Source organism: Oryza sativa, chromosome 12, assembly GCF_034140825.1.
Source record: "Oryza sativa Japonica Group chromosome 12, ASM3414082v1".
Lineage (NCBI taxonomy): Eukaryota > Viridiplantae > Streptophyta > Magnoliopsida > Poales > Poaceae > Oryza > Oryza sativa.
Window position 1 is genome coordinate 18,682,446 of NC_089046.1, and position 72,089 is coordinate 18,754,534.

The 72,089-nt window shown below is 47.5% G+C and overlaps 2 protein-coding genes and 1 long non-coding RNA gene across 8 annotated transcripts in view; all 3 read left to right on the forward strand.

Moving 5' to 3' along the window:
• Positions 1-5,431, forward strand: part of LOC9268254 (uncharacterized) — a 6,454-nt gene extending 1,023 nt beyond the window's left edge. For 3 of the 6 annotated variants that reach the window (XR_010738733.1, XR_001541930.3, XR_001541933.3), the window contains 2 exons: positions 536-580; positions 5,012-5,431. This is a non-coding gene — a long non-coding RNA (uncharacterized lncRNA). Of the gene's footprint in view, positions 1-535; positions 628-5,011 lie in introns of all 6 variants that reach the window. The other 3 variants (XR_010738732.1, XR_010738734.1, XR_003239863.2) reach the window with 2 other exon arrangements.
• A 36,588-nt stretch (positions 5,432-42,019) lies between these two features.
• Positions 42,020-57,555, forward strand: LOC107279759 (uncharacterized). Its single transcript, XM_066306564.1, has 4 exons — positions 42,020-43,052; positions 43,155-43,693; positions 43,835-44,590; positions 56,871-57,555. The coding sequence occupies exons 1-4, from the start codon at positions 42,020-42,022 to the stop codon at positions 57,489-57,491; spliced, it is 2,949 nt and encodes a 982-aa protein (XP_066162661.1). The 3' UTR covers positions 57,492-57,555.
• Positions 57,556-63,044: 5,489 nt separating this feature from the next.
• On the forward strand, positions 63,045-64,590 carry LOC136354820 (uncharacterized). The gene is made up of 6 exons (XM_066306565.1): positions 63,045-63,392; positions 63,502-63,675; positions 63,772-63,882; positions 63,967-64,039; positions 64,134-64,232; positions 64,312-64,590. The coding sequence occupies exons 1-6, from the start codon at positions 63,061-63,063 to the stop codon at positions 64,492-64,494; spliced, it is 972 nt and encodes a 323-aa protein (XP_066162662.1). The 5' UTR covers positions 63,045-63,060; the 3' UTR covers positions 64,495-64,590.
• The last annotated feature ends 7,499 nt before the right edge of the window (positions 64,591-72,089 follow it).

Below are 72,089 nucleotides of genomic sequence, written 5' to 3' on the forward strand. Positions count from 1 at the left end.
ATTTTTGTTCTTTAGCTCTTTCAGATATGTAGATATGGGCTAATATCATCTCTAGAAAATTATGATGGCAGATTTGCTACATCTGAAGCCAATCATATTTTCATGGTATGCAGAGAATTGTTTTAGCGAATTTCTTTTTCCTAAACTTAGGTTTGTCTACAATTGTTAGAGGGCTCGATGCAGCTAAGGATGGCCACATGGGAAGCAATGGCCACAGCATATGTTCTACTAGAAGAGGATTTACATACTTGGGACCTTTGTCGTTAAATTGATGGTAGCTAGCTCCAAGCATAACTGCATCTCACACTACTATAATAGTATGAGAAAATGTAATAAGCTTGTATACTATGACGATAGAATGCTTACAAGAGAGCCGGCCACTATTAATGTGTATTGTCTCATACCACAGCTACTAATTGAAGCAACTGAAGTATTTTAACATATAATTTTAGTATTTCAGTAATTAAGAGTGGAACTACAGCTTAATTATTTTCACCATTTATATGACTGAAAGTTGCTGCATTTTTAATGTCAGGTACACCTTAAATTACAGGATTAGAAAGGGTTCAGCCAAAGTATCGTAAGCTTTTTTTGTGTCCACCTCTTGCGGTCCTTAATAGATCTTTGGTAAACTAAATTATTGATGATTTTACTATCCACCATTGTATTACAAGCAACATAATGATAGCATTCACATGAATTCTGTTCTGTGAGCAATATAATTGGTGTGCTATGAGCATGCTTTCTGCTCTTATAGTAATTTTCCTTCGGTCTGGGGTGATGTTTCTCTGGATCTGTTACCCGTTGGTTTATTTTTCCAATTAGAGTTCTATTGGTAAGCTTTATACAGATGCCTTGCAACATATGCCGAATACCTTTAAACTATGGTTGTTAGTTGAACAGATCCATCAGTATGTGTAGCTATTTACTTAAGCATTCTAAGTTTCTCATAAATATCCTGTTAATGTGATTTTCTCTTAAAGTATGATATAACCACTATTGCCATATACATATGTTAATTGTCACGCCCCGAACTAGTCCCGACCGGAACTAGCCCGTGACGCTCCAAATTAACCTGTTAATCGATACCAGTCCCAGGAAACAGTGCTAGTATCACAGGAACAGAGGTCTCTTTATTATAGAGTAGGAGTACAGTCATGTTGGGCTGCGGACAGATCCCGAGCTCACAACTGCATTACAAAAGGGAAGCGGAAGCCAAGACTTGGACCAAACATCACAGGCGCGACTTGGGAACTAGGCCGAAACCCTAAAACTCATCGTAGCCGGCTTGCTCCTGGAAGAACTCCTCGTCAGCGGGATCCGCTTCATCTTCTTCAGCAACTAGGGGGGATTATTTATATAGAGCAAGGGTGAGTACAGGAGTACTCAGCAAGCCATGGGAAATAAGTGTTTAATGCAGGCTTCAAGGAAAGGCTGCTATTTTTTTTTCGATTGATTTTATTTAAACTCTTTTCTGAAACAACTAAGGGAGTGCTTCTCAAACAACACGGATGAGACAGTGCGTCTCGTCCGGTCGGAGTATGTGCAATGTATCAGTCTTTTGAATTGATCAAGATTGGCACCCGGCCAACAGCTTTCAAACGGCCACCCGGGCCTGGCTGATCCCATCAGCCGCAGATTTTTCAAACATCAAACCCATTCCACAACAGCAAATTTCACAAGGCAGTAGTCAAACAAAACTACGCTAGGAATCACCTCACATCCGCCCATGACCGTGGGCACGGCTGTTCGAACAGTTTTAATAACCTCTGCAGAGGGGGTACACTTTACCCACACGACATTACTAACCCGGATCATCCAGCCCGTGCAGAACGGCTACGACTAGAGACCTTAAGGCTTTCATGACAAGGCATTTCGAAAGCCGACACAGGTTCACCATATGCCAACGAGAGGGGTCCCAGACCAACACCAGATTAGGTCCCAGACCATACTGTGCCAGGAAGCCCAGGGGTCCTCCCCGACACCACCCCGGCGAATCCACATGTCTCTTAGCATCATGGCTCCCCCGATAAGCTAGTTACTCAGCCAGGGGTGTCCCATTCCACCCATGTGGTCGTACTTGTCTTATGTTCGGATGAAATTCCAAGGAAACGGTCCTTAAGTGCAAGAGCGGGAAACTGTACACCCGGTACGTTCCCCGGTCCGCGGTTTTGGAAATTCATTTAGTTCGCAAGCACCGACCCAGGTGTCGGGTTTTCCAAGTCTTTTGTAAAACCCAAGTTTTACCCAAGATGTTTCTCAGATTTTAAGTTTGAGGGCGACCGTCGATACCAGTGCAGAGTGCACGATTACCGAGGCGCAACTAGGTGGGTACAAGGGAACATGGTATAACAATTACAATGGAAGGGTCAAATGCAACAAGTTAGGTAGGTCTGCCAATCTGCCTTGCAGACGGGACAAGCAGACTAAGTGCGATCCTATCAATGCATAATATTTTTCAAGCAACATAATTAAGTTCAAATATAGGCTCAAGATGTTCAAAGGTGGCTTGCCTCGCTCGAGATCTTGAGCTTGATCCTCGAAATCCTCGCACTGCTGGTCTTCGGGCTCCGAAACTACACGCGAAACGGGACAACTCAGCAAACGGCGAGAATAAAGCCCTATTATTGACCTCTAAGCGTGCCATTAGATAGATCTCGAGATTTGAGGAATTTTGGAAGTTGAACGGAGTCAAACGGACTTACGGTTGGGAAGATATTGAATTTCTAAGATTACTGGATTTTTGGTCTAAAGGAAAAGGATTTATTTAAATCCTTTTTGAAAAAGAAAAGAAAAGAAAAGAAGGAGGGAGGGAAATTAGACTTCCCTCGGGCGGCTAGGGCGCGGCCCGAGAGAATGGGGCGGCTCGGCCGAGCTTAATGGGCCGGCCGGCCCAAGAAGGCGGCCCAAGGCGCTCATGCGGGCGGGGAGGAGAGAGAGCCGGTGGGCCGGGTCCATCCCGCGTGGTCCCGGGTGGGACCCGCTTGTCGGCGACTCGGCTCACCATGAGCGAGGTGCACGCGGGGCGTGCTAGGGTTTGGGGAGGGAGGCGCGGCGCATGCGCGCGGTTCGCGGAGGACGCGGTGCGGCGGGCCCACGCGCAGCCTCACGGCTCACCGCGGACCATGCGCATAGGGGGAAAACGGAGGGAGCGGCTGGCCGGGTCAGCCAATCCAGTCGCGGCCGAGGTGGCGCCGACGTGGCGCCTACGTGGCTGCCACGCGGGCCGGCGGGAGGTAGACAACGACGCCGGCCGGAACGGACGGCGGACGACGGCGGCGAGCGGCGGAGCGAACCATGGCGATACAGGCGAAGGCGAGCACACCGGGATGTTGCACAGGACGAGGGCAGACGAGCCAACGGCTCGGATTCGCCGGAGGGAGCTCGACGGCGGCGGATTGCGGCGGCGGCAACCGGCGGCGAGGGAAGGGGGAAACGGCGATGAGGTCACGAGGGGCCGATTCCCGGCGGTGAGTGCATCTACGCGGCTACGGGAATCCGTTGCTAGCGTCGGATTGGGCGGAGCTACGCCGAGCGAGGCCGGCGACGAGCGGGCGCTACGGAGCACGGGCGGCGACGGCGGCGAGCACACAGCGAGCGGCGGCAACGGTCGGGGCGGCGCCAGCTAGCTACGGGAAGGCTACACATGCTACTACTGAAAACTAAGGGGAGGAGATGGATCGAGGAGGGAGAACGGGGAAAAGCACTACCGAGATGAGGCGGGGCGCTGTGACAAGAGGCCGACGGCACGGGAGTGATCTCTCCGGCCTCGGGCCGGGGAAGAGGAAGAAGGCAAGCGCCCGGAGTCCCCTTCCGCGTCCTAACGCGCACGGCTCCTCCGGCACACGCGACAGCGGTGGCCGGCGGGAGAGACAGCAATGGCGCGAGCAAGAAACGGGGAAGATTGGGAGGGGAAAGAGGAAGGGAGGCGCTTGGGTTTATAGGGCGGCGATGTCGGTTTGGAAACCGACCTTGGGCGGTCAAGGGAGCGAGCTGGCGCTCGGCGCTCGCGGCCAAAACGGCGACAGGAGGGGGGGAGGATGACGCCGGCGGAAGGGAAAAGGGAAAAAGGGGGAGAGAAAGAGGGCTTGCCTCCTTGCCGCTTTGGGGAAAAGGAGGAGGGAGAGAGGGCGACGCGGAAGAGGGGGGGAGCTCTGCCTCCGTCCCTTGGAGGCATGCGCGGGGAGAGGCGGGGCCGAGTCGATGACGACGGCGATGACGGCGGGGCGGTTTGGAGTGGAGCGGCGACACGGGCGGCAGACGCGGGGCAGGCGCGGCAGGCGCTGACGGCGGCGGCGACTGGCCGGTCGGCCACCACGGCGCGCGCGCGCGCGGGCGGCGCGGCGATTTGGGCGGCATCGGCGGGAACGGCCGCGAGAGTGGAGAAGGAGAGCTCGACGCGGCTCACGGGCAGAGCGGGGAGAGAGAGAGAGAGAGAGAGGGAGCCGGGGAGGGAGGGGGAGATGGGCCGAGAGGGATTCGGCCCATCGAACTCGAGGGAGGCTAAATAGACTTTTGCGGAGGGATTTGATTTGGGAAGGATTTGGATTCGGGATTGAACTTGACGATAGATCGGGGATTTGAGATCTGAGATGGCACGGACACTAGACAACAAGCAAAGAAACGGATTTCGCAAATAGAGTTTTTAAGAGATAGTTTTCCCGCTAGGCGCCACGACAGAATGGGCGCTACATTAATCATGCGTGCAAATTTGTGATTGCAATGAATAATTTGTTGACATCATGTAATAATCATTAGTGAATTAGTGATTGATTTATATTAGCTGTATTTTTCTGTTATGTGTAATCTTAGAGTCAGTAGTAGAAAATAGAACTTTTTGTCATGATATGAATCTTGCTTAAAATGGAAATAGTTTAGATAGTTACAATTAGTCCAACTTGCTGCAGGGGTTGGATGACCATTATTGCTATTTTAGTTGCTGCATGGGCATGCATTTTTATTACTAGTTAGAATTGGAATAATTAATCATAAACTTTTCAAACTGCTACAGGGAACTGATTCCTCCCATTTAGGCTCACAGCAAGTTGACTGCAATGGCTACCACAACAATGATGGATGTGATATTGCTTCAAGCAATGGTGGCAGTAACAACATCGACCAACAATTGTATCGGTTGTTTGAATGCTTCTCCTTGATGCTGCTACAGCACATGTCATGCAAGATGGGCTAAGGTTTTTGATATACCAATGTGGAGTTGCGGCATACTAATGCTTTTGGATATTTTGTCTATATGGTTCTAACCATATAGATGGAGTGTGAGACTTTGAAAGTACGTGCTATTAGGTGTCTTAGGCCATGCAAACTCTAGTTGTTCAACTTGTGTGTTATGTTGAAATAGTGAACTAGAACTATTCTATGATGGACTTGATCTTTCTATTTTCTGAATGAAATATGGAATTTGAGCTGTTTATATGTTATCTGTGATGAATATCATAATGACCATTTTTGCTATTAGATAATGTATATATATGGATCATCCCTGTATATGGTAAATTATCACAATAGCGGATGACCAATTTTCCTGACGGTTGTACCTGTCAGAAAAATTAGAAAAATATCTTTGACGGTCAAACCTATCAGTGATATGGGAAATATCACTGACTGTGAAATTCACATCAGGAAAATTAACCCTGACGTGCATTCACGTCAGGAATAATTTCCTTGACGGACACACGTCAGGCAAATTAATTTTTCCCCGACAAGCTAGTTGTGACGGTATTTTCCTGACGATGACACGTAAGGACCTATTTTCCTGACGGTATTTTGCTTTTTCCTGACAGTTTTTAGCCGTCAGAGACATTGCAGTTTCTGGTGCATATATATATAGCGCATTTTGTAGCGACTAGCAAGCGAAATAAAACTAACATGATAATGGAAAAGCAAATAGAGATTGAAGCTGTATATGTTGCATCAGAGTAGGATGTGTGGGAGTATGAGGCATCAGGAAAGAAGTGACCACTAATTTACTGAGTAGGATGTGAAATAGAACACCTGCTGCTGAACCTTTGGGATGGATACCTTTCGATTCTGCCCTTGATTTAACGGGATGCACATTTGGCTCCCCTGCAAAATCCATGCAAACTTATTTTGAAAGCATTCTTGCAATATACTCCCTCTATCCCAAAATGTTTGACGCCGTTGACTTTTTTAAAAATGTTTGACTGTTCGTCTTATTCAAAAAATTTAAGTAATTATTAATTCTTTTCCTATCATTTGATTTATTGTTAAATATACTTTTATGTATACATATAGTTTTACACATTTCACAAAAGTTTTTGAATAAGACGAACGGTCAAACATGTTTAAAAAAGTCAACGGCGTCAAACATTTAGGGAAGGAGGGAGTAATTAATATGAAGCCTGGTAATATTGTAAACAGTAAAAAAAAAACTCCATGCTTGTCAATAGTACGAATAGAAAACGTGGATTAATTAAGAAATAACTATCCAAGGTAATGGTAAGCAAAACAGAAAACTGATGTACACGTACATCAGATGTGCTAAAGTTTTAGTGCCAAACAAAAGTTATTTCCATGATGATCTCACCTAAAATGTAGAAATTGTCTTTAAATTGGGAGGATACAAACTTTTCGATGTGATATCAGAATTAACAACAATGGTTCAACCTAGAGTGCAAACGGAAAAAAAGGAGCATATATAATAATTTCAAGAGTTCTCCAGTTGGTATGTATCTCTGTCATTTTACTGGACCTTCGCAAGTGCTGTCCCATTACTTTTCCTTTTAATTTGCTTGCACCTCTCACTGTCCTGTATAGTCATGCATGTGCACATGTTAAGGCCTTATATCTTAAACACGAGAATAGAAAAAATTGCATACAATCGGGTATTACGGATTCCTCAATCTGACATAAGTAAAAAAAAATGCGTAAAACATAAAAATGAAAAGGCAGTGTTTGGATGCAACAATGGAAAAACATAGGTTGGACCTGAAGAAAATGGTAAAATGTGGTGAAAAGGGGGAAACTTTTATATGTATCGCTGTGTGATACAAATGAGAGGCATCATGAAAACAGAAAACATGCTAGCCTCCGCACAGGGCCATCAAGGGCGGTGTGCGAGGTTAGTGCCCGCACAGGGCCTCCAATCGGCGAGAGCAACCAGCCTGACATCATGTTCTGCGTACTGGAGCAGTACGGGCCCAACGGCGAGTTGGCATGCTGCAGCCTCCGTAGTCGATCGGTAGGCCAAGAGGCGTCTGCGGCTGGTTCCTAAGCGCATGTACAATGGTCTTTATAAGTGGTCTCTTTATTACCATGTATGTAAATTTGATGACTAATGAAGAAAAAGAAAAACGGAAATAGAAATATGGTTGTTATGCATGACAACGGTTCAGAGTCAACTCTTAGCTATTAGATCGAATTTTATTGCACGGTGGTGAAAGAAAGGAAAGAAGACTAAGAAAAAAAATATTTTAATACATTAATGGTAAAGACCATATTATCTACAACTGTTGCATGACATTAGTCTTTAGATAGCATAGAGCTTATACCTGTCTCTACCTTGATATATGCCCTAATCCTGCGAGACTGCGACTGGTAGCAGCTAGCTTGTGGGCTAAGCTGCATAAATTTTCTGGTGAGAGCACAATGATTCACTAAATTACCTTAATGCACTACTAAAAAAAACCCTCATAGAGACCAGCCATATAGGTGGCGGTTCATTTAAAACCGACATAACCTTTTTCCCACATCCACACCATGAAAAAAATATAGTACCGGCACCTTTAAGTACTATAGGTGTCAGTTCTATAAAAAAACCGGCACCTATACTATAGGTGCCGGTTTTTTAAATAGAACTGACACCTATATTTACATTATACGTGTCGGTTTTAGAGGAAAAACCGGCCTCTATACTATAGGTGTCGGTTTTTTAAAAGAACCGACACCTATTAGAAAAACGGCCTTATCCATCCGCTCACCACCCCACAGTGCCGACCTTATCCATCCACCCACCACCCCCACGCAGCGCCATCCATCTCTCTCTCTCTCCTCCCCCCCTCTTTCTCGCGGTCTCGCCAATTTCCCTTTACGCGGCGGGTGCGACGGAGTAGCGGTGGTGGTGACGGAGAAGGATGGCGCGGCGGTCCTCACCCGGCCCGGGGGCCCTCCCCCTTCTCTCCTCCTCCAGGGCAGCCCGCCAGTGGAGAAGGCCGGCCGGCGAGGGCACGGACGCGGCTGAAGTAGCGCCTGTGGTGATGGAGAATGATGGCGCGGCGGTCCTCCCCCGGCTCTGGGGCCCTCCCCCTTCTCTCCTCCTCCAGGGCGGCGCGGGTGAGGTGGAGAACGACGCGACGAGGTGACAGTGGCGGTGGTGGTGGTGGAGGCCGGGATCTCGCCGGCCTCCTTTCTCCCGGCGCGGCGTTGGGTGGCGGCCGCCGGCACGAAGGCCGGCGTGGCGAGGTGGCGGCACGGAGGCGGGCACGGCTAGGTTCCGGCGCGGTTGCCGGGCGAGGTGGTGGTGGGCGGCGGTGGAGAAGGCCGGCAGCAATGTTGGTGCCATCTTTTTTTTAATAGTATAGATGCTGGTTTTAAAGCAGACACCAATAAGATTAAGGCAAAGATGCCAGCTGGGAAACTGGCACTTATAGCCAGTTCCCAACCGGCACCTATAGGATTGTAGTGACAGAAGGTCATGATGGGCTGTTTAGAAACTCCATACTCTTGAGGAACAATAATTATTTAGGATATTGAGTACTCCTTCCATCTACCTAGCTACATGACGTGGCATACATGCTAAGGAAAACATATTTTATTTGTACTACGTACATATCAATGGAGTTGTCTCATCGATAAGTTATTAGGACCACATTGTTTATCAAAGACAGTCGTAGAAATGCATATAGAATCTTGATATTATCTACTTACACTCTTTTTTGTTTTATAGAACTATGAATATATACTATTAATTTTTCAAGCATCGAGCCCTTTAGTTACTTTCGTAGTACTAGGCCGGTGCCCCTATTTGTTTTCTCGGAAATCTTCATCTCATAGTTATATGGGACAAAAGGCAAAATAAATTATGGCATATGTCTTGACATGTCCAAATTTAAATACTAATTCCAAACAAAAGGTGATAGTAATTGCTATTTAAATTTTAAAATACTTCTGGAGGCAGACGACAGAAAAAAATTGCCTACCAACCATCCAGGACATAACAGTTTGTATCATCTTCAATAACTAGCTTGTCCAACTCTTTCATACATCCCTCCAGATTTGGGTATATATATACATCTTTCTTCACTACAATACATATGGGCTCTCGTCGTTGCAACTAGGAGCAATTAGCAGGCGAGCAACAATCAACAAGACAATGGGAGAGGTAGATATATAAGAGAATCTAGTTTCTTCAAGTTGTCTTGCATTGTGATGTGATGGGAGTAGGAAGCATCAGAAAAGAAGTGGACCGAACAAGAAAAATAATTCGAAGGTTTTCATTACATCCATAGTGACTAGTAGTGCTGACATTCTAATGTGTCTCGCTGTGGCAGCTGCCGTGGTTACTCGAGAGTGTGAGTTGCCAAGTATCTCTGACTCTGAGCACCATCCTTACCCGGTGTGAGTGCCGGCCATGGTGAGGCATCATGCGCACAAAGCTGGCTGATGGGAGTACATTGTTTGCAGCTTTCGGTCAGCAAACCATATTGTGGTGTGTGGTGGATGCCGGTGGAAACCGTACGAGTGGTGCGATGTAGCGGGTCGCAGCTCATGTCGGGAGCAGCGGATCTGAGACTAAAGGAAGAGCCGCAGAGTAAACTGTAGAGATCCCTGACATATGTATAACTAGTTGACACCTCACGCGTTGATGCGGGATGTTTGGGTATACAATTCAGTCATAAAATTGTAATATATATAAAATAATATAAACATCAATGAGAAATGTCTATTCCAATAATAAAAAAAATAGCCAGTTGAAGTACATTAATATATATTCCTATTTGGTTAGCAAAAGATGTAAACCATAAGGGGTAGAGAAATTAAAATAAACTTTATACAATTAATATACAAGAGGGGCTTTCCCAATTGTTTTTCTATAAAAGAGCAGGTAGGTAAATTAAGAATATGGAAGCTGTGGCTATTACAACAAATTAGTTTATATAGATAACTAGTTCGAAGTTGTATTAGCAGAACAGAGAAAGTAAGAGCCTGAGATATTTATAACTTAAGGTAAGAATGGAGTGACTGTCAACGCTATATTACATTTGAAGCAAACATTAATATTCAGAATTCATCTAGGAAGAACTTACAGGAGCTACATATACATTACACCATAAATTGAGTAGGATTTTAGCAAATGTCCATACTGCATAGAGCACACGATATATGATTCAGTCCATGGTTCCATGCAATAATTTATCTTATGAACAGGTGAGTAAGAATGCAATATCTCAACAGATATTATGGTCCATTCAGAGAAAAAAAGTGCCCTGCACAGATAAAATATACAGCATATCATACCACCACTCATCCCTCAGAGTAATAAGCTGTATATTAAAACATTGTCAATGAAGGCAATAATTTGTGGAGCATATAAAAATTATACTTGGAGCAACCAACAGCTCTAAGACCATAACAATATATAGAAACACATAAATATCATGATTCGAAAAAGATGTGGTTCTTCTTACCACTCATGCTGCACTGCTAAAGCATTTTACCGAGAATTTGCTGAAACTATCTATCAGATGTGATGCGGACAGTAATAATCTTGGTCGGTCCACTGATTTCTTCCAACAACTTCAGAGATTTCAGTGAAAACAAGAACTACTTAACAACATTAAATTTGTCGAATTTGAATTGGTTGTGTGATTAATAAGAAGAAATAAAAAAGGAAAAATTGGGATCCATGAAATTAAAAGAAAATGTTGAGAGAGTGAGAGGGAGCTAAAGAAATTAACCTGACATGCTTAAACTGATTAATTACCTGACTACCTGAGCTCAATAGTTGATCTAGGCAAGCAGGCGCTTGGCTACGCAGCTCTGCTTGCATCGCTAAGAATAATCGTTGGTGGTGCATGCTTTTATTAGCGAAGGAGGTGGCTGTCAGTTTCGTTGCTAAGGAGATGAAGAGTCGAACAGGGAAGTTGAAGCGAAAGATGTTTTAGAATAGGAGAAGCTAACGCTACGGTCCCGAGCACCGTTGATGGAAAGAAGCGCCGCCACCGCCACCACTCTAACTCCATGAGGAAACCCCCACTGAGCCAAAAAAAAAAAAAAACAAACCCTAACTCCTTCACTGTTGATTGGGCCTAGATCGACACAGATGGGCCTCACATGGTCCAAGTTATTACATGGGCCTCACGTGGTCCAAGTTATTACATGGGCCTCATGTGCTATCTGTGTGTGAGATGATGGTTGGGCTGTCTTCAATCTGACAGTGATGCATTTTCCTCATCCAACGGCTGAGAAACGATACAAGTCACTGATCCAACGGCTGAGAACTGACGATGACGTGAAACACTGAGGTTAGAGCTTTAGGATCTTAATTTCACTTCATGTCATAACTTAAATATATACGAAATATTGAATACAGGACGGAGATGGGATTTCAAGGGTAGTGAAACAAAATTAATCAACATATATCTAGTTTTTATATAGGATAGTTAATTACAGCGTTATGCTTAGATCACTGACTTGAACATAGAGCAAAGTAGAGTAAAAAAATGAGAGTTTTTATTATGAGGTGCCAGGTACCACGAGGTACCACTCACATCCATCCATTTGCAAGGGGTAAGATTAGAATGGGTAAAGCATTGCCGCCGTAAGCCCGCATATTTCTCCCCAAGTCCCGACGCTTTCTTCCAGTGCTCCCCCATCTTATCTCTCCATGTCGCGCCACCTCAAAATTCCTTCGTTGTTGTGGTCCGCTGTCGGTCTCGCCATGGTCACAATTTCCAAGCGGCTGCAGTCGAGCTTTTGGGAGGTCCAGATGAAGAGAAATGAAAATGGGTCATACAGTGTGTTGGAGTGCTGCATCAAGTGGGAGGTTTATACGGGGGCGAAAGGAGAACCTGCAGTGGGAGCTCGCCGGAGATTGATTGTAGCCGGCCGCCAGTGAATGGAAAGGAGATGGCGGAAGGAAAGATTGCGTAAAAATGAAAAGGAGAGGGTGCATCGAGGAAGACGAATGTGAGAGGAAGAAAAGGTGCTTTACCTGTGAGAAGTGGTGGATTGGCGAATAGGAGTATAGGACTAATGGGCCGACTGCTACGGAGCCTGTGCTGCATAGGAATTTAATACTAGTATTGCATATGAATAAGATTATCGGTGTATTTGTAGGTAACAAAGATCATTAATTAATTAACGCTTACATGGTCTGTTTGGCACAGGTCCAGCTCTAGCTCCACCTCTCCTAGAGCTGGAGCTCAGCTCCACCTAGAATGAGAGCGGAACTGTGTGGAGCTCTCTCACAAAATAAACTAAAGAGGTGGAGCTGGTTTTAGGCAGCACCTCAACTCCACTCTAGACCCAACTTCTGAAGTTAAATTTAGGAGTTAGAGCTCTACCAAACAGGCCAACTAATGCGATATGTTAAAAGTTGTCAAAATTTAATAAAAAAATTGGCAGAACCTCCCCGGTACTTATGAACCTCCCCAGGACTAAAGAACACTACGAGAGGACTAAACAACAAGACAAGTCCAAATCCATTATGTAGCCTGAGATTACATAGTTTCAAATTACATAATGTTATAAAGTCTCAAAACCAGAGATAGACTAGACAGACAAAAGAGAACTCCAGTTACTGTCCCTCTAGGATCATCAGCCGTGCCACAATGGATTGTCTGCATGCCTCCTTTTCTGCTGAACAGAAATCAGAAACTAAAAACTGGGCGCGACAGAAATAAAACTTCTCATGTTTATACCATGGGCATTTCGTCGAACGCCTCGAGTGCAAAATAAATGAAAGATCCTATACAAGATGTTCACTGACATCTGCCATCTGAGATGTCTCCCTTCCTGTCGCCCTACCACACAGTCACTGCATCCGCTGTACTGTGAGGATGGTGAGACCTCCTGACGTCCCCGCACACCAGACCACTGCACCAGAGGTCGCCAAGCCCCCGATCGAGCCAAGAAAGGCCTCCTGTTGCCGGCCTGTCGTCCTTGCCAAATCTGGCGCCCCAACCTCGGCGGTGGCTGGATCTGGCTGAGGGGATGGGCAGAGTGGAGGCGCTAGGGGGAGGGGGAGGAAGATTAAGAAGGGGCGGAGGAGATGGCAGTTGCTAGTGTCGCACTCAAACGGGAGAGGAGGAAACGACGGTCGTCGACGTCCACGCTCGACTACGAGCGGAGGTGGCAGCCGGCGTCATCACACTGCGAGCGGGAACAGAGGAGGCGGTGGGCAAAGCCATTGGCAAGCTGGAATAAAGGCCGGTATATATGACTGGGCACCGACGAGGCAAAAGTCATCCGCTTTATTATGATACCTGATCCACGTATGGATGTGGTGATAATATATTGTGACCAGGTTTCGGCGAAGCAAAGCCACCCATATCACAGTTATCATTAAATCTACACAAACCTCAAAACCCTCGGTGAGCAAATAATTTTGAAGATGATGACCAAAAGCGCAGCTTAATCAGAGGTGTTCCATAGGCTCATCCTATGGATGATTAACCGACAGCCTCATTGCTACGCGCTGGGTTTCAGCGGACTGCACGCAATCTCTAGTCATCATATCTTTCTATTAAGCATTCTCGCAAAGGCAAAACGCAAACTCCTGTAGGAGCCCTCATGTATTTGTTAATATTCATGTTAATGAATCGTGATTAATAAAATATAGGGTTTCCCTATTTTTTGTGTGTTCGTTGTTTTGATTTCATCAAACATGGAGGGAGGCGGATCGGGAGAAAGGTTAATGCGAATGTACAATTCTACCCTTTCACCACCTTATCACAATTGGTACCGCCCCTCATAGAGACACGGTACCATGAGGTACCAACCAATTTCAGTCGTTGGATCCTCCCAGATCGACAGCTAGGATATGGTATTGCATGCCCTCAACCTCAATTACGGTAAAAAACCTCCTTGTAGTTTTCTTCTCCAACTCTTTTTATATCACGTCTTTGAGCATGCAACAATTCACTCCATATATAAAAAACAGATCACTGTATAAAGACATAGCAACATTAATGAGGTAAGTCACAAAACAAGAAGAAAGATGCGGAGAGGATATCAAAGAGTTTTGGGAATATGAGGCATGAGGGAAAAGGTGAATGTCGGCTTGGATTTATCCAGAATATCATTCACACAAGAGAAGACATGGTTCCCATACCAACCTTCGGTAAGGCTTTTGCATCGCCTATGACGGCCTTGTTCGTAGTTGTACATGCTATCTGCTATCTAGGGAACGAGGCCTTCTTGTCGATCATTTGTGCATGGCTCTGATGTCTCGAACAAGAGTCTCACTCCGATGGTCCGTACTCGTAGTATCAAGCAATTTGAACTATTAATCTCATTTAATTAAAGGGTTTAGATTTATTTTTACTATCTTCTCACTTAACGGTAGTAGAATTGATCAAGAAGGGGTATTATGAAAAATTAGTAAATAAATCACGGTGAAGAAAGGTGAATCTCGGTACGTAAAACAGAACCTGCGTCGATCGGAAAGTAGAAAAATAGGAAAACGAAAACGAACTTGGAATGGGAAATTAGGATCACGTATTCACGTACGGACTGAAAAAGGAAAAACTAGAGATAACATGTGTTTTTGTTGTCGACCCGATCCGGACCGTCTGTATGAAAACATAACATATTTTATTCTAAAATAATAGTTCTTCAATTTATGTTTGCACCATCGGAAAACCACGTGTTTTTTATCTACCCGGTCTGGACAGATAAGATGAAATCCAGCCGTAACATATTTTGTACAAAAATAGTACTTCTGGTGGTTTAACTTATGTGTGTACAACAAAAAAAAACTACGTGCTTTTTCATTGTCGATTAGGTCCGAACGGACCGGATGAAATTCAGTTCAGTCGTAACATATTTTATCCTAAAATAATAGTTTTGGTTTAATTTATGTGTGTACTACCAAAAAACCCGCATGCTTTTTTGTTGTCGACACAGTCCGAACAGAGCAGATCAAATCCGGATGTAACATATTTTTTTGTCCTAAAATAATAGTTGTGGTTTAATTTATGTGTGTATCAAAAAAAACCACGTGTTTTTTCATTATCGACCCGGTCCGAAGAGACTAGATAAAATCCGGAGGTCGTAACATATTTTGTACTAAAATAGTTCTGGTTTAATTTATGTGTACGACCGAAAAACCATTTGTTTTTTCGTTGATGACCTGATCCGAACTATTCGGATAAAATCAAGACGTAATATATTTTATCTTAAAATAGTAGTTCTTTAAGTTATGTGTGCACCACTGAAAAACCACGTGTATTTTCATTGTCAACCCGATCTAGACCGTCCTGATTAGAACGATCTAAAATAGTAGTTTTGCTTCAATTTATGTTTGCACGATCGAAAAAACATGGTTTTTATCCATCGATCCGGACAGACCGGATGAATTCGGGACGTAATATATTTTGCCCTAAAATATATAGTACTTCTGCTTTAAAAGGCTAGAGAGAGAAACGGGTAGCCGGTATATATATGTCGCCGCCGACAAGATCTACGCGTGCCACCGGCGGGATGCAGAGAAACGGATTATGGGGGATCGATGTGTCACCGCCGGCAGGATCCACACGCGCCTCCCTGCCAGAGGACTCACCACTTGCCACCCAAAAGCGCCTCCGGGCGAAGGAGTTGCGATCCAATTTTTCTGGTGAAATATTGACGATGTGCCGCCGATACCAGCCACAGCCAGTGTAACAATCAAAACAGCCCACCGGTGGCACGATGCAAATGGGCCTGACGTTAGTGACCCATACCCAAAAAAAAACAAAAAAAAGAACTAAGTTACCCTCATTACTCTATTAACAAATTACAAATTTATTCTTAATAATAAACAATCCAGATTTTTCTACCAGCTAATTACACAATTTTTAAATGTCTTGTACCAAATTTTGTCATGATACTATCAGTAGAGAGCAGAAGATCGAGAATCGCTCCTCAAACAAACACTAATTACAGTTCATGCATTACATGCAATTATGACGTCTTCATCATGCCCACGTAATTTCGCTGTATGTACATCTTAATATGATACGAATAAGAGGCGTCATGAAACAGCAATAACTATGGTTTACAAACATACATACGCGGTGTATGATATTGCTAACGAGCACGACGGTTTACCGAATTATGAGTGAAAAGCTTATTTGCCAGAATTTTTGCTATTCGGCAAACTTTGTTTAAAAAATAGGATAACCCACACTGGTGGAGATACCTTCTTTGGTCGGTCCGACAAATTCACAATAGTCCCGGATTCAAAAAGAACCGGGAGTAAAGATTGTTTTTAAGTCCCGGTTATAAAAATTTTGATCTTTAGTCCCGGTTGGTAACACCAACCGGGACTAAAGATGATCTTTACTCCCGGTTCATCCCCTGTCAGACGTATGTCAGGGGGCCGAGGATCTTTAGTCCCGGTTGGTACCAACCGGGACTAAAGATCAAGATGATCTTTACTCCCGGTTGATAGTACCAACCGGGACTAAAATTAAACACGTAGTATATAATCCCTATCCCTTATCCTCTCCTCCACAGTTACAACTTAATAGTTCGAATCTCACCCCCTCTCCTCAGATCTATCCTCTCTAACTCTCTTCTCCAACTCCTCCCCTTCCTCCTCTCCTCCCCCTTCTCTCCCCTTCCTCCTCCCCTTCCCGGCCGGCCTCCCTTTCCCATCCGGCGGGCCGGCCGGCGGCGGGGCCGCGCGCGGCGGCGAGCATGGCAGGCGGCGGGGCCGCGGCCGCGGCGGGCGGCGGGCGGCGGGGCCGCGGTGGCGGCGGGCGGCGGGAGGCGGGGCTGTGCCCGGCGGCCGGTGGGGCCGCGCCCGTCGTTCGTGGCGACTGGCGGCGGCAGCGGCATTCTTTTTTTTTTAATTTGTGATGATTCACTGAGATGTATTTAACTGAGAAGTTATAAATTTGTGATTCATTGTTTGGATCTATGATGTATTTGAGTAATTTCTTAGGATATTGTGATGTATTTGATTTGTGATGTATTTATTTGTGTGTATAAGTAACTTTGATTTGTGATGTAGATTTGAGATGTTACTTCGATTTGTGGATTGGGGGTTTGATTTGGGATATGTATCGCACTTGATTTGGGAGACAATAAAAAAGAAAAAAAAAGAAAAAGGGGATCATCTCACTGCCGTAACCCTCTCTTTAATCCCGGTTGGTAACACCAACCGAGACTAAAGATCCCCTCTCTTTAGTCCCGGTTGGTGTTACTAACCGGAACTAAAGATCTATTTTTAGTACCGGGTATTTGAACCGGGACTAAAGATAGCGATCTTTAGTCTTGGATTGGTAGTCTCGGTTTGAAAACCGGGACTACAGGGGTTGCGAACCATGACTAAAAAGCATTTCTCCACCAGTGCCAGAGTTGTTTCCGTGGGATCATGGATAGGGAATTTATTGTCCCGCTGGCAAAATAAATTCTCTAGCTATCTCCTGCAAATACACGATATTACTGACTAAAATATAGAACACAAACAAATACACGATATTACTGACTAAAATATAGAACACAAACAAATACACGATATTACTGACTAAAATATAGAACACAAATGGAATCTTAAGAAGCTGGGATGATAGTATGAGAGTCTCAAGTACAAATGTGGCTGATACACTTATTAGCGGCTATGGATTAATGGCACGAGAAGGTAGATGTGATAACTAGGTCCCCTAAACTATTTCATTTTTTCAATTTGCAAGGCAAGTCTCCGCTACAACACATAGTCTATCTATCTTCTATCTATCTATCTATCTATTATATATTAAAAATCCATTAAACTTCCTACAAACATTCTCGAACTGTGTCACGCCCGGAAGTTTCCCCTTTTGCTTGCTTTAAAAAAATTGGTTAAATAAATTGTCCGAAGAAATTATCTTAATTAACCTAGAGCTAATTCCTTAATTAATAAATGCAATTAATAATTGAATTCGGCGTGGTGGAATTTTTCTTGAGTTCCCCATGCTCCAATGCATTAACAAGATTTTTAATGGAAGTTTCAGAGCCTTGGAAATAATTTTAACCAATTAAAAATCACCAAAGTGCAATTTTAATCCCAGGAAAAATCCTTTCTTCTTTTTCTTTTTCCTTTTTCCTCCTTTTTTTCCTCTTCTTGGGCCGTCGGCCCAGTCCACCCGTCGCCCGCGCTCGGCCTCCCCTTGTGGGCCGGCCCGTTCTCCTTCCCCCTCTCTCCGGGACGCTGACAGGTGGGGCCCACCTGTCAGGTCGTCCCCTTCCTCCAGCCACCCGCCTCCGACGGCAACCGCCGCCGAATCCGCCACGCCGCCGCCTCCTCCGCTCTTCCCGCGCCCACGCCGCGCCGCTCCCGCGTCCCCCCCACGTCGCCGCCTCTTCCCCCGCATCTCCCGGCCCGCGCGCGCGCTCGAGAGGGCGGGATTCGATTTCGAATCCACCTCTCTCACTCTCCCTCCACTCCCCACATCGCCGGCCAAATAGGGGCCATCCCCGGCCACGTCCGCCCCTCCCTCGCCCATAAAAACCCTTCCCCGAGTCCCCTCTCTCGTTTCACCCATTTCCCGTCCCCTCCCGTGCCTCCTACCGAGCTCGCGCCGCTTGTTGCTAGCGCCGCCGCTTGCCGTCGCCTTCGGCCGCGCGCCACTGCCGCTAGGGTCGCCGCCGCGCCAACCCGCCACCGCCGTTAGCTTCGCCGCCGCGAGAGCTACCTCGGCCGCCGCTCGGTTGCCGCCAATCGTCGCCGAAACGCCGCTTCTCTCGCACGCCGGTGAGCTCTCCATTTCCACCCAACTCCGGCCGGCCGCTCTAGTGGCCGTGGTCATCCTCCCCTTCAACTGTTTGGTTAATATTGATTAATTACTACAACTGTTTTACTGCCTTCAACTACTGCTTTTAAATGCTAGCTTTATGCAAAAGAACCTCTAGCCTCCTTTGGTTATATCCTGCATCATACCTCCTCTTCCGGTATGACTTGCTGAGTACAGTGGGTAGTACTCAGTCTTGCTCTCTTTTCCCCCACACCAGAGCTGAAGATCTTCCTAGTTGGAGCTGTTTTGTCAAAGTTGGTTTCGTCGCTGCCGTCAAGGATTGCCTGTGGAGTGGAGTCGCCCGCTGCTGAAGTCAAGCTTCCCGGTTTAGCTCGCTTTTATCTTTTCCGCTGCATTTGTAATCTTTTCTATTTTTGTAAGACGTGGATCTGTATGTCAACAATTATCGTTTGTGTACCCTGGCTGGTCCTGGACAGGGATTTAATGCACATTCAGCTTAGAAATTCTGGTTCGAGAATTTCTGGGCGTGACAAGTTGGTATCAGAGCCGACCTTGACCGTAGGACAAGCCAACTGGAAACCCTAAGAGCCCTCTGAACCCCTTTTTCATCTGCATATGCCTTTTTGCACCTGGAATTGTTTTGGGAAAATTTGGAGTTTTGCCTCTTTGGTTTGCGGGAAAAATCTTGGTCGTTCATTCGGATCGGATTTTTTTTAAAAAAAATTAGCTCAGTCTAGGGCTTTAGAAAAATTTTAGTTGGAGTTTATTCGACAGTCAGTTGGGAATTTATTGGGAGTTATGCATTAGGTCGTGTCTATATTCGATGGGGGCAATGTTATGCGCATCATTTTCCATGCAACTAGTCTATGTATTAATTTATTGTTTAGTTGCATTAGTGTCTTTATTTGGGTTCATGAAAAATGTTCTATGCATAAAAATCATCATGCTCGGTTATTTATTTGAGTCTTCTTTTGCTTTGTTTAATTTGGATTTGAGCATGAATTGGTTCCTATCCCTTGTCTACTTTAGATGTCAGTCCTATCCCTCGTTTGCAAGCGCCGCCCCGAGCTTCAGAGTCGCCGCCCTTAGCTTTATCGCCTTCTTAGTCTGTTTGCTTGCTAGTTTTCATGTTTAGGTTTGTTGCTTGTGGGCTAGTCGGCGGTCGATATCATGTGTCAGTGGTATGACTGCCTCAATTAGGAGTTGCGTGCCTCTTTTTCAGTGTTTTAATCAAGATTAAGATAATTGCACTTAAATTCATAAGCAAGATTAGTTTGAGCCCCCTGTTTTTCTTCCTTTTCTCATATTTCTACCTATCCCCTTCAGATGGAGATAAGGAATGGTTCACGCGACTCGAACAACGCCTGTGGCAGCGAAGAGCCGATCGATGGAGCACGTGCCAACAGTGCATCTGGCAACAGTCCGTCCCCACCGCCCGAGAACCCAACAATTGCTCAGGTGTTGGACAATCAGACTCAGATGATGACAATGATGATGCAACAGATGCAGCAACAGTACCATCAGGTGTTGCAACAGGTGCAGCAGCAAGCACAGCAGCAACAACAGAACCTGCAGTTGGTCCTCCACCTCCTCAGTCCAAACTGTTAGAATTTCTTCGTGTCAAGCCGCCCACTTTCTCAAGCACCACCAACCCAATCGAGGCCCACGACTGGCTTCATGCCATTGAGAAGAAGCTGAATCTTTTGCAATGCAACGAGCAGGAGAAGGTTGCTTTTGCTACACACCAGCTACAAGGTCCCGCTTCTATTTGGTGGGACAACTACATGGTGACCCGTCCAGCTGGGGCAGAGGTTACTTGGACAGAGTTTCGTCATAGTTTCAATAAAGCACAGGTTCCCGAGGGAATTGTGGCACAAAAGAAGAGAGAGTTCCGTTCCCTGCAACAAGGAACCAGAACAGTTATAGAGTATTTGCATGAGTTCAACCGCCTCGCGCGCTACGCCCCTGAGGACGTGCGTACCAATGCCGAGAGGCAGGAGAAGTTTTTGTCTGGTCTTGATGATGAATTGACTAACCAGTTGATCTCTAGAGATTATGAGGACTTTGAGAAGCTGGTGGATAAGGCTATCCGTCAGGAGGAGCACGGTAACAAAATAAACCGTAAGAGGAAGGCAGCTCAGTTCAGGACTCCCCAGGGGAAGAGTCAGAAGCCTCGTTTCACGATGGGACGTCACGGTGGACCTTCCACCATGATTATCCGACAGCACCGTCCCTACCACCCGGGTAGCTTCAACAAGAACCACCATAATGGCAGTCACAACAACAGTGAGCAGCACAGTCTCAACCCTACTCCGAGTTCACTAAAGATTCCAGCTCAATCAGTTCAGCCAGCTCTGCCAGAACAGCCCAAGAGGTTGGGAGAAAAACCCGAACTCTGCTTCAATTGTAACAAACCCGGACACACGGTTGGAAAGTGCCCGAAGCCAAGACGTGCTGGACCCAAGTTCGTTCAGGCCCGTGTTAATCATGCATCTGCAGAGGAGGCGCAGTCAGCACCAGAGGTTATATTGGGCACATTCCCCGTCAACTCGACACCGGCAGTAATATTGTTTGATTCTGGTGCAACCCATTCCTTTATTTCCAAGCGTTTTGCTGGTGCACATGGGTTATCTTTAGTGAAGCTTAAGATACCAATGCGAGTTAATACTCCTGGAGGTGGCATGACCACAACTCACTACTGCCCATCTGTGACAGTTGAAATTCAAGGGTTGATTTTTCCAGCCAACCTCATTCTTCTCGAATCCAAGGACCTAGATGTCATACTTGGAATGGATTGGTTGACAAGGCACAGAGGAGTGATTGATTGCGCCAGCCGCACCATCAAGTTAACCCATGCAAAAGGAGAGGTGGTAACCTTCCAGTCTCTAGTGCCGCGGAAGCCAGGGATCAGTTTAAACCAGGCTGCTGGTGAAGAACAAGAGGTAGCAGTGGAGAAAACCACTAAGAAGCTGGAGGATATTCCCATAGTCAGAGAGTATCCAGAGGTTTTTCCGGACGATCTGACAACAATGCCACCAAAGAGGGATATCGAGTTCCGGATTGACTTGGTACCTGGAACTGCACCGATCCACAAGAGGCCTTACAGTATGGGAGCCAACGAGTTGGCGGAAGTCAAGAAGCAAGTCGATGAACAGTTACAGAAGGGATACATCCGCCCGAGCACGTCGCCTTGGGGTGCTCCGGTTATCTTTGTGGAGAAGAAAGACAAAACCAAGAGAATGTGCGTTGACTACCGCGCACTCAATGAGGTCACCATCAAGAACAAGTATCCTTTGCCAAGGATTGATGATCTGTTTGATCAGTTGAAAGGAGCTACTGTGTTCTCTAAGATAGACCTGCGATCAGGCTATCACCAGTTGAGGATCCGCGAAGAGGATATTCCAAAGACAGCATTCATCACTCGGTACGGGTTGTTCGAATGCACAGTTATGTCTTTCGGACTCACTAATGCACCTGCCTTCTTCATGAATTTGATGAATAAGGTGTTTATGGAATTTCTAGACAAGTTTGTCGTGGTTTTCATCGATGACATACTTATCTATTCCAAGTCCGAGGAAGAACATGAGCAGCATCTTCAGCTGGTACTTGAAAAGTTAAAAGAGCACCAACTATATGCCAAGTTCAGCAAGTGCGACTTCTGGCTTAAGGAAGTTCAGTTTCTTGGTCACATCGTGAATGCTCAAGGAGTAGCTGTGGATCCAGCAAATGTGGAGTCAGTTACCAAATGGACCCCACCAAGGACAGTCACTCAGGTTCGGAGTTTCTTAGGACTTGCGGGTTATTACCGCCGGTTCATTGAGAACATCTCTAAAATTGCTAAGCCAATGACACAGCTATTGAAGAAGGAAGAAAAGTTTATCTGGTCTGCTGAATGCAATAGGAGTTTTGAAGAACTCAAACGACGGTTGGTGTCTGCACCAGTCTTAATCCTGCCTGATCAGACGAAAGATTTCCAGGTCTATTGTGATGCATCTCGCCAGGGGCTAGGATGTGTGTTGATGCAGGATGGCAAAGTGGTTTCTTATGCTTCACGGCAGTTGCGTCCTCATGAAGGCAACTACCCGACGCACGATCTGGAATTGGCCGCAGTCGTTCATGCTTTAAAGATTTGGCAGCACTATCTCATCAGTAACCGTTGTGAGGTATATACAGATCACAAAAGTCTAAAGTACATCTTCACTCAAGCTGATTTGAATCTCAGACAGCGAAGATGGTTGGAGCTGATCAAGGATTATGATATGGGAATACATTATCATCCCGGCAAGGCTAATGTGGTTGCAGATGCTTTGAGCAGGAAGAGCTACTGCAATGTTGCATGGGTAGAGCAACTATGTTGTGAGGTTCAACGCGATTTGGAACATCTGAACCTTGGTATAGTTGAGCACGGATTCGTGGCTGCCCTAGAGGCACAGCCCACACTGGTGGAGCAGGTTCGCATAGCTCAAGCAAGTGATCCTGAAATAGCAGAGCTCAAAAAGAACATGAGAGTTGGAAAAGCCCGAGGTTTTGTTGAGGATGAACAAGGAACAATCTGGATGGGAGAAAGATTGTGTGTACCCGAAAACAAGGAATTAAAAGACCTGATACTAACCGAGGCTCATCAAACTCGGTATTCCATTCATCCCGGTAGTACTAAGATGTACCAAGACCTCAAAGAGAAGTTTTGGTGGGTCAGCATGAGAAGGGAAATAGCTGAATTCGTAGCACTCTGTGACGTCTGTCAACGAGTAAAGGCAGAACACCAAAGGCCAGCAGGTTTGCTACAGCCACTTCAGATTCCAGAATGGAAGTGGGAAGAAATCGGAATGGATTTCATCACCGGTTTGCCCAGGACGTCATCGAGGCATGATTCTATTTGGGTAGTCGTTGACCGACTCACCAAAGTGGCTCACTTCATTCCGGTGCACACTACCTACTCAGGGAAGAAATTAGCAGAACTCTATCTGGCAAGAATTATGTGTTTACATGGTGTACCTAAGAAGATCGTGTCTGATCGAGGAAGCCAATTCACTTCAAAGTTCTGGCAGAAATTACAAGAAGAATTGGGAACCCGGTTGAATTTCAGCACTGCTTACCATCCACAAACAGATGGCCAGACTGAGCGAGTCAATCAAATACTAGAGGATATGTTGAGAGCATGTGCGCTTGACTTTGGTGGAGCATGGGACAAAAGCTTACCGTATGCTGAGTTCTCGTACAACAACAGTTACCAAGCTAGTCTGCAGATGGCACCATTTGAAGCACTGTATGGACGAAGGTGTCGTACTCCGCTCTTCTGGGATCAGACAGGGTGACGGAGCTCGTGGCTCCTCACCGGGAGACCGCGCAGGCCCCCCTTTGCCAGTCCGGCCGGGGGCTTAGGGTGAAATCTCAAGCTCTCGCTCTCCCTCTGTATGTGGAAAGATCACCCGCCTCGCAAGAAACGTGAGACACCGGCGATGTATACAGGTTCGGGCCGCTGCCAAGCGTAATACCCTACTCCTGTGTTTTTGTGGATTTGTGTATGGACGAGTTACAAAGGATTAACTCCCTTTCCCCTCAGCCTTCCAAAAGGGAAGAAGTCAAAAAAAGAGCCCCCTTCTAAATGGGCAAGGTCCTCCTTTTATATCTCAAGGGGATACCACATGCCCTCTCTCTTTCCAAACTGGACTGTTCTTTTTCTCTTTAATGGGCGGAGATCGGTACGGTTTCCATCCGGGAACCCTTCTGATGGGACAGCCCACACCTACCTCCACTCCCGGCGGAGACAGGCGCAACGTGAGATCGTGGCTGCCCGTTGCTGACGCGACCAGTGCCAGACCGGTCATTCTTGTCCACCACGCGTCAGTTTAACAACGTGCATGTTTGCCCTTCTTCGTGTAACACCTTGCCTGTAATGGTTAGGATGAAGCCTGGTATAAATCTGACCAGGGCTAACGTGCCATCTCTAAGAGATAACACGCTAGCTCCGGCTTGAGACGAGAGCCTAGAGGCTTTCGTCTTGACGGGATGGGGCAAGGCGTGCGTCAGACCGCCAGTCGCCACCTAACCCGTGATCTGACTGGTCTGTGACTGGTCACAGACCGGATAAAGGAACGCGCTGTACTGCGTTGCATGCAGCGTGACACGCTTGACCAGACTGCAATAAATGCTGTTAGGTGAGCACAGCTGTGCTCACTTATCCCATATATGTGGCGCAGACTTCCTTAAGGGGTCGGGGTGCCTCGGCCCTCGGGGCCGGGGCAAGCGCAACCCGACCCCCCCCCCCTCGGGGGAAATCAGGAGGAGGGCGGACACCTCACCCTCGGGCCCGACGTCCCCGAAGGTGCCAGGCCACGTGGGCGATTGCGTCTGCCTCAAGCCTCTGGTCACGATACTCCCGGTCCCATATCACCGACAGTAGCCCCCGGCGTTATGCCAGAGCAATTTCCCTTCCCAAGGGAAGCGGTCAGGTGTGACGCCACCCCTAAAGCCTGGTGACAGGTGGGACCGGTCTCCGTAGTTGGGCAAAATACCCAACGGTCTCAATCCATGCACATTGGTATTGGTAACTTTGGTTGTTCATAATGGGCGGTCTATTCAAGACTGCCACACCACTTGAGCAGCGCGCGAATCTGGGTGAGCAGATTTGTCTCGCCCGGAGATATGGTAACGCCGCTTCGGTCGGCGAGCGTAATTAACGCGCGCACGATACAATCCATTTCGATTGCCACAACTGCATATCCACTTCATGCGCCGCAAGCGGGCGAATGGGATTAGTGGAAGCGTGGGCACGGGAAACGAGGGAGCGAGATAGCGAGATACGAGGGAGCGAGGTAGTGGGCGCGAGAAACGAGGAGCCAGGCCCAGCGATGGCAAGGGTATAAAAGCATCGAGAAAAGGATTTGCTCCCTTCCTTTCGCCATTGTTCCTCTTGCCTTCGCCGCCTGAGCTCTAACTCTTTCTCTGCTACGCCCTACTTTCGCCACACGCGCTCGTTCTCAATCATCTCTTCCTCCACCGCCATGGCACGGGGCGCTGCTCTGCTCGACGGCAGTGTACTACCGCCTTCCCGCATCGTGAACGAGAGGCACGCCGGACTGCCGCGCCGCTTCATGCCGGAGTCCGCCACCGGTCGGGAGATAGTGATGCTGGGCGAGGGGCGCCCGGCACCAGACTACCCGGGGCGGTCCATCTTCTTCCTCCCCTTCGCAATGGCTGGGCTGGTCCCGCCATTTTCTTCTTTCTTCATGGATGTCCTGGAGTTCTACGATCTCCAGATGGCGCACCTCACCCCCAATGCGGTGATGACATTGGCCATCTTCGCGCATCTGTGCGAGATGTTCATCGGGGTGCGCCCCTCTCTTCAGCTGTTCCGGTGGTTCTTCACCGTGCAGTCGGTGTCACCGCCGTCGGTGGTTGGCGGCTGCTACTTCCAGCCGCGGGGGCCGGTGTTGAACCGCTACATCCCCTGCGTCCTTCGCAAGAAGTGGGACGACTGGAAGAGCGACTGGTTCTACACCCCCCTCGCCAACGAAGCGCGCCTCCGACTTCCAAGCCAGCCCCCGGCGCAGGTCTCCAGCTGGCGGGCACCGGTAGATCTGGGGGAGGACTACGACGCCGTCCTCGACCGCCTGGCGGGCCTGCGATCCCAGGGGCTCACCGGGGCCATGGTGTACGGCGATTACCTCCGTCGCCGGATTGCGCCGCTCCAACGGCGCGCCCGGAGCGCCTGGGAGTACACTGGGCCTGAAGACTACATGCGGACCCACCAGGGAGCCAGATGGGATTGGGCCCCCGAGGACTTCAAGATCGTGGTCCAAAGGGTGCTGAATCTTAGCTCCGCGGAGGCGTCTCGCATTCCTCAGGAGATCCTCCCCCTCTGCAGCGATCCCGACCGCGCCTCCATTCTAACCATTATGATGGGGGTCGGGGCCTCAGAGGAGAGAGCCCCTAAGGGCCACGACGGCGCGGGCGAGCGCCGCCGAGGGGAACAATCTGCCCCAGGAGGGGGTCGTGCTTCTGGGCCCCGCGCCGGGGGCTCGGGGAGCAGCCGCCCTGCCGACGCCCAGGGGAAGAGGAAGCTGGGAGGAACACCTCCCCCATCTCCTCCCCGAGGGGGCGGGGCGGCGCGTGCCAGCAGTCGGCGCCCGGAGGGGGCCGCGCCGACGTCGCAGCCCGAGGGGGAGCGCAAGAAGAAACGGCTCCGCAAGACGGGGGAGACGGAACCATGCCGGGGGAACCTGATTTCTCCTCCAAGGTGGTCATTCAACCGACCCCCTCGCAGGTTCGTCTCACTCTCATTGCAACCACCTTTCTCCCAAAGAGAAGTTTTTTCTTACTCATTTTGTTCGTCTTTTGGTTTTTTCTTCTGCTTCAGCGATGTCCCGTCGCATTCCTCCCGCCACCCCAAATCCGGCCAGTCCGAGGCCGAAGATCCAGCGGCCGCAGAGGAGCGGAGGCGAGAGTCTGACCGGCGTGAAGCCGCAGCCCGCCTTCGGGAAGCTGAAGAGGCCGCCCGGGAGGCCGCCCGGGTTCGCCAAGCGGAGGAAGCTGCTCGGGAGGAGGCCGCCCGGGCTCGCCAAGCCGAAGAAGCTGCCCGGGAGGAGGCCGCCCGGGCTCGCCAGGCTGAGGCGACAGCTGCTGCTGGCGCGTCACTTGGGCCTACTCCCTCGGGCGGCCCTCAGGCGACATCCTCCGAGGCGGCTCGCGACGAGGCCGCGGGCGCATCGCCTGGGCCTACCTCACCGGGCGACGCCCAGGACCAAACGGGCCCGGGGGACATCCCCGAGCCCAGCGCATCCTCCGGGGGCCCAAGGCGGCTCTTCTCCTCATCTTCTGTCGCCCCGCTGAGCGCCGAGCCCCTTCTGCAGGCCCTGGCCGCCGCAAACACCGCAGTGCTGGATGGGTTCAACACCCAAGTGGAGGCCCTGCGTGCAGAACGAGCGGAGCTCGAGGCCGCATGGGCGCGTGTTGAGGAGGGGCGGCGCTCGGTGGACGCCATGGTGGAGGTGGGCCGTAAGGCTCACCGCCGTCATGTCTCGGAGCTTGAAGCCCGGAAAGCGGCGCTGGCGGAGATCGCCCGTGAGGTGGAGGAGGAGCGGGCGGCCGCCCTCATCTCTACCACCGCGATGATCGAGGCGCAAGACACTCTCCGCCTTCAGCACGCAAGCTGGGAGGCGGAGCTGAAGAAAAAGCTCGACGCCGCCCAAGGGGTCCTTGACTCCGCCGCTGCCCGAGAGCGGCGGGTAACGGAGACTGAAGCGGCGTTTCGGCGGCGCGAGGAGGCCCTTGAGGCCCGTGCCATGGCGCTGGAAGAACACGCCGGCGCCGTGGAGAGGGGCTTGACGGACCGCGAGGCCGCCGCTGGTCTCCGAGAGGCGACGCTGGCGGCGCATGAGGCCGCCTGCGCCGAGGAGGAGTGCGCGCTCCGCCTCCGCGAGGACGCACTCGCTGAGCGGGAGCGAGCTCTCGAGGAGGCTGAGGCCACGACCAAACGGCTGGCGGACAGCCTGTCCCTTCGCGAGGCGGCGCAGGAGGAGCAGGCGCGCCGCAATCTCGAATGCGTCCGCGCCGAGAGAGCCGCACTGGAGCAGCGGGCTGCTGACCTCGAGGCGCGGGAAAAGGAGCTGGACGCAAGGGCGCCTATCGGCGGGGCGGCCGCGGGCGAAAGCGACTTAGCCGCCCGCCTCGCAGCTGCCGAACACACCGTCGCGGAAATGCAGCGAGCGCTGGACTCCTCCACCGGGGAGGCCGAGGCCCTTCGCTTGGCGGGCGAGATTGGGCCCGACATGCTTTGGGATGCGGTCTCCCGCATGAAGCGCGCCGGTCGGCAAGCAGGCCTCTGGAGAGGCCAGACGACGGTGCCCCCCACCAATCTGGAAGGCCTCGCTCCGCACCTCAACAGGATGGCCTGGGTCCTCGAACGACTCCCCGAGGAGCTCGAGAAGACCATCAAGTCATCCTCGAGGGACCTCGCCCGGGGGGCGGTTGAACTCGTGCTAGCGAGTTACCAGGCCCGGGACCCCAATTTCTCTCCCTGGATGGCGCTGGAGGAGTTCCCTCCCGGGACCGAGGACGACGCGCGCGCGCGTGTCGAGGATGCTGCTGACCACATCGTCAACGGCTTCGAGGGCTCGGCCCCTCGGCTCGCGTTCGCCCCCAGCTCTGACGAGGAGGGCGACGCCAGCGGCGAGGACGACGGTGGCGACGAGGCCGGCGACCCGGGCGCATTTGAATGAGCCCCCAGGCCCCCGCCAATCTTAACTTTTTTCTTATTCTTTCTTCTAAGGCCTTCATGCCTCTTTTTTGTACAATTTAACTTAATCTGCAATGAGAAATGATGAAAAAATTTTTGTGTTAGTTTTATTTTGCTATATATGAGATGAGGATGATCTGTGCCGTGGTCTTTTTGCGTCTTAGCTTGAAATAAGGGCCCGTGCCCAAGTCCCAGTCCTCGAAAAGCGCGGGTCGGGGCTAGTGCCTGGGGAGATCCACATGTCGAGACTGGCCAGGCCGGGAACGTGGTGACCGAGGGTTATGGGTGACCCGATTGTGGGTTTTTGCCGATTCCCCCCCGGAGTTCACCACGCCCCGGGGCACGGCTCGGTTCTGGGCCCCGTTTGGCGATTTTAGCTGACCGAACCGAGCCCCCGAGGGCAAGGTTGAGTACGAGTGACCTTATTTTAAGTCAAGATTCTTCAAAAGGAAAAAACGGCACAGACACAACCTTTAGAAAATTGAAACTGCTTTTATTGAAATGCTGAAATAAAGGAAAAAGGGATATATGTGCATGTGTGGTAGCCCCCGGCCAATCCTGCACACCCGAGGGGGGTGCGGGGTTGGCCTGAGCCAAAACCTGACACCCGACCCCCCCCCCTCCTCAGGGGTAGAAGCGACGAAGGTGTTCGATGTTCCATGGGTTAGGCAGCTCCGTGCCGTCGCCCGTGGCCAGCCGTACCGAGCCCGGCCGGGGGACACCGATCACTCGATACGGACCCTCCCACATTGGTGAGAGTTTGCTCAATCCAGCACGCGTTTGGACGCGGCGTAGGACGAGGTCGTCGACGCAGAGTGATCGGGCCCGGACGTGGCGCTGATGGTAGCGCCGCAAGCTCTGCTGGTAGCGCGCGGCTCGGAGGGCCGCGCGCCGCCTTCGCTCTTCTAAGTAGTCGAGGTCATCTCTGCGAAGCTGATCTTGATCAGCCTCGCAGTACATGGTGGCCCGAGGAGACCTCAGGGTGAGCTCGGATGGGAGAACCGCTTCTGCGCCGTAGACGAGGAAGAAAGGCGTTTCCCCGGTCGCTCGGCTTGGTGTGGTTCGGTTTGCCCAGAGCACCGCTGGCAACTCCTCGATCCATGAATCGCCGTGCTTCTTGAGAATATTGAAGGTCTTGGTTTTAAGGCCTTTGAGGATTTCTGCATTGGCGCGCTCCACTTGGCCATTGCTTCTGGGGTGGGCAGGTGAGGCGAAGCAGAGCTTGATGCCCATGTCTTCGCAGTAGTCGCCGAAGAGTTCACTAGTGAATTGGGTGCCATTATCCGTAATAATACGGTTAGGCACTCCAAAACGGGCCGTGATGCCCTTAATGAATTTAAGAGCAGAGTGCTTATCGATCTTGATAACCGGATAAGCCTCGGGCCACTTAGTGAACTTGTCGATCGCAACATACAGATACTCAAACCCGCCCGGGGCCCGTTTGAACGGTCCCAGGATATCAAGCCCCCAGACAGCAAATGGCCATGACAGTGGTATGATCTGCAGGGCCTGGGCCGGCTGATGGATTTGCTTGGCGTGGAACTGACACGCTCTGCATCGCCGGACCAGATCGACTGCATCATTGAGAGCTGTCGGCCAATAAAATCCTTGACGAAAGGCCTTGCCAACCAGGGTGCGCGAGGCGGAATGGGCTCCGCATTCGCCTTCATGGATATCGGCAAGAAGCTCAACGCCTTGTTCCTGAGGAATGCATTTCAGGAGGATTCCGTTAGCCGCGCGCCGATAGAGGGTCCCTTCTACCAGCACGTAGCGTTTGGAAATGCGTTGTACACGTTCACTCCCTTCGCGGTCCTCGGGTAGAGTCTTATCTGTGAGGTATGTTTGGATCTCAGAGATCCAAGCAATCAATCTAAGGGAGCTTGGAGCGCTCCCTTCGGGTCCCGAGGCCTGGACTCCGACGGGCCTCGGGGGCCGGTCAGGCGCATCCGTCTCCCCTAAGGGGTCGGGTCGCGCCGACGGCTGGGTAAGCCTTTCTTCAAAGGCGCCCGGTGGGGTCTGGGCTCGCGAGGACGCGAGCCTTGAGAGTTCATCGGCAACTATGTTATCCCTTCTGGGTACATGCCGAAGTTCTATCCCATCGAAATGGCGCTCCATACGCCGCACTTGGCGTACGTAGGCGTCCATCTGTGGGTCAGAGCACCGGTACTCCTTACAGACCTGGTTAACGACTAGCTGGGAGTCGCCTAATACCAAGAGGCGGCGGATCCCCAGTCCAGCTGCCACTCTGAGTCCGGCAAGGAGTCCCTCGTACTCTGCCATATTGTTAGTCGCTCGAAAGTCGAGACGGACCAAGTATCTGAGGACGTCTCCGTTCGGAGAGGTCAACGTGACCCCCGCACCGGCACCCTGGAGGGACAGAGAACCATCGAACTGCATCACCCAGTAGGTGGTGTGAGGCAGCTGCGAGGGGTTCGTGCTGGCCTCGGGGATTGAGACGGTCTCTGGAGCCGGGGTCCACTCTGCCACAAAATCGGCGAGGGCCTGGCTCTTGATAGCGTGGCGTGGTTCAAAGTGCAGGTCGAATTCAGAAAGCTCGATTGCCCATTTTACCACCCGTCGTGTACCCTCTCGATTATGCAAGATTTGCCCGAGGGGGTAAGACGTAACCACAGTGACCCGAATAGCGTAAAGCATCTTCTGGGCCTGAGGGTATCGGGTTTTGGCGTCCCGAAGGGCCTCACTAACAAAGTAAACAGGCCGCTGCACCCTTCGGCGGGGCCGATCCTCTTCGCTAGGGGCCGTATCCCCGGGGTGCTCTTTGTCCAAGTGACCTCTCGGGGCACACTCGTCTCCTGTGCTGATGACCTCGGGGTCCGAAGATGACAGGTGCGGCCTTCCCACAGTGGCCTCGGGGCCATCCTGAGGGTCGGGGGCTCCTGGCGTCGTCAGACACGCGGGCAAAGGGCCAGCTCCGGTCGTCAGGGGCCTCAGGCCTCCGTTCGGCTCGGGGGCCTCTTCTCCCTGCTCTCTCCCGGGTTGAATCAGCACAGGGGTAGCCTCGGGGTCAAAGGGTGGTAGGTGCGGCCTTCCCACAGTGGCCTCGGGGCCTTCCTGAGGGTCGGGGGCACCCGGCACCGTCTGACAAGCGGGCAGAGGGCCGACTCCGGTCGTCGGGGGCCTTAGGCCACCGTTCGACTCGGGGGCCTCTCCTCCCTGCCTGCTCCCGGGCCAAGTCGGCATAGAGTGGGGGTGCGCAGAATGGGGATTGTCCTCATCGCGCTCCACAACCAACGCTGCACTAACTACTTGGGGGGTCGCTGCTAAGTAAAGTAACAGGGACTCATTTGGCTCCGGGGCGACTAGAACCGGGGGAGAGCTAAGATACGCCTTTAACTGAGTAAGGGCATGTTCAGCTTCCTCCGTCCAAGTGAACGGCCCCGAGCGCTTGAGGAGCTTAAACAAGGGTAGCGCCTTCTCTCCCAGCCTTGATATAAAACGACTTAGGGCGGCCATGCAACCAGTGACGCATTGCACATCCCTAAGTTTGCTGGGGGGGCGCATCCGCTCGATAGCTCGAATCTTCTCGGGGTTGGCCTCAATGCCTCGGGCTGAGACCAAGAACCCGAGAAGCTTGCCCGCAGGCACACCAAACACACACTTATCGGGGTTCAGCTTTATGCGGGCGGAGCGGAGGTTCTCAAAAGTTTCCGCTAAATCTGAAAGTAAAGTTTCTTGGTCGCGCGTTTTTACAACCAAGTCATCGACATAAGCCTCAACATTACGTCCTATTTGGCTACCCAAAGAAATTCGAGTAGTACGCTGAAAAGTAGGACCTGCATTCTTTAACCCGAAGGGCATTGACGTATAACAATAAGTTCCTACGGGGGTAATGAACGCAGTTTTCTCCTCATCCTCCCTAGCCATGCGAATCTGATGGTAACCAGAGTATGCATCTAGAAAACACAAAAGGTCGCACCCCGCAGTGGAGTCGACTATCTGATCTATGCGAGGCAGGGGGTAAGGATCCTTAGGACATGCCTTGTTAAGGTCGGTGTAGTCGATGCACATCCGAAGCTTGCCGTTCGCCTTGGGAACGACCACCGGGTTTGCCAGCCACTCCGGATGGATGACTTCACGGATGAATCCGGCCTCCAGAAGTCTTGCCACCTCCTCGCGGATGAAGGCTTGACGTTCCGGGGCCTGCCGCCGCACTTTCTGCCGGACCGGCCTTGCGCCCGGCCGCACGGCGAGACGGTGCTCAATCACCTCCCTGGGGACCCCGGGCATGTCCGCTGGTTTCCATGCGAAGACGTCAGCGTTTGCCCGCAGGAAGGAGACGAGCGCGTCTTCCTATTTGCCATCCAGAAGACCACCGATCCGTGTGGTCTTGGATGGGCCGTCGCCCAAGGCAACCTCCTTGACCGGGACCTCGTCGCATGTGGCAATCCGCTGCCTCGGGGCGGTGGGGGCAGAGGGGCCAAGCCTCTCATCACCACCCTCGGGCTTGGACGCAGCAGCGAGGTGGTCCGCGCGCTGCTCCATGCAAGCGAGCGCGACTTTAAGGTCGCCACGGACAGAGATGGGGCCACCAGGGCCCGGTATCTTCATCTGGAGGTAGGCGTAGTGGACCGCCGCCATAAACTTCACCAACGCGGGCCTCCCCAGGACCGCGTTGTAGGGCAGACTGAGGTCCGCCACATCGAAGTTCACCCGCTCCGTGCGGAAGTTGGCGGGTCCACCGAAGGTGACCGGTAGGTCGATGTGACCTAATGGCCACGTGTGCCCCGGCGTCACACCGATAATCGGCTGGGACGGTCGGAGCACCATCCCCGGGGCCTTGATGGCATCAAAAGCCGCGGGGGAAAGGATGTTGAGGGCCGCTCCTCCATCTACGAGGACACGCCCCAACTTCACGTTGCAGATGGTGGGGGAAACCACCATCGCAACCTGCCCTCCCCGGGCAATGCACGGTGGGTGGTCGGTCTGGTCGAAAGTGAGAGCAACCTCCGACCACCGCGCCCGACGCATCGCCTCATGAGTAGGGGCCATGGCCAGAAGCTCTCGCTTCATAGCCTTGAAGCTCCGGCGAGAGACGTGAGCACACGCTCCTCCATCGACGGTGGCAATGGTGGCCCCAGGTTCTTGGAAACCTAGGTCATCATCACCATCATCGACGTCAACAGCGGGGGCCTTCTGCTTGGCCTCACTTCGCCGTTTGCCGGAAGGAACCGCCGGGGACTTGCCCTCACGGCGTTCCTGCCTCCTGTCCTCCTCCCATTTCCTCGTTCGCTCGGCCAGGTTTTTGACCGCACGACAGTCCGCGAGATCGTGGAGGGAGGTGTTGTGGACAGAGCACCACCTACCGGCGAGGCGCTCCCTGCTGGGTGTACCAGCCTCGTTCTTTTTGTCGCTCGCAGGCCTCCCCTTTCGAGTGGCCCGCGGAGCGCCCTCGACGGCGAGGACATGACCCTCGTCGCCGGAACGGTCCGGCCTCTTCTTCCTCCTCCTGTCACGCCGCCCTGTCTGAGCGGCGGATCCGGGGGCGGCCGAAGCTGCCACTCCGGAACCGGAGGAGTTCCAGGTCCAGGCCTCCTCCTTACGAGCCACTCGGTCCGCGAGCTGAAAAAGCTCTGCGGTAGTCTGGGGCTCTTTGGAGGCAATCTTTTCGAGCATGCGGTTGTGCCGCACACCCCCCCTGAACGCGTAGATCACCGCGTGTGCAGGGATGCATGGTATAGTATTGCGGACTTGGCAAAACCGCTGAATGTACGAGCGAAGCGACTCATCATCGCCTCGCTGTACTGCATGCAAGTCCGCTTCTTCGCCTGGGCGCGGATATGTGCCTTGGAAGTTCATGGTGAACTGTTGGCACAAATCTTCCCAGGAGTGGACCGACGCGGGTGGCAGGTTCATTAGCCAACCCCGCGCCTGTCCTTTTAGGGCCATGGGAAAGAAGTTCGCCATGACCCTGTCGTCACCCCCAGCGGCCTCGATCCCGGTCGTATAGACCTGGAGAAACTCGGTGGGGTTGACGCTCCCATCGTACTTCTCGGTGATGGTGGGCCGGAACCTTGGGGGCCAACGGACATTCCGAAGGCTCGCCACAAAGGCTCTACAGCCAACACCACCGGCCGGGGGCACGGAGGGCTGATCTTCACGTCCGTGTCGAGGTGACACTCTGGACGAGGAGGCGCCCTCCGTTGCACGGGGAGTACGCCGGCTATTACGCCGGCGCTCGATGTTGAGGCGGGCATCCGGCTCCCCATGCTGATCCTCCCGAGTCGACGGTGTCGACGAGGGAGTGGCAGCCGAATGACGTGCAGCCGCCGCCGCTCGCCGCGCCCTCCGCCTTGATGACACGGAGCCGGTGGTAGCGGCGCCGGAGGTCTTGGTGGTGGCGGACCGTCCACCAGCACCCAGGCGCTGCTGTGCCGTCATGACCAAGTTGGCCACGTCTTCCAGCCATCGTTGGGCTGGAGACTCCGGGTCATGGACGACAGGCGGGTGTCGTAGGAGCGCGCCAGCAGCCTGAAGCGCACCCTGAGGCGTGCTGCCGTCGCCGTAGACGAGGAGGCGACGCTCCCCATCTCGCCGTTCTCCTGCATCACCTGCGACTGGTGATGCCACGGATTTGTCGACCCTCTCAAGCGCCTCCCCCTGCTTAGGGCTTTGGCGCGGAGGAGGTGGGGGAGTACGAGCTCGTCGGCGTGGATTCGGCTCCCCATCGTCGCCGCTCACACTCGGAGAGAGGTCGTGCGCCTTTGCTTGCTCGGCCATTAGGCTGAACAAGGGAAACTTGGCGCACACGGAAGAGTACGAGAGCTCAGAAAACACACGCTGAGCCCCCTACCTGGCGCGCCAGATGACGGAGCTCGTGGCTCCTCACCGGGAGACCGCGCAGGCCCCCCTTTGCCAGTCCGGCCGGGGGCTTAGGGTGAAATCTCAAGCTCTCGCTCTCCCTCTGTATGTGGAAAGATCACCCGCCTCGCAAGAAACGTGAGACACCGGCGATGTATACAGGTTCGGGCCGCTGCCAAGCGTAATACCCTACTCCTGTGTTTTTGTGGATTTGTGTATGGACGAGTTACAAAGGATTAACTCCCTTTCCCCTCAGCCTTCCAAAAGGGAAGAAGTCAAAAAAAGAGCCCCCTTCTAAATGGGCAAGGTCCTCCTTTTATATCTCAAGGGGATACCACATGCCCTCTCTCTTTCCAAACTGGACTGTTCTTTTTCTCTTTAATGGGCGGAGATCGGTACGGTTTCCATCCGGGAACCCTTCTGATGGGACAGCCCACACCTACCTCCACTCCCGGCGGAGACAGGCGCAACGTGAGATCGTGGCTACCCGTTGCTGACGCGACCAGTGCCAGACCGGTCATTCTTGTCCACCACGCGTCAGTTTAACAACGTGCATGTTTGCCCTTCTTCGTGTAACACCTTGCCTGTAATGGTTAGGATGAAGCCTGGTATAAATCTGACCAGGGCTAACGTGCCATCTCTAAGAGATAACACGCTAGCTCCGGCTTGAGACGAGAGCCTAGAGGCTTTCGTCTTGACGGGATGGGGCAAGGCGTGCGTCAGACCGCCAGTCGCCACCTAACCCGTGATCTGACCGGTCTGTGACTGGTCACAGACCGGATAAAGGAACGCGCTGTACTGCGTTGCATGCAGCGTGACACGCTTGACCAGACTGCAATAAATGCTGTTAGGTGAGCACAGCTGTGCTCACTTATCCCATATATGTGGCGCAGACTTCCTTAAGGGGTCGGGGTGCCTCGGCCCTCGGGGCCGGGGCAAGCGCAACCCGACCCCCCCCCCCCCTCGGGGGAAATCAGGAGGAGGGCGGACACCTCACCCTCGGGCCCGACGTCCCCGAAGGTGCCAGGCCACGTGGGCGATTGCGTCTGCCTCAAGCCTCTGGTCACGATACTCCCGGTCCCATATCACCGACACAGGGGAACGCCAATTGTTTGGTACAGAAGTTTTAAATGAGGCAGAAGAGAAAGTCAGAGCTGTTAGGGAAAGATTGAGAATCGCGCAGTCTCGGCAGAAAAGCTATGTAGACAACCGCCGAAGGGAGCTCGCTTTCGAAACAGGGGATTATGTGTATCTCCGTGTCACTCCGCTTAGGGGAGTACATCGCTTCCAAACCAAAGGAAAGTTGGCACCACGCTTTGTGGGACCATACAGGATCTTGGAACGTAGAGGTGAAGTTGCTTACCAGCTCGAGTTTCCCTCCAACATGCTTGGCATCCACAACGTGTTCCACGTCTCTCAGTTGAAGAAATGTTTAAGAGTTCCTGAGGAACAGGCAAGTCCGGATCACATCGAAATTCAGGAAGATCTGACGTATGTGGAGAAGCCGACTCGTATCCTCGAAACCAGCGAGAGAAGGACCAGAAACAAAGTAATAAGATTCTGCAAGGTTCAGTGGAGCCACTACTCAGAGGAAGAGGCCACTTGGGAAAGAGAAGATGAGTTGAAGGCCACTCACCCGCACCTCTTCGCCAGCTCTTCCGAATCTCGGGGTCGAGATTCCGTTTAAGGGGGGTAGGTTTGTCACGCCCGGAAGTTTCCCCTTTTGCTTGCTTTAAAAAAATTGGTTAAATAAATTGTCCGAAGAAATTATCTTAATTAACCTAGAGCTAATTCCTTAATTAATAAATGCAATTAATAATTGAATTCGGCGTGGTGGAATTTTTCTCGAGTTCCCCATGCTCCAATGCATTAACAAGATTTTTAATGGAAGTTTCAGAGCCTTGGAAATAATTTTAACCAATTAAAAATCACCAAAGTGCAATTTTCATCCCAGGAAAAATCCTTTCTTCTTTTTCTTTTTCCTTTTTCCTCCTTTTTTTCCTCTTCTTGGGCCGTCGGCCCAGTCCACCCGTCGCCCGCGCTCGGCCTCCCCTTGTGGGCCGGCCCGTTCTCCTTCACCCTCTCTCCGGGACGCTGACAGGTGGGGCCCACCTGTCAGGTCGTCCCCTTCCTCCAGCCACCCGCCTCCGACGGCAACCGCCGCCGAATCCGCCACGCCGCCGCCTCCTCCGCTCTTCCCGCGCCCACGCCGCGCCGCTCCCGCGTCCCCCCCACGTCGCCGCCTCTTCCCCCGCATCTCCCGGCCCGCGCGCGCGCTCGAGAGGGCGGGATTCGATTTCGAATCCACCTCTCTCACTCTCCCTCCACTCCCCACATCGCCGGCCAAATAGGGGCCATCCCCGGCCACGTCCGCCCCTCCCTCGCCCATAAAAACCCTTCCCCGAGTCCCCTCTCTCGTTTCACCCATTTCCCGTCCCCTCCCGTGCCTCCTACCGAGCTCGCGCCGCTTGTTGCTAGCGCCGCCGCTTGCCGTCGCCTTCGGCCGCGCGCCACTGCCGCTAGGGTCGCCGCCGCGCCAACCCGCCACCGCCGTTAGCTTCGCCGCCGCGAGAGCTACCTCGGCCGCCGCTCGGTTGCCGCCAATCGTCGCCGAAACGCCGCTTCTCTCGCACGCCGATGAGCTCTCCATTTCCACCCAACTCCGGCCGGCCACTCTAGTGGCCGTGGTCATCCTCCCCTTCCCCTAACCCGGTCATCGCCTTTCCCAGGTTGTGCTCGACCCCGTCCGCCGTTGTCGGAAGCGCCGGCCGCCGCTCGTCTCTTCCCACGCCGGTCGCCGCCATCGCCTCGGTGAGGAATCCCCTTTCCTCCTTCCTTTCCTCTCCCCCGTGAGCGCCGCCGCCCTCCGCGCGTGCGCCGTCGTCTTCGGCTACCGCCGCCGCCTTCGCGCCGGCCGCCGCCGTCTCCCCGCGCCGCCGGTCACCGCCGGCGGTCGTGCGCCGTCGTCGCCTCGCCATGGCCGGCCGGCTTGAGCCGTGCCAAGCCAACAGCCACGCCCCTCTCCCGCCCTGTGCCGCTGCCCGGTGGGGCCCACCAGCCGGTGGACCACCCCTCCCTTTTAGCCGCCACCAGTGGGGCCCACATGCCGACGCCCCCTCCCTCTCCCCTTGTGCCGCTGCCAGTGGGGCCCGCTTGCCAGCCGCCCCCTCTCCCTCCCTTAGTGCCGCTGACCAGTGGGGCCCGCCTGTCGGCGCCACCCCCTCCCCTCGCTGACGTCAGCCCTGGGCTTTATTGCGCAATAAATTGATTAAGGACTTTTCTTTATTAGTAAAAACACAGTTTATCTTCTAAAATTCATAAGTAATTCATCCGAGCTCTGTTTAAGTCCATTCAAGTCTCAGTAAATCAAGAAAAATGCAAAGAATCCATTAAAAATAGTTTTGTTTCCTGTTTCAGTAGTCTTATAGCATGTTTTGCTTGTGTGCTTTGTTTGTCGCGTAGGTTTCGGCCGTTTCGTCGATCCACGGTTTCTCGAAGACGTTGCTGAGGTCTCGTCAGTGCGAGAGCAAGGCAAGTCATGCAATACGTTTGATCATATTGTACCCAATTTACAAATATCCCGCATTTCTATTAAATGTTGCATCCTTTTACAATGTCATGTGGGATGGGTCCTAATACTCAGCCATTTATTGTTTACCTTATGCCATTGATAACTTGGGTATCAAAATGACTAGATGTTGGTTTAGGAAATGCTTAGCCATGCTTAGTTCAACTAGCACACACATGGGGATCACATTATTACATAGACTTTGACTATGAGCATAGCTTTGGATTGGTGCCACCGCAATGGTGTTAGTTAATTAAAATACATTGAATGGTGGGTTGTGGGTGCATGGTTTTGCTGGTCGCACCCATGGCAATTAAGGACCGGTTCACGGGAAACCCTGGGAGACTTACCGTGCTTACCACAAGCGGGAGTGGGTAACTGCTTGATCTGAAATATAGCTCGACCCTTTCCTAGGCACCGGTGGCGAGGGTGGGCGTGATGGAGTTGGGTCGGCCGGGGTGTCCGGTTGTCCAGCTGCCGGATTCACCGCGGCGCAAGAGGGGACCGCCCACTGCCTTTTGAGGGGTGGGGGTGAAACCTTAGCGTGGTGTGGATGGTTAGGGGAGGGTTATGTGGAGGGTCTTGTCACGATTTCCCCCTTTGCAGTATCATGGTGATACTTCGGGGCATGGCGACATGTGTGGAATCGTGTCTTGTGGGTACAGTTGTACACCTCTGGCCAGAGTAAAACTATTCGAATAGCCGTGCCCGCGGTTATGGGCGATCAACCAGATTCACCGTGATTAGTCTCACCCCTAGTTTAGCTTAATGAACTGGTGTAGTTCAGGTGGTTGGTTGGGCCTGTTGCAACGTGGTGTAGCGTTGGACAGTGTTTGGTTAATATTGATTAATTACTACAACTGTTTTACTGCCTTCAACTACTGCTTTTAAATGCTAGCTTTATGCAAAAGAACCTCTAGCCTCCTTTGGTTATATCCTGCATCATACCTCCTCTTCCGGTATGACTTGCTGAGTACAGTGGGTAGTACTCAGTCTTGCTCTCTTTTCCCCCACACCAGAGCTGAAGATCTTCCTAGTTGGAGCTGTTTTGTCAAAGTTGGTTTCGTCGCTGCCGTCAAGGATTGCCTGTGGAGTGGAGTCGCCCGCTGCTGAAGTCAAGCTTCCCGGTTTAGCTCGCTTTTATCTTTTCCGCTGCATTTGTAATCTTTTCTATTTTTGTAAGACGTGGATCTGTATGTCAACAATTGTCGTTTGTGTACCCTGGCTGGTCCTGGACAGGGATTTAATGCACATTCAGCTTAGAAATTCTGGTTCGAGAATTTCTGGGCGTGACAAACTGCCATGTGGCTTCCTCAAAACGCTCTCAACATGCCACATGGCACAACGTGAACCCGTGCCTAGAAGTTGAGGACCCACACGTGCGCTTTTGCCATGATCATAACATGGAGCGTATTTATCTCAAGATTAGTTTCCTACTTTGAATCAATGAAGCTGGCAAGATTAGCTATCCTACGTCAACCTAATATCACATTATCTCTACATATACATATATACACCGGTCAGTAGATTAGCAAATTTTAAATCGATCAAGCAGGCAAGATTATTACACTGGTGGAGAAACCATCTTTCGTCGGTCGGCCGATTTCCACAATAGTCCCGGATGCAATAAAAACCGGGGCTAAAGATGATCTTTAGTCCCGGTTCAAAAGGGTAACGGGCATATTTGATCTTTAGTCCCGGTTTGTGTTACCAACCGGGACTAAAGATCATCTTTAGTCCCGGTTCGAATGCTGTCAGGGCCTGTCAGGCCCCCCCGGGATCTTTAGTCCCGGTTGGAAACACAAACCGGGACTAAAGATCGTAACTTTAGTCCCGGTTGGTAATACCAACCGGGACTAAAGATCCCGGTGATCTTTAGCCCCGGTTGGTGCTACCAACCGGGACTAAAGTCCCACCCCTATATATATGTCTTCTTCCTCCTCCAGCTGCCCGAGCAAGCTTCAAAATTTCTTCAAAAAAGAGGGGAGGTCATGCCAAAATTTCTATTGAATTTATTTTGGTGATTACATACAAATCGGAGGTGCCTAAAAGGTTTGCAACTTCATCCTCCAATGTTTTTTTTTGTCATACTACATTTGCACCTATGTTTTGCACACTTTTTTTGTCTCCAAAATTTAGTTGTAAGTTGATGAGAGAGAAAATGTGTGTGGGGAAGAAAGAATATATAGAAATTTAGTTCATTTGCTAAACAAGGTTTTATAAAATAGTTGAGAAGGAAAACTCTAGTGAAAGTTAATCTTAAATAATAGAAAACAAACTAAAATGAAAATTAAAAGAAGTAAAACACATTAAAATTAGTTTAAAACTTTACAAATAGTTTTTAAGAATTATTTGGTGTAATATTTTATGATTTTTGTATGAATAAAGATATCTTATAATTATTGTATGACTGTCATTATTGTAAGAATAATTATTTGTGTACGGTTTTTTTGACTCATGTAGATGGATCGGCAATGGATGTACGCTGACCGGCGGTCCAAAGAGTTTATTGACGGCGTGCACTATTTTTTGAGAGTGGCCGAAGCTAACAGGCAAAGGGGTTTTATTTGTTGTCCATGCAATAAGTGTAAGAATCAGAAGGAGTATTCTGCATCCAGGACTATTCATTTCCACTTGTTTGAGTCGGGGTTCATGCCAAGCTATAATTGTTGGACATCCCACGGAGAGCAAGGTGTTGAAATGGAAGAAGATGAAGTGGAAGACGACAATATTCCGGACTTTGCTCAGTATGTTGGATTTGAAGGAAATCAAACGGGGGAGGAGGAAATAGCTGCTGATGGTAACGACGTTGCGGATGATCTTGGTCAGATGTTGCAGGACGCCAGGGAGGACTGCGAAAGTGAAAAGGAGGCCCATAAATTGGACAAGATGTTGGAGGACCACAGAACTTCGTTGTACCCAGGTTGCGAGCAGGGGCACAAAAAGTTGGATACCACTCTGGAGTTGTTGCAATGGAAGGCAAAAAATGGGGTTAGTGACAAGGCATTTGGCGATTTATTGAAACTCGTCAAGAACATTCTTCCGGGGGGAAACAAATTGCCGGAGACAACGTACGAGGCTAAGAAGATAGTCTGCCCGTTAGGACTGGAAGTTCATAAGATTCACGCATGTCCGAACGATTGTATCCTATATCGCGGTGAGGAGTATGAGAACCTAGAAGCATGCCCTGTTTGCAAAGCACTACGATACAAGATTAGACGGGACGATCCAGGAGAAGTTGACGGGCAGCTAACAAAGAAGAGAATTCCTGCTAAGGTGATGTGGTATTTCCCTATAATACCACGGCTAAGGCGTTTGTTCAGGAACAAGGGGAATGCTAGAATGTTGCGATGGCACGCTGAAGAGCGTCAACAGGACGGGATGCTGAGACACCCCGCCGATGGTTCGCAGTGGCGAAACATCGACAGAAAATTTAAAGAATTTGGAAAGGACGCACGAAACATACGGTTTGGTTTGAGTACGGATGGCATGAATCCTTTTGGAGAGATGAGCAGCGGCCATAGCACTTGGCCCGTTACGATGTGTATCTACAACCTCCCCCCCTGGCTATGCATGAAGAGGAAGTACATAATGATGCCGATTATTATTCAAGGCCCCAAGCAACCTGGTAACGACATCGACGTGTACCTAAGACCACTGGTAGAAGATCTTAAACAGTTGTGGAAGAAGGAAGGTGTCCCCGTGTGGGACGAGGACAAACAGGAGGAGTTTAACCTACGAGCGCTGCTGTTCGTAACCATCAACGATTGGCCTGCACTTAGCAACCTATCCGGACAGTCCAACAAGGGGTACAAGGCTTGCACTCACTGTATGGATGAAACAGAAAGTACGTATCTTAAGCACTGTAGGAAGGTTGTATACATGGGTCATCGTCGATTCCTTGCAGCAAACCACCCGGTACGGAAGAAAGGCAAGCACTTCGAACATAAGGCCGACCACCGTACGAAGCCTAAACATCGCAGCGGGAAAACAGTGTTTGCTATGGTTAAAGATCTTAAAGTAGTGTTCGGAAAGGGGCCTGGAAGCCAGCATATAGAGAGCGAAGATGGTCACGCGGCGATGTGGAAAAAGAACTCTATATTTTGGGAGTTACCATATTGGGAATTCTTGGACGTACGCCACGCAATCGACGTGATGCACCTCACTAAGAACCTTTGCGTAAACCTTCTTGGCTTCCTAGGTGTATACGGAAAGTCGAAAGATACACTGGAAGCACGTAATGATCTGAAGCATATGGAACAACGCGGCGACCTTCACCCGGAACCAAAGGAGAAAGGAAGCCATTACTTGAGTCCAGCCAGCTACACTCTTAGCAAGGCAGAGAAGGAAAGTATGTTTGAATGCTTGGAGAGCATAAAGGTACCGTCTGGATACTCCACGAATATCAAGCGAATAATAAGCACGAAGGAGAAGAAGTTCACAAACCTAAAGTCTCATGACTGTCACGTGTTGATGACACAACTGCTACCAGTTGTAATAAGGGGTATCCTTCCAGACAATGTCCGGGCAACAATAACAAAGCTATGTGCATTCATGAATGCAATTTCGCAGAAGGTCATCGATCCGGATAGATTAGAAGCCCTTCAGAATGAAGTGGTGCAATGTCTCGTCAGTTTTGAGTTGATATTTCCACCTTCATTTTTCAATATAATGACGCATCTGCTTTGTCACCTTGTGAAAGAGATCCGTATTCTCGGGCCTATGTACCTACACAACATGTTTCCTTTCGAGAGGTACATGGGCGTTCTGAAGAAGTATGTTCGTAACCGTGCTCGTCCAGAGGCAAGCATCGCCAAGGGTTATGGAACAGAGGAGGTCATCGAATTTTGCGTAGAATTTATCGAAGACCTTCGCCCAATCGGGGTACCTGAATCACGCCATGAAGGGAGACTACGGGGAAAGGGAACTCTCGGAAGGAAAGCAATAACGACGGTAGACAACAATTTATTCCGTAAAGCCCATTTCACTGTTCTGCAACACTCTTCATTGGTAGCTCCTTACATCGAGGAGCACTTGGCTCTAGTTCGCGCCAGGAACATCGGTAAGTCCGATGCATGGATTACACGGCATCACATTGATACTTTCCCCGCGTGGCTACGACAACATCTCATGGGTAACGAGTCAATCAACCAACAACTTGCCTTCCTGGCGAGGGGACTGTCACGCCCGGAATTTCTATCCAAAATTCCAAACGCTTACATGTGTGTGAACCCTCGTCCAGGAATCAGCCGAGGCACACAATAACAAATTGATAATAGAGTACAAATATTACTCTAATTAATAAGCGAATAAAATGTCATTACAGAGGTAGATAGTTCCTCTCAATCAATAAAGTTCTAAGCAGCGGAAATTAAATAAACGGCGCAGACGGCTCCACTCCACAGGCAGCTTGACCAAGGCTACACCTAATCCTCCACACCATCAGCCTCATTGTAGAACTCTTCCTCTGATGAATGATTGCAAGGTGAGTATATGACATACTCAGCAAGCCACGCAGCAAATATGCAAGTGCACAAGATAACAAAGGATGGCATAATAGGGTTGCATTTGCAAAAGCAGCATTTAGCAAACATTTGAGAATTTGATAAAACAGTTAAGTAATTAAACAATATTAATCCAACGCTATACAACATACCCTGTTGTATAGGCCCAACCATTCTGAACAACCATCCCGGCTGCACAGTTCTATCTCCAAACCAGGAATGTACCATTCCAAACCAGGAGCTAAACAAATTATTACCAGATTAAGCATCTTTTATTATGATGAGAGGTGTGAGACTAATCACGAAAGACATTGTTAGACCCGCCCATAACCGCGGGCACGGCTATTCGAATAGTTTTACTCTGGCCAGAGGTGTACCACTGTACCCACAAGACACAACCCCACATCATGTCACCATGTGCCTCAATACCACCACGGTATCTCGGAAAGGAGTTGTGACAATACCCCTCGCATAACACAATCCATTGCAGCGCACCTTCCTGGATCATAATCACCCCCTTATAAACAAGGCATGGACTCCCCAGCGACCCCCGTGGGCTTATCTCCGCCACTTCTCAGTCTGGTGCCCCGCAATGAACCATGCTATACAAAAGATAAAGCCGTTGCCCATGCTGGCTTGTGGTTGGCACGATAAATGTTTCACAACCGAAACTCGTGAACCGGTCCTTAATTGTCATGAGCACGACCATCAAAACCATGTGCTCACAACCAACCATTACCAGGTTTTAGTTGGCACATTAATTAATTAACTAATCACGATTGACCATCGTGAACTATCAATAAGCCATCATGAAATAATAGTGAATCATTAGTTATCCCATAAGTGTACTAATGTTTCTAAGCAGGGCTAAGCAATTATATCTAATATCTAGTTGAACCAATATAAATAAAGCTCAACTAGTCAAATTGTAATAACCCAAGGTATCAAGGAATAAGGTAATCAATGTACAAAAGGGCCATAACAAAGAATAGGTCAATTCCACCCAATGACATTCGAAAATAGATGCAATAGTTGAATAGAAACAATAGCTTTAAATAGGATCAACATGCTCAAAGGGTTGTTTGGGATCTGTGTGACTTGCCTTGCTGGCCTTGGAACTCTTCAAACTCTTCTTCTGCGAAAACGGACTCTCCGGAAACGACGGAATCTAAGCAAAAAGAAGCAAAATCACCAAAACAGCACATAAACAAGCATGAACAGTACATGTGGATATTTTTAATGTGTAGATCTCAATTTTAGAAAAATTTAGAGACTTGAACCAACTAAATCGGAGCTAAGATGAATTAGTTATGAATTTTTAAAGATTAAATCGGATTAAAACACTTAAATCGGTTTAAATTGAATTATGACGCAATAATGAATTATTTTTGAAAAGGAAAAGGGGATTTATTGCGTCAGCGGGCTAGGGTTTGGTGGACCGGCGCACGGGCGGCGGTTCACACGAACGGACGGCTGAGATTGTTCCGATCCAAATCGGACGGCCGAGATCGATCGGTCCACGACCGGCTCACGGGAGAGGATCCCGATGACGTCAACGATGACATCACCAACGACGGCGGCGGCTCGGCGAAGAAGACGGCTCGGGCGGCGGACACTCGCCGGCGAACGGCGGCACCACGGCACCAACGGAGGGCACCAGCACGTAGAGGACAACGCGGCGAACACACCGGTGACCAAAACGGCGGCGGAGAAGGAACGGACGACGACGGCGACGAGAAGGAACGGGTTCCGACGGCTGCGAAGGGGCGGACGAGGACGGCGGCGACTTGGTTAGGGTTTAGGGTTTAGGGTTTAGGGTTTAGGGTTTAGGGCTACCTTCGGGTTGTCGACGGCGACGAAGCTCCGGCGGGTTCCGACGGCTGCAAAGGGGCGGACGAGGACGGCGGCGACTTGGCGATGACGACGGCGGTCTTCCCGAGCGGCGGCGACAGCTGGAGCGACGGCGGAGCACGGCTGAAGCGGCGGCGGCGAAGGCAAAGCTAGGGCACACGGCGCTAGGGCTACTCCGGCGACGAGAGGCGAAGGCGAGGGTGGCGACGGGTAGAGGAGACACCGGGGGTCCTTTTAAAGGGGCTCGGAGGCGGCGGCGAAGGCCCACGGCGACGGCAACGGCGAAGGAAACCTTCGGCTTGGAGAGAGGGAAAACCGATCCGAATCGAACTCGATTCCAAAGCTTTCCAAAGCGATTTAACCAAAGATTCCAAAGGAGAAAAGGTAGAGGAGATCCCGGAGATCATTTCCCCTCTATTGATTCGGCCGGAGAAGGAAAGGAACGGCCGGATTTGGAAAGCGGCGGCGACGGCAGCTCGGCGGCGCGAAACTAGGGTTTCGGCCCGAGGAAGACGACGACTGACAAGCGGGACCCACCTGTCAGCGACAGCGAGGGCGCGCGCGCGGCTGCGGACTGGGCCGGACTGGGCCGAGGAGAGAGAGAACGGTTTTGGGCCGACTTTCGGCCCAAAGCCAAAAGAAGACTTTTTAAAACCTTTTTCAATTAAAATTATTTCTTAAATGCAATTCCATTTATTAAAAATACTTTCTTAACTCAAATAAATCCCAGAAAAATCTAGGAATTATAGAATTAAGCAAAGTATTTAATGAAATTTTATCTGGCCCAATTTTATATTGGAATTTATTAATTAAACTTAGATTTTCTTTTCAAGACTTTTAAAATAAATTCTAGAAATTCCATTTAAACAACAATTTATATATTTTGAATTTTCAGGGTGTGACAAACCTACCCCCCTTAAACAGAATCTCGTCCTCGAGATTCGGAAGAACTGGCGAACAGATGCGGATGAGCTGACTTCAATTCATCTTCTCGTTCCCAAGTTGATTCTTCTTCCGAGTGATTACTCCATTGGACTTTGCAAAAACGGATAACTCGATTCCTGGTTCTTCTCTCACTTGTTTCCAGGATACGGATTGGTTTCTCAACATAAGTCAAATCTTCTTGGACTTCTATCTGCTCAATATTAGCTTCTTCGGTAGGTACCCTTAAACACTTTTTCAATTGCGACACATGGAACACATTATGTACTCCTGCCAAAGATTGAGGTAACTCCAACTGATAAGCAACCTCTCCTCTTCTACTGACAATCTTATAAGGTCCCACAAAACGCGGTGCCAATTTTCCTTTGGTACGAAAACGATGAACTCCTCGAAAAGGCGTGACACGAAGATACACATAATCTCCCTCTTCAAAACTCAAATCTCTGCGGCGATTGTCGGCATAACTCTTATGACGAGACTGAGCCACACGCAATCTTTCTTGAATGATCTTTACCTTTTCTTCTGCTTCCCTTAGGATATCCGTTCCGAAAACCTGACGTTCTCCCGTTTGATCCCACAAAAGCGGAGTGCGGCACTTCCGACCATACAGTGCTTCGTACGGAGCCATCTGTAGACTAGCTTGATAACTGTTGTTGTACGAAAATTCTGCATAGGGTAGATTCTTATCCCAACTTCCACCGAAATCTAGAGCACAAGCTCTCAACATGTCTTCCAAAATTTGATTCACCCTTTCGGTTTGTCCATCTGTCTGCGGATGATAAGCAGTACTAAAGTTCAGCTTAGAACCCATCTCTTCCTGAAGTTTCTTCCAAAAATTTGAAGTAAACTGACTGCCTCGATCAGACACTATCTTCTTAGGGACGCCATGCAAACACACAATCCTTGCCATATACAATTCTGCTAAGCGACTTCCGGAATAAGTTGTCTTTACCGGAATGAAATGAGCCACTTTGGTAAGTCTGTCGACTATCACCCAAATAGAGTCATGGCCTGATGACGTTCTGGGTAAACCAGTAATAAAATCCATACCAATTTCTTCCCATTTCCATTCAGGAATCTTCAAAGGTTGCAACAAACCGGCGGGTTTCTGATGTTCTGCCTTGACTCGCTGACAAACATCACATACTGCTACGTATTCTGCGATTTCACGCTTCATACTTGCCCACCAAAATCTTTCCTTAAGATCCTGGTACATCTTAGTACTACCAGGATGAATGGAGTATAAAGTATCATGAGCTTCTTTCAGAATTGCATCCTTTAAATCTTTGTTGTCGGGGACACAGATTCTCTCACCCAACCATACAGTTCCGTGCTCATCCTCCAAGAAACCAATAGCTTTTCCTCTTCTCATATTCTTCTTGATCTTTTGAATATCAGGATCATTAATTTGGGCTTCTCTAACTTGATCAATTAGAGTGGGCTTCGCTTCTAAGGCTGCAACGAAACCTCTACCGACAATTCCCAAATTTAATCTTTCAAATTCCTTGCATAATTCCAATGGCAACTGTCGTCCTTCTGTAGCATTGCAATAGCCTTTTCTGCTAAGAGCGTCTGCTACAACATTAGCCTTTCCCGGATGATAATGAATTCCCATGTCATAATCCTTAATTAATTCCAACCATCTCCGTTGTCTCATGTTCAGATCCGGCTGAGTAAAGATATACTTTAAACTCTTGTGATCGGTGTACACTTCTGTACGAGTACCGAAAAGATAATGACGCCAAATCTTCAATGCATGAACGACTGCAGCTAACTCAATATCATGAGTAGGGTAGTTCTTCTCATGCGGACGTAACTGTCGAGAGGCATAGGCAACCACCTTCCCATCTTGCATCAGAACACAACCTAACCCAAGTTTGGATGCATCACAATACACTTGAAAACCCTTCTTTGGATCAGGCAAAATCAAAATAGGAGCGGATATTAAGCGACTTTTCAACTCTTGAAAACTCCGCTCACATTCTTCCGACCACTTGTACTTCACATCTTTCTGAAGCAGTCGTGTCATGGGCTTAGCAATCTTGGAAAAATTCTCTATAAACCTCCGATAATATCCTGCAAGGCCTAGGAAACTGCGAATCTCTGAAACTGTCTTTGGTTGCTTCCAATTGGTTACGGATTCCACGTTACTAGGATCGACGGCAACTCCTCCGGCTGAGATGACGTGACCAAGGAATTTCACTTCGGACAACCAAAATTCACACTTGCTAAACTTAGCATACAGTTGATGTTCTCGTAGCTTCTCCAATGCAAGACGAAGATGTTCCTCATGCTCTTCTTTGGTTCGAGAGTAGATAAGAATATCATCAATAAAGACCACCACGAACTTGTCTAGGTATTCCATAAACACCTTATTCATCAAATTCATGAAGAAAGCAGGGGCATTGGTAAGTCCAAAAGACATAACGGTACATTCGAACAACCCATACCTAGTGGTAAAAGCTGTCTTAGGTATATCTTCCTCTTTGATTCTCAACTGATGATACCCTGATCGAAGATCTATCTTGGAGAAAACAGTGGCACCTTTAAGTTGATCAAACAAATCATCAATCCTGGGTAGTGGATACTTATTCTTAATAGTCACATCGTTTAGTGCACGATAGTCCACACACATTCTCTGAGTATGGTCTTTCTTTTCCACAAAAATAACCGGAGCTCCCCATGGTGATGAACTCGGTCTGATGTATCCTTTCTGTAGCAAATCATCTACTTGCCTCTTAACTTCTGCCAACTCATTGGCTGCCATTCGATAAGGTCTCTTATGGATCGGAGTTGTTCCAGGTACCAAATCTATTCTGAACTCTATATCCCTTTTAGGCGGCATACCAGGTAAATCATCTGGGAACACATCAGGATACTCCCGGACTATAGGAATCTCTTCCAAAGTTATCTGGTTCAGTCTTGACCTTAAAGACTCAGATGACAATGCATGAACAGTTACAACTCGACCATCATAGCTGTTGAGAGTTACTTTTTTGTTGGCACAGTCTATCACACCTTTATGTCTGGCTAACCAGTCCATCCCTAGGATGACATCAAGGTCTTTGGATTTTAACAAGATAAGATTGGCCAGAAATGGTACTCCTTGAATTTCTATTCTGACAGAGGGGCTACGTTGCAAAGAGAGTGCTTGATTACTTGGGGTACTAACCATCAAAGGACGTCTAAGATCTTCTACTTCCATCCCATGATTTCCCGCAAAACTCATAGATAAGAATGAATGTGTAGCACCAGAATCGAAAAGTACTGTTGCAGGAACTGAGTTAACAAGGAACGTACCCAAAATCACATCTGGAGCATCTTGAGCTTCTGCAGCAGCGACATGATTTACACGAGCCTTTGATGCTGGTACAGCAGAGTTATTCTGGGTAGGGACAACCTTCACGCGTCGGGGCTTCGGACACTTGTCAGCATAATGTCCTGGATCTCCACAGTTGAAACACACCACGGGCTTGTTGCCTTGCTCCCTCTTGGCAGGTTGTTGCTGTGCTGGAGCTGCAACAGGACGTGGAGCTTGATTACGGATGTTGTTGCCAGCATTGTTGTTGAAGAACTGACGCTGCGGACGAACAACAGACGAAGAACCTCCCTGTGACATGGGCTGGGGTCCTAAAGTAAGACGCGGCTTCTGATTATTTCCCTGTTGTGTCTTGAATTGAGCAATCCGACGTTTCTTCTGCTCCATGCGATTATACTTGTCCTCCTGACGAATAGCCTTATCCACTAATTTCTGGAAATCAGGATAATCTCCAACCATGAGTGGGTAAGAAAGCTCATCATTAAGTCCTCCCAAAAACTTCTCCTGGCGCTCTTCATCATTGCGCACATCTTCCGGAGCATAACGAGCAAGACGATTGAACTCGTGCAGATACTCCGTAACAGAGCGAGATCCCTGAGTAAGCGACCTGAACTCCTTCTTCTTGAGAGACACTACTCCCGATGGTATATGCGTCTTTCGGAAAGCAGCGGTGAATTCAAGCCAAGTGATAGGTTCATCAGTAGTCCTGTTAAGGCGGAAGTGATCCCACCATTCAGAGGCAGGGCCATGCAACTGATGTGATGCAAATGAGACCTTCTCCTGATCAGTACACTGAAGTAAATCCAACTTCTTCTCTATGGCATGCAGCCAATCACTAGCTTCAACAGGATTAGTGGTACTAGAGAAAACAGGCGGCCTTACACGAAGAAATTCTGCTAACTTGTTCTGTGGAGGTGCATGATTATTCCCTTGGTTTTGCTGATTCTGAAATTGCTGCATCATCATGTTCATAAGCTGAGTCTGTTGAGCAAGAACTTGGGCCAGAGTGGGATTCTCTCCATTGTTGTTGTTATTGGGGTTGTTGGGACCATTCCCATTGCTACGAGTGTTCACCATCTGGCATGGACAGGGCACAAGAAGAGAAAACGGGGGAACTACTTAGGACAGAGAATTACTTTAACTTTTATTGATCTTAACTGAGTTTCATTATTACAAACTGAAGACTCTCACACCACTAAACTCACCAACTTCCTAACACTCAAAAGCAAACAAACGCATGCACTTACATCCCACCACTGATGTAAATCACATGCGAGCCACACACACACAAGCAAACTTAAAACAAGCAAACTAACACATCGATCTAAGACAACGACTTAACAAGTCACTCTAGTTCTTCCAAGCATCGGAGGTCGATTGAGGGCTCGTCTTCATCATCTTGAGTTGCTACCCACTCAATCTTGGAATTGATGCGCTTGGATTCTTCTTCTTCATCACTACTTATGATGATGACCGGAGGATCCGCTTGAGCTGGAGCAACTTCTTTCTCCACCACACGAACCTTTGGCGCCAATTGATAGCGAGGGACAAATAGAGCTCTCTTCCTTGCGGTAAGACGAATCCAGGCCTTCTGCGGCGGTGCTTCTCCCTTCAATGCGGCTAATTCCTTCTCCAAACGATCCACCTTGTCTTCTAGCTTGCAAATCTTACCACGATTCCGATCTTCACGATCTTGAGCTGCTAACACAGTCTCCGCACGACTTTCATCCATAGCCCACAACATCTCAACCAAATGTTTCGTGGTAACATCATTCTCAATTCCTTCAGTCTCAAGGTAACTGCCACGGTCACTTCCCTGGGGTTGGCGAGGATGGTAGCGATACTCAGTGTCGGCCAATTGATCACTGTAGCGATCACGGAGCTCTCCTATGGCGATCCTTGCCACTTCCTGACATGCATGGATGTAATTTCTTCCTCCAGCTTCAAACATCACTGAGGGGACCTCTTCACTATTGCTGTTCAAGGTGACTTTGACTCGGCACTTCTCTTCATGACGGTCATGAGGAATCTGGGCATAAAAAGGGGCAGTCCCAAATCCAATGACAAAGGACATCGTGCGCAACTCCTGGACAAAACCCTCAACACCAAACAGGTACTCAGGCTTGTAACGCGGCATCTAAAGACAAGTGAAAGGAGGGAGTTAAGACCTTTATCCAATTAATAGCACAAGTTTTTGGATTAATTTGAATAAAGTTAGAAAATCAGAGTAAAAAGGTAAGTAAATAAAGTAAACCAAGCTTTGCGAAATAAATTAAAATAGTTGGAAACGAGGTCACAAATTTTGTAATTTTGAATAACTGGTTTCAAAAGAAAGTTATAAAATCAACATACTAAATTTATTTTATTGCAGCAAGATTAAATAAAACAGTATTGTAAAACTTTTGCTGGTAAATGAGCCATTAGTACAGTAATAGATGTACAGTACTAATAACACTGGAATAAATTTTGAATGAGAACCATTAAAAGAGATTATGAAGTGCATGTGCCATTAGTTTGGTTTAATTAAAAGAGAAAGGGAGGAGAACAGTTCTACTTTTCCAATATTTTTCAGAGGGCTTCTATGGGTAACCATTTGGCATAACCTAGGGTCAAAGAGGCTCTGATACCAACTTGTCACGCCCGGAATTTCTATCCAAAATTCCAAACGCTTACATGTGTGTGAACCCTCGTCCAGGAATCAGCCGAGGCACACAATAACAAATTGATAATAGAGTACAAATATTACTCTAATTAATAAGCGAATAAAATGTCATTACAGAGGTAGATAGTTCCTCTCAATCAATAAAGTTCTAAGCAGCGGAAATTAAATAAACGGCGCAGACGGCTCCACTCCACAGGCAGCTTGACCAAGGCTACACCTAATCCTCCACACCATCAGCCTCATTGTAGAACTCTTCCTCTGATGAATGATTGCAAGGTGAGTATATGACATACTCAGCAAGCCACGCAGCAAATATGCAAGTGCACAAGATAACAAAGGATGGCATAATAGGGTTGCATTTGCAAAAGCAGCATTTAGCAAACATTTGAGAATTTGATAAAACAGTTAAGTAATTAAACAATATTAATCCAACGCTATACAACATACCCTGTTGTATAGGCCCAACCATTCTGAACAACCATCCCGGCTGCACAGTTCTATCTCCAAACCAGGAATGTACCATTCCAAACCAGGAGCTAAACAAATTATTACCAGATTAAGCATCTTTTATTATGATGAGAGGTGTGAGACTAATCACGAAAGACATTGTTAGACCCGCCCATAACCGCGGGCACGGCTATTCGAATAGTTTTACTCTGGCCAGAGGTGTACCACTGTACCCACAAGACACAACCCCACATCATGTCACCATGTGCCTCAATACCACCACGGTATCTCGGAAAGGAGTTGTGACAATACCCCTCGCATAACACAATCCATTGCAGCGCACCTTCCTGGATCATAATCACCCCCTTATAAACAAGGCATGGACTCCCCAGCGACCCCCGTGGGCTTATCTCCGCCACTTCTCAGTCTGGTGCCCCGCAATGAACCATGCTATACAAAAGATAAAGCCGTTGCCCATGCTGGCTTGTGGTTGGCACGATAAATGTTTCACAACCGAAACTCGTGAACCGGTCCTTAATTGTCATGAGCACGACCATCAAAACCATGTGCTCACAACCAACCATTACCAGGTTTTAGTTGGCACATTAATTAATTAACTAATCACGATTGACCATCGTGAACTATCAATAAGCCATCATGAAATAATAGTGAATCATTAGTTATCCCATAAGTGTACTAATGTTTCTAAGCAGGGCTAAGCAATTATATCTAATATCTAGTTGAACCAATATAAATAAAGCTCAACTAGTCAAATTGTAATAACCCAAGGTATCAAGGAATAAGGTAATCAATGTACAAAAGGGCCATAACAAAGAATAGGTCAATTCCACCCAATGACATTCGAAAATAGATGCAATAGTTGAATAGAAACAATAGCTTTAAATAGGATCAACATGCTCAAAGGGTTGTTTGGGATCTGTGTGACTTGCCTTGCTGGCCTTGGAACTCTTCAAACTCTTCTTCTGCGAAAACGGACTCTCCGGAAACGACGGAATCTAAGCAAAAAGAAGCAAAATCACCAAAACAGCACATAAACAAGCATGAACAGTACATGTGGATATTTTTAATGTGTAGATCTCAATTTTAGAAAAATTTAGAGACTTGAACCAACTAAATCGGAGCTAAGATGAATTAGTTATGAATTTTTAAAGATTAAATCGGATTAAAACACTTAAATCGGTTTAAATTGAATTATGACGCAATAATGAATTATTTTTGAAAAGGAAAAGGGGATTTATTGCGTCAGCGGGCTAGGGTTTGGTGGACCGGCGCACGGGCGGCGGTTCACACGAACGGACGGCTGAGATTGTTCCGATCCAAATCGGACGGCCGAGATCGATCGGTCCACGACCGGCTCACGGGAGAGGATCCCGATGACGTCAACGATGACATCACCGACGACGGCGGCGGCTCGGCGAAGAAGACGGCTCGGGCGGCGGACACTCGCCGGCGAACGGCGGCACCACGGCACCAACGGAGGGCACCAGCACGTAGAGGACAACGCGGCGAACACACCGGTGACCAAAACGGCGGCGGAGAAGGAACGGACGACGACGGCGACGAGAAGGAACGGGTTCCGACGGCTGCGAAGGGGCGGACGAGGACGGCGGCGACTTGGTTAGGGTTTAGGGTTTAGGGTTTAGGGTTTAGGGTTTAGGGCTACCTTCGGGTTGTCGACGGCGACGAAGCTCCGGCGGGTTCCGACGGCTGCGAAGGGGCGGACGAGGACGGCGGCGACTTGGCGATGACGACGGCGGTCTTCCCGAGCGGCGGCGACAGCTGGAGCGACGGCGGAGCACGGCTGAAGCGGCGGCGGCGAAGGCAAAGCTAGGGCACACGGCGCTAGGGCTACTCCGGCGACGAGAGGCGAAGGCGAGGGTGGCGACGGGTAGAGGAGACACCGGGGGTCCTTTTAAAGGGGCTCGGAGGCGGCGGCAAAGGCCCACGGCGACGGCAACGGCGAAGGAAACCTTCGGCTTGGAGAGAGGGAAAACCGATCCGAATCGAACTCGATTCCAAAGCTTTCCAAAGCGATTTAACCAAAGATTCCAAAGGAGAAAAGGTAGAGGAGATCCCGGAGATCATTTCCCCTCTATTGATTCGGCCGGAGAAGGAAAGGAACGGCCGGATTTGGAAAGCGGCGGCGACGGCAGCTCGGCGGCGCGAAACTAGGGTTTCGGCCCGAGGAAGACGACGACTGACAAGCGGGACCCACCTGTCAGCGACAGCGAGGGCGCGCGCGCGGCTGCGGACTGGGCCGGACTGGGCCGAGGAGAGAGAGAACGGTTTTGGGCCGACTTTCGGCCCAAAGCCAAAAGAAGACTTTTTAAAACCTTTTTCAATTAAAATTATTTCTTAAATGCAATTCCATTTATTAAAAATACTTTCTTAACTCAAATAAATCCCAGAAAAATCTAGGAATTATAGAATTAAGCAAAGTATTTAATGAAATTTTATCTGGCCCAATTTTATATTGGAATTTATTAATTAAACTTAGATTTTCTTTTCAAGACTTTTAAAATAAATTCTAGAAATTCCATTTAAACAACAATTTATATATTTTGAATTTTCAGGGTGTGACAGGGACCGTCTGGGTCGATCACGACATTCCAGGGATATGAGATCAATGGGTACACATTCTACACGAGAGCCCAAGACATGAAGAGCACGAACCAAAACAGCGCTGTTCGTGTCGATGCCATGGGACACGATGGAACAACTGCCACGTATTACGGTGCCATCGAGGACATATGGGAACTTGACTATGGTCCTCTCAAGGTTCCTCTGTTCCGGTGCCAATGGGTTAGGTTGACTGGTGGAGGCGTAATGATTGATGACAGTGGGATGACAACTGTTGACCTTAACAAGGTTGGATACTCGGACGAACCTTTTGTCCTTGCCAATGATGTAACGCAAGTCTTTTTCGTGAAGGACATGTCTAGCAAAGGAAAGAAGGGCAGAGGGCCTGATGAGCCTAAGCGTCAAGTGGTTCTCCCAGGCAAAAGAAAAATCGTCGGAGTTGAGGACAAGACTGACGAGGATTACGATCAGTTGGATGGGCAACCCCCTTTCACGGTGACGATTGACCCTAGCATCCTCCTATCAAATGAAGACACCCCTTACTCACGCAGCGATCACAAGGAGGGAACAATAGTAAGGAGAAAGTACGTGCGGTCAACCGTCACCGCCGATGTAATGCCGTAATTATTGTGTACACGATGTAAACTATTTTGGATGTATTGATTATCCATATAAATCAATTGATGTATGGCATATGTTAATTACGCACGATTATTAGAGGTTTCAACAAGTTTAAATCATGTATATGCTAGTTATATGTGATACTTACAATTTTTAAAAGTTTTAAATCACACAGGTGGCAATTTCATATGTATGTTAATTAGAGTTTTTAACATTTAATTTACTAGCATTCATATGCTAATTATAATTGACTAGAGGATTTTTAAAAGTTTTAAATCACGCAAGTGGCAATTTCATATGTTAATTAGAGTTTTTAACATTTAATTTACTATCATTCATATGCTAATTATAATTGACTGGAGAATTTTTAAAAGTATTAAATTTAATATATTTTTAAAACTATCATTCATATATTAGAGTTTTTCACAATTTAATTTACTATCTTTCATATGCTACTTATATATGACTATTCGAATTTTTAAAAGGTTTAAATCATGCATGTGGCATTTACATATGTTAATTAGAGTTTTTAGCATTTAATTTAATATAATTCCTACGCTAAGTATATATGATGATTACAATTTTTATTAATTTTAAATCATGCAGTATGTACATACATATCTTAATTAGAGTTTTTACCAATATAATAATATCATTCATATATATGCTAAGTATATATATATATTGGAATTTTTATTAATTATAAGTCATATATTTGCTTATTACGATTTATCCACTTAATTTATTACAGACAAAAATAATTTTTCGAAGTAATTGTCATTAATCTTTGTACTTTAAATAATGTTAATGCATTAACTTCTATTTTATAAACACATATGTAAGCGAAAATCATATGCAGTGCTATAATCTTTAGTCCCGGTTCTTAACCCTAACCGGGTTTAAAAAGAATTTCAAAATAGCGGGAAAAGATATTTACTCCCGGTTGGTAATACCAACCGGGACTAAAGATCATCTTTAGTCCCGGTTGTTCTCAACAACCGGGAGTAAATATCTTTTCTTTACTCCCGGTTGTTCTCAACAACCGGGACTAAAGATATCTTTAGTCCCGGTTGTTCTCAACAACCGGGAGTAAAGATCCGGGGGTATATATATTCCCGGTGCGCCCTCGTCTTCTTCACCAACACTTAGACGTTTTCGGCCGATCGATCTCTCTCGGCCTCTCTCCTTCGCCGCCACTGCCTAGGGCAAATCCCCGCGCCGACGCCGCCGTATCTCGCCGTCGTCTCGAGCTCGTCGTCCTCGCCGCCGCCTCCGCCTCCTCCGCTGCCGCCGCATCTCTGGGGTGAGAGCCGCCGCCGCCAGATCTCCCTTCATCTCGATCTCTCCGATCTCGATCTCTCTCCGTCGCGCCGCCCGCCACGAGACGCCACGCCACGACGACGACGCGCCACGCCGACGCCGCGCCAAGCCGCCGCCGGCACGCCACGCCGCCGTCTTCGCCGCCGCGCGCGCAATGCCGCCGCCGGCACGCCACGCCGCCGCCTTCGCCGGCGCGCGCGCATGCCGCCGCCGGCATGCCACGCCGCCGCCGTCGCCGCCGCGCGCGCATGCCGCCGCCGGCACGCCACGCCGCCGCCTTCGCCACGCCGCGCGCGCAATGCCGCCGCCGCCACGCCACGCCGCCGCCGCCACGCCACGCCACGCCGCCGCCGCCACGCCACGCCGCCGCCGCCACGGCCCCGCAACGCCACGCCGCCGCCGCCGTCGCCACACCGTCGCCGCCGCCGCCACGCCGCCGCGCCAACCGCCGCCCCGATGCCGCCACACCACCGTTAACGAACGAGAACGAGAACGATCGAACGAACGAGAGCCAGAACGAACACGTCAACGTACGTTGCCGCGAGAACGTGAACGAGAACGAGAATGATCGAACGAACGAGAGCGAGAACGAGAACGATCGATCGAAGACAAGCGAGAACGAGGGAACGAACGTGAATGAGAACAAGCGAACGAACGTGAATGAGAACGAGCGAACGAACGTGAACGAGCTAGGGAACATGAACGAGCGAACGAACGAGGACGAACGTTAACGTGAAATGCAATATATATATATATATATATATATATATATATATATATATATATATATATATATATATATATATATATATATATATATATATATATATATATGTTACTTCGCATTTATCCTAATACATCTTTTTTATCTTGCAGAAAAGACGTGTTGTCGGAGTCGTCCGTCAAGCCTGAGTGGAAGAGCTAGCCCTAGAAGGAATTGGAGCAGGCAAGTGACGTAATAATATAAATGATTGTTATATTTGTAATGCAATTAATTAAGATTATTAGACCTGTAATTGGACTTATCATATAAGATTGTGTAGTGTTCTAATATTATTTGAGTTTTAATATAAGATTACTTTATTTGTAATTAGACTTAGTATGTATAATTATTGACTACGGAATTGGGGCGACAAGTAGCAATTGACTATTGTAGTCTTAATTAGACTTAGCATATACGCACGAAACACTTAGCATAGATGACTATTTTAGTCTTAGCATGTAATATTATTGGAGTTTTAATATAAGATTACTTTATTTGTAATTAGACTTAGTATGTAATTATTGACTATGGAATTGGTGCGACAAGTAGCAATTGACTATTGTAGTCTTAATTATACTTAGCATATACGCACGAAACACTTAGCATATACATGACTATTTTAGTCTTAGCATGTAATATTATTTGAGTTTTAATATAAGATTACTTTATTTGTAATTAGACTTAGTATGTAATTATTGACTACGGAATTGGTGCGACAAGTAGCAATTGACTATTGTAGTCTTAATTAGACTTAGCATATACGCACGAAACACTTAGCATATACATGACTATTTTAGTCTTAGCATGTAATATTATTTGAGTTTTAATATAAGATTACTTTATTTGTAATTAGACTTAGTATGTAATTATTGACTACGGAATTGGTGCGACAAGTAGCAATTGACTATTGTAGTCTTAATTAGACTTAGCATATACGCACGAAACACTTAGCATATACATGACTATTGTAGTCTTAGCATGTAATATTATTTGAGTTTTAATATAAGATTATTTTATTTGTAATTAGACTTAGTATATAATTATTTACTAGCTAGGGTTGTACAATATACGTCACCTAGACTTAGCTTATATCACGATTTGTAATTAGACTTAGCACGTAAGGTTGTGTAGGGTTCTAATGTACGACATTTACACTTAGCATACATGACTTAGATTGTTAAAACATAAATGTCTCGTGACTTAGCAGATGTTTCTTGTATCAACAGATGGCTGACCGCGATGAGGAACAGATATTGTACGACACAATCGCGGAGGGAAGCAGCCAGTACTGGAATGAAGAAGAGGGGAACGAGGATCCAAACCAGTACTTGAACGAGGAAGGAAACGTGGAGAGGGATGCGGAGGGGAACCAGCAGGGGCACGTGGAAAGGGATGTGGAGGGGAACCAGGAGGAGGAGGCTAGTGGTAGTCAACCCTCCGTTGGACAGAAGAGGGCACGCGGGCAACGAGGTGCAGCGAAGAAGCTTGAGGGTCGACACATCATAACGGAAGTGCAAGAAGATGGACGTCCTAGTGCCCCGGCCGAAGCCGCCAAGAACTATGTACGTCACAGCGGTTGGGTTGTGCGGGATAACGTGCCTGTCAGTACGGTGTACTGGCGAAGAACAAGGGCACGCGGAGATCATGAGAGCTTTGTCCCAGATTCGGAGAAAGAGATGCTGTGGACCACAATGCTCGAGACATTCACCCTTCCTGCGGGTACAGAGGACAAAGTGAAAAGGTGGACTCTGAAGAAAATGGCAGAACAGTTTCAGAGCTTCAAGGGAGATCTGTACCAGAAGTATATACTGAAGGGGCAGACACCGAACTTCGACACATTCCCAAAGCTAAGGGATCACTGGGACGAGTTCGTTGCATATAAGACAGGTGAACAAGGGCAGGCGATGATGGAAAGAAACAAAGAAAATGCCGCCAAGAAGAAGTACCATCACCACTTGGGGTCAGGAGGCTATAGCGTCGCGATGCCGAAGTGGGAGGAGATGGAGGCTAGCTTGATTGAGAGGGGTATCGAACCGGCAACAGCCAATTGGCCGGAACGATCGAAGTTCTGGTACTATGCTCACGGTGGAACGCTCAACCCAGCTGATGGCTCACTGGTCTTCGGCGATCAGATACGAGAGGCTGCGCGACGACTAACAGATGCAGTGGAAGCCTCCTCTCAGGGCACGTTCCGACCAGACAGAGATAGGGACGAACTGACACTCGCCCTGCAAACTCCAGAGCATCCAGGACGAACACGAGGGAAAGGGGTGATTCCTTGGAAGATTGGTTTCAAGGAGGACATCCACACGTACAGGAGTCGGATGAGGAGCAAGAGAGATACCGAGGCGAAGATTGCAGACCTAGAGTTCCGGGTATCGAGCTACGAACTCAACATGCAAGAGGAGGTGGCAAGGAAGGTTGATGAACGCATGTCCGCACATCGGTCCCATGATCCCCAGCCGACCATTCCTCCTGCAATGGTGAGCCCGTCAGGAAACCGTAGCAGCTGCGCCTCAACGGGGCAGGTAGGATCACAGAGCATGGACGCCATGCAAACACAGGACGAATCGACATGTCCCGTTGATGACATCACTCAGCGGACACCATGTGAGCTGCATATTCCTTTCAAGAACTTATCAATAAAGGTAAGATTTAGCCATTCCGCTAGTTGCTGCTTATATATGTTGATTACTAATAAATAATCTCTCACAACATGAAGGTGGCGTCGGGCATGGCCATCCCAACGGACCCTTCAGGTACTTACCACTGCAGGCCGATTCCAGCAGGATACTCGAAGGTCGAAGTTGAGTTGGTCGAAGGCGCGTACGAGGACCTCGAGCTGGATTACCCTGGAGGAGACGGTGAGACGCATCTACGAGACACAAGCCATGCCATTATTCTATGGCGCAGGCGGTACATCATCCTCCCTGGGCGACAAGCGGCGTCTCGTGCACCATCTCCTCCGGCTCCGCCATCTCCTCCTCAGGATCCTGCACCGTCTCCTCCTCATGCTCCGCCAGCACCGTCTCCACCTCAGGCTCCAGCATCGACTCCTCCTCAGGATCCTGCACCGACTCCTCCTCGTGCTCCTACACCTACTCCCCCGCAAGCTCCTCTTCCGGCACCTTCAAACTCAAGGGCCCCCCAGCTCCACCGCCTGCCCACACAAGGGCAACGAAGAAGGCGAAAGTTGACGCCGCCAAGAACAAGGACCCGGGGTACGATTGCACGCAAGAGGAGCTTGACGCTTACGTTGCATCAGAAGTCAAGAGACAATTCAAGCCTCGAAGTCCAGAAAAGAAGATTCCTATAGACCCCAGTGTCAGGAACTTCTTCAGGGGTATGTCTGCATCTGTCAAGGAGGCCATCAAGCTATCGGACTATGAGCGAACGCTGAAGAAAGCATCTTCTGGAAAGTCCAAACCAGTCCCTCAGCTTGGAGAGCAACCAAACCAGGAGATCGAGCCGTTGGTTACCGGTAAAGAAATGACGATAGAACAATTTATTACTGACACCGGTCTAACTACGGATCAATTGCTAGGAGTCGCACCAATCGAAAAGGCGGAAGTGAAATACATGTACGAACTCGGTAAACCGCTTGTCAAGCCTGAGCTGCTGCAGTCCCTACCCACACAAATGTACAAGTTCCATCAGCTGTACATGGAGATGAGCGCCGCCGGTAGAGAGATGATCGGAGCGAGGATCAGGGACACGGACTTCTTGCAAGGAGATGACATTCTCTGGATCAATTTCAAGGGAATCTACGAACTATACCAGCTGGACGCCCTCGACGTCTCTATTATGAGTTGCTGGATTTTGTAAGTATATCGTTCGGTTAGATTTCTTACTATACGTCTCCTTTAATAAATTAGGTCCTTGTATATAAGTAGACTATAGAAAATAATATACTCCCTTTTATCGTTGTAGAATGGAGATTCAAAGGGCCCGACGGCGGAGGGTTTTCGATACTGGATTCATCGACCCTCGGAGAGTAAACGTCGCAATGCTCGACCAATATCCACAAGAAACAGAGGACAATCTCGTCCATCTCCTGAAGGCGCAGCATTACAAGACGTTCATACTGTTGCCATACAACACAGAGTTAGTTTAATTTTACTGTCTTCCTACATACCAAATTTCATTCCCGTACGAACTTGCTAAGTGTTTCATATGTAATGCATCCCACGCACATTGCAGATTCCACTGGGTGCTTTTACTCTTCGACCTGGAGGCCTGCACCGTCAACGTATATGACTCAATGGATAAAAAAGAGTCTACGTTTGACAAGGTTTTCGAACTTATAGACAGGTACCGTCATAAGTTCCTTTGTTAATTAAGAAAATCTTGTTATGTTAATTGCTACTACGAATCATAGCTTTAAACTCCATGTAGGGCTTGGTATCGGTTCCGTCATTTGGTCCGCGGCAAATGGAGAGAAAGACTTAGGCGGAAGTTCAAATTTCCTGTGAGTACACATGCTCTACATTTATATTTCTCCGATTCAAATACATACAAGTGTATATTAATTAGATCTCTCGTTGTTTGTCATTTATTTGTAGTGCGCAAAGCAAAAGCAGGGAAATAACTTGTGCGGCTATTACGTGTGCGAGTATTGCCACTGCCTTGCAAACCAAATCATCACCACAAGAGAGCTCGATGTACGTACAAATAAATTCAAAATTTCATTACGTAGCGATTTCTTGTTTAATTACTAATCAATTTCATACATTCATATAGTTTATTCGCATGAGGGATAACCTGACCACACACAAGGAATTTATCACGGCGGTTCAAGAACAACTCATGGGATTCATCAACGAAGAAATCCTTAATCCCAAGGGTGAATTCTACTACGACGGAAACACAATTCACCGGTCCTTAGCTTCTGAGCTAGCAGCGAGTACTACTACGTCGAAATGATAGCTAGCTAGCTAGGACATATAATGGATTGTAATTAATACATGACTACATATGTTTCTATATGCATGTGTACACATTTTCTATAATGTAAATATATTTTGGTCATATATATATCTATATACATATGCATTTGCATAACATATATATGTATAAATACATATATATTATGCATGTATATACATATAATATAATATAATATATATATATATACATATATATATATGTATGCATATATATGTATTGAAACATATATATTCATGTTTTATATATATATATATATATATATATATATATATATATATATATATATAAACCATGCAGCAACAGGGCCATGAAAAAAAAAAAGGTCAGCTCGATCTTTAGTCCCGGTTGGTAACACCAACCGGGACTAAAGATGGCTCAGCCGGCCACGTGGCTAAGCCATCTTTAGTCCCGGTTGGTGTTACCAACCGGGACTAAAGATCGATCTTTACTCCCGGTTATTTCACCCGGGACTAAAGATAGCGATCTTTAGTCCCGGATTGGTACTCCCGGTTTGGAAACCGGGACTAAAGGGGGGTTACGAACCGGGACTACAAAGGGTTTCTCCACCAGTGTTATCTCCTTCAGCAACACCACGACCAGATGGTATTTTAATCTCTACAATACACGACTCTATCTGGCGACTCATCTTGGCATAAGAGGTGTTTGGTGACATTAGTCAATTCAGGCTGCTCATATTTGGCAAAAGAAGGTAATCGTGCACCTATAGAAGAACACAATAATGCTATCCTGTATTAATTAAGGCTACACTATATTGCATCTATTGAATAACATAAATGTATATATTATATTGCATATGAACATTTGCAGATAACATGGTACTTTACAATTTGATTACTGCGTTAACACAGAAAAAATGATAGGTGGACAATTAAATTAAGAGTGATTAGGCAATGGGATGCGATTAATCCTACAATGGCTGATGAGTTCTATGGTATACAGATGATTCTACTTGACGCAAGGTATCATTGTTGCAAACATATCATTTAATATATTGTTCTATTATGTAAATACTATTTTCTTCGGGGCAACTCAATACATGCCGCAATCCCAAAGCAATTGGCAAACCACTTTAGGCCAAAAATTAAGATAAACTCATTATATATTTTTAAAAGTTCCAAAGTTATGGAACATGATAAGTATTGTGTATAATTAAAGTAAGAGTGATTAGGCTATAGGATGCGGTTAATCTTACAATGGCTGTGAGTTCTATGGTATACAGATGAGTCTACTAGATGCAAGGTATGATTGTTGCAAACATGTCATTTAATATATTGTTCTATTATGTAAATACTATTTTCTTCGAGGCAACTCAATACATGCCTCAATCCCAAAGCAATTGGCAAACCACTTTAGGCCAAAAATTAAGATAAACTCATTATACATTTTTTAAAAATAATCAAAGTTATGGAACATGATAAGTACTGTGTACCGAAAGATATCTCAAAATCTTTTTTTATCACGATACAATAATAAAATAGGTCGAAGCAAAAAAGAATGTTTCTCGGACTACTACTTTGAGTTTACAGACAAGAAAACATTATGGGGCAGAAAGAACGAAGATCAACAGTTATGTGGTATGTGTTTAATATTGCTTCTTTTAATCATTGTTATTAGAACTAAATGTACTTTTTTCTATTTAGACGTAATTAGCACCAATGTTTAATTCTTCTGTTCTGAAGAAAAATACAAAACTGAGGTTACTCCATCTCACTGATAGCTGCTGAATTTTAACATACAAATATTAAAATCCAAAAAACAATTAATCCACCGTAAAAAAATTCTCAATTCTTGGATTCCTGGGCCGCATCTCGAACTACACCAAATCATATTAGACTATATAACCAATGCATTTAGTGGACTTTCATGTCCACCCAATTCATCCATTAATAGAAAACAATAACCTATATCCAATTAAAAAAGTCTTAATTTTCATTTAACACTTAATTTAGTATGCATGCTTTTTTAAAGAAAATAAGCCTACCATTCTTTACAGTTGATGAATAACATTATAAATAATTGCTTCTATGTATTACATAAATACAATATAGTATAAAGATAACTATTATGTTACAAAATTATAAAAAGCAAAACTGACGAAAACAATTTAGGGACAAAACGTGCTGGATGTTCTCCGGTTAATATTGTCCTTATATAAGTGTCTCAACCAAACGATACGACGTATGTCCATTAAAGTTCCTCAAAACGCTCTCAAGTTACCAAATGCTACAAAATTTGAGAAAAAAAACAAAACATATATCCCTTAATTTCCACATAAATTGGTGTGTCCAATATTATAAGCCGTTAGATTAAACTACGATTCCACCTCTTCTCTCCCTACGTACCCGCCTTTCCTTCAACTCAAGAGGACCTTCCTCTTTTTCCCTTTCCATTTTTCCATGTATTTAGTTGAGCCACTATAATTATTATTATTCATGATAATAAACTTTACATAATAGTTGCTTTACTAATATTGAATGTCAACATATAACTCTTTACAATTAGATGTAAATAAATTAGATCTACAATATTTAAAAATAGAGTTAACACCATTATATGATATTATGTACCAATTATTTTAGACTATTTCCTAATAAAAATATTTGTTTATCGATTTTTAGTTAAACCGGTGGACATATTATTTAGACCATGAGATCTAGCCTCGGAAGTCCTCTTTGTCTCTCTATACAACACATGTGACGTCTTTACCTTCTACACGCATGACGAAGCATCGTATACCTAAGGTAGCTAAGGTGATCATGATGTTATAGCGCTACTGCTTCGCTAAAATGAAAATGTGTCAAATCATCAATGGGCAACGATTGGTTTTTTTAATAACATGAAAACAAATCGCGAAGATGCAATGTAGAAAGAAGAAGAATCAAGCACTGCAGGTTGAATATAATTAATCTCTCTATACAGTATATAAGCAGGGCGAAGCTAGAATAAAAATTACCATGTGTCACATACACATATATTACACATGTAATATTCTAATTACATGTGTTAATTAAAAACTTGCTTTGGAAAAAAATTGGACACTGTGTCCCATGCATGAGGGAGGAGGAGCGTGGTGTTGTCCCTTACGTAAACTAAATAGTTAGACAAAATATGGTGTATACTTCTATTATAAGATGATGGATGAGTGGAAGATACCAATGAGGAATGAGCGGTCCGAGAATAATGACAAATATTTTACATTTGTATGTGATTGAGTGACAATATGATGTGTCAGCTGTACAAGGAGTGTTTTTTTTATTATGAATAATGACAAACACACCGATTAGAAGGAGAATATGTGATTATCTAAATTTGAAATAAACAAATCAGACAAACCAAAATTTTAAGTAGTCATGGATGGTTTTATAAATTTTTATTAATTCTGGTGATGTAAATAATATTGAATTTATTGAACAAAACTATATTATTGATATAACCAGACTACATGATAGAAAAACTTTACTTCAAAACACTTCAAAATTTATAAGTAAACTACCCATACTAATTAAATTTATATAATTATAGTCTTATTTTAAACAATTATTGTTCCAAGAAAATAATGAAACTTGCAAAAACTAAAGAATTTAGCTTCAAACAATGTTGATATTTTGCAATACCAAGCAAAGCGATGGTGTAGGTGATTTGTATGCACCAAAACCTTTTAAAGTTCTTCAAAACTATGGAGAAAATATGAAATTGTTGAACTTATATACAGGGGGGAAATCCAAGTTTTAATTTACCATTAATTTGTTCGTTATATGCCTTCATAAGATGATCCATTTTGAGTTCCTTGATTTTGCAATTTTCGCTTGTACCCATATTTGCATGGTATGTATACAAGTGATATGGTTGATAATTAAGCTAGCGGTAGTAAAGTTGTACTAACTTAATCCATCTTGTATTCAAGAGTCTGAATGTTTTTTGAGTTACATTAAGAAAATAGAACCCCTGAATCATTTTAAAAGGATATTGTTCGATCCCAAGTTTATTACCTATGAGACAATTTCTAAATAAACTATAATCTTATCTTTCAACAATATAAATGCCCGCGCATCGTGCGGGCCACCTTCCTAGTTATATATAATTCATCTATCTATCTCCTAGTAGTATTTATACCGCCTCGCCTTTTTTTTCTCGCAGTAGTTCTTCCACCACATGCACAACTCATTCAAGCAATAGCAAGGCAGGCAGCATGAGCCATCCAAGAAGAATTTAGAACATGATTGAGAGAGGGGGAGGGAAATAATGGGTGTATTACAGTGTGATACACCCTCAGGTGCAGAGGCATGGAATGGTTGGTTTCATTTTCCAAAACAAATTACAACACGAGATATGAATAGGAGGCATCAGGGAATATATCTTGTGGAACAAATCCCATGAAAGAATCTCCCAAATCAGTATAGATTGTTCATCTCCGGAATCTGTGTTGACAGGGGTGACAGAATTTACCAATACCAACGTTCTCACAGCATTGTCTAAATGACTCGTACGCATGTGCACGCACATTTTCTGCTTCATGCGCACCAAAACCAATGTTCTCGCAGCTTCAGATCTGATTCAGCATTTTCTGATTCATCTCGTATGTGACGTTTTCTGATCTGACTCTTGTACATCTTCAGCTGAATATGATGATGCAACTATGGCTGCTATTCCAACGCATGAATATTCAGAAGTAAGCATATAACTCATACGCATGCACATGTTCGCTAGGTATATCTTGCAGATGAATATAAAAAAAACATATTGCAATTAGATGGAGCTTTCTCCACATGCATGCAGCAGTTGTTAAGTGTGCTGCTCCATTTCATTCTCTCTTTGACCTCTTTTGTAACATTTGGCTACTACACGACATGCTAAAAACAATTGTACTAGGAGGGAAAAAAACTGAAAACAACTTATCCAACTCTTTTCTATACCACCACATATTTGAGCTAGCTTGTAGCTTCCATTTTCCACACTGCACAAACACATAGCGAAGTGGAGTAGTAGCAACTAACAAGGAGTGGCTAAAATCAAAGAAGATGAGTGAGAGAAAGAGGGGTGTGATATGAATAGGAGGCATTTGGGGAGAAGTGCACAAGTTTTGTGTTGACAATGGTCCACATTTGGATATCAGAGGATCCAGATTCCCCAACATAACCAATACTGTCGGCAAAACTGATCTGTGGCGATGATTAGTGTCTCCTGTTACGATCGCGACAGGGCTAGATTATTTTCTCCGGTGGGTGTGTTTCTTGCCAGCGACGAGTCTCTACACTTGTGTGTGAGGGGGAGGTGTTTACCTCGCTAGGCGTCATCAGGGCGACAGAGCGTGAGCCAAGGGTCCAACATTCCTGAAATCACCGAATTTTCGGTATTTTTATTGACCAAAATTATTTGAAAATTTGATTAATTTTAAATAAAATTGATCAAATTCACAAACAATTGAAAAAAAAAACCCCGGAAATTTCAAGTGAGATATATGTGCTTGCCGGTGGGGGTGGGGGTATTTTTGAAATTTCATTCCAAAGTTTCAGTCCCTGGCGGTGATGGCGTCCAGGAAGGTTTCCTCCTACTACAGTTGTTAAGTTGTATTCACTACACACACTTCTACGTGAACAATATCACCACCACTGACAACATGCATGATATCAACCACGTAGCACGGATTTTATTGTAACCCAACATATAGGCCAGCAATTTATTTAGATAATAAAATTTATTTTTATCTTGGATTTTATAAAAATATACAACCAATCATTACAGAGATTTCAGGATGCATGAATATGCGAACTACAAAAATCACAGCTTTACTAAAACAAGAAAACTACTTCAAATATTTTCTCAAAGACAGGGAATTTCTATCAATGGTTGGTGAAAATGTACATAACCATTATTTCTTCCCAATAGCTTACAAGTTATATCTACTCATTGTCTTCCTATAACTAAAAGCGGAATCTCTAAAATCTGTAGGCAATCATTGTCAATCGAATTTTACACATATCACCATCATGAGTGATGTTGAACCATAAGTGGAAGATAACATCATATAAACTGAGCAAGAAGCATTCAATCGCCTAGATTTTGTCATCGCCTATTCATCGAAGCCGATCCAATAGGGACAGCCACAAAGGATACAATACCAGAAAACTTTCAATGCGACGCCTTCAAGAACGTTGACATCAAGGTTTTAACCCTTAGATCTACCAGAACGCACAAATTTATAAAAGAGGAAAAACCAGGCACATCACCTCCAGTAAGATGTGTGAGACATCACCGATGTCAGAGGTGTCTACCGAACCCTAGCTTGCCCCAGCCGCCATGCCGTGCCATAGCCAGCAGCCACACCTCCATTTTGTCTGCATCTAGACATGATCTTGGCAAAGAACGTGCGCCGTACGCGCGCGGCGTAGTCGATCGCCCGTCCTCCCTTTGAACTTTTGTTCTGTTTTTTTCTCTAAATGATACTGTTTTGTAATCCATAGACCAGCAATGCCTCATGCTCCATTTTGATAGAAGAAAGTAGGTATGTCGTCTAATCAAACGTAGTTGTAGTTGGTTTTTCATTTTGAGATAATGAAATGTACTTGTTTGTGCCATGTGTTTTATGAAAAGTAGAATAAATTTTAAAATCATAAATATCTACTATCTTCGTTTCATATTATAAGTCAGTTCGACTTTTTTCTAAGTCAAATTTCTTTAACATAACTTTGATTAAGTTCATAGATAAATCTAGCAATACTTTCAACATAAAATAAAGAAACTATCAAAATGAATTCAATGTTTATTTAATAAAACTAATTTAATGCTATAAATGTTGTTATATTTTTCTATAAACTAGGTCAAACAATAAAAAGATTGTTTTTACAAAAGTGAAAGCAATATATAATATAAAACAGATGATACGGAGGGAGTAGTTTATTAGAAGGGTTAGGTTTGGAAAACGGAGCAAACAAACCAGTACATAAGAAAAAACCATGTGTTTCAATCAAACCATTTTTTTGCGCTTGGTGAACAAAATAGAGAATAACAATCCTCAATTTTATCTGTACTACTTAAAAATTTGATTCATATGCCCTTTCCTCCCCTCACCCAAAGCACGTCCTAAGAGCAGAGTCGTCCGTCCTTCCCTCCCCTCGCATGCTGTGCAGTGTGCACCCTCCCGCAAGACAAACAGAGAATTTCTCCAATTGCGATACACAGAAAGGGGAATCCAACTAATTCCCAGTGGTATGTGCCCATTGCAATACACATGCTCAAGAAGGATAATGAACCATCTCTTGTCACAGATTACAGATCACAGGAAAGCAAATTATTCATTGAATCGAGTACCTGAATGATCCCCTGCTGTAAACACCTAATTCAGAAATGTTTTACATCGCTCCATCTGCCCATTTCCTCACAACCAACCGAATTGAACAAAGAAATACTCCATGACTAACTACACAGAAATTTCCACCTAAGTTTAGTTGGGTGACAGGGCTAAAACTGCCATCCGCAGACCTCTATTACCCACTGAAAAACGAATCAGCATCTCCGCCCATTCACAGAATAATCAAGTTTCAAAGGGCAAA

Bases quoted from the DNA above. Each gene is read 5' to 3' on its own strand.
- LOC107279759 (XM_066306564.1), top strand. From the start codon at position 42,020: ATGTACGCTGACCGGCGGTCCAAAGAGTTTATTGACGGCGTGCACTAT. The intron at 43,694-43,834 runs GTGATGCACCTC...GAACCAAAGGAG, and splicing joins ACGTACGCCACGCAATCGAC to AAAGGAAGCCATTACTTGAG. The intron at 44,591-56,870 runs GCCAGGAACATC...AGGGTGTGACAG, and splicing joins AGCACTTGGCTCTAGTTCGC to GGACCGTCTGGGTCGATCAC.
- LOC136354820 (XM_066306565.1), top strand. From the start codon at position 63,061: ATGACGATAGAACAATTTATTACTGACACCGGTCTAACTACGGATCAA. The intron at 63,883-63,966 runs GTACCGTCATAA...AACTCCATGTAG, and splicing joins GTTTTCGAACTTATAGACAG to GGCTTGGTATCGGTTCCGTC. The intron at 64,040-64,133 runs GTGAGTACACAT...ATTTATTTGTAG, and splicing joins GGCGGAAGTTCAAATTTCCT to TGCGCAAAGCAAAAGCAGGG.